This window comes from Wolffia australiana, chromosome 5 (assembly GCF_029677425.1).
Source record: "Wolffia australiana isolate 7733 chromosome 5, ASM2967742v1".
Classification (NCBI taxonomy): domain Eukaryota; kingdom Viridiplantae; phylum Streptophyta; class Magnoliopsida; order Alismatales; family Araceae; genus Wolffia; species Wolffia australiana.
The window spans coordinates 2273476-2345564 of NC_135839.1; the positions used below are offsets into that span (position 1 = coordinate 2273476).

Sequence of the window (72089 nt, forward strand, 5' to 3'; positions counted from 1 at the left end):
GGACAAAAATTCATCCCAGGGACCACCGGACAGGACAGTTTTCGTCCGTGGGACGAAAAAAACGTCCGTCCGGAGGTCTCGGACGATGGACAGATGGATGTGGACAAAAGACCGCTAAATTCACATCCAACGGTTGAGATCTCGCCACGTGGCCTTGCTATGACAATTTGCATCAAGGTCCCTGTAATTTTTCGCGCATGCAAACTGACGCCCCTCAGAATTAATTGTACATAAGTCCATCTGCATTCTCTCTCCTCCATATTTCTCTTTAAAAACTTAGAAAAATCTATATTAATATATTAAAAATGCAAAATGGGTTTTTTTTCGTCCGGGACGAATTTCGGGATGAAAATTCGTCCCGGGAGGACTTGATGGGACGAAAAACCGTCCCGGTATGATTGGATGGGACAGTTTTTTATCGTTGGATGAAAAATGGTCCCGTCCTTCGTCCCTGAACTTACTCTGGATGTCAGACGAAACGAAATTCGTCCCGTCCCGTCCGTCGTCCACAGCCGGGACGATCTGGAACTATACTGCCAACTGAAGGGGGAAGAGTAAGGTAAAAAAAAAAGAGAAAGAAATATGCATAATGGGAAGAAGCGAAGGATTTAATCCACATATTTTCCGGGGAATCTTAATTTCTTGAGCTCGTCAGCAATCAAATTCATCAATTATATCGGAAAAATGATATACCGGCAAACGAATATGAGCAGAAAATGAAGTGGCAAATGAGGTCCTATTTACAGTCTTACTTGGAGTGGAGATCTACAAAACCGTGTTGATGTGGAGGGCTTTGAGCAGCGCAGTGGCCATCTGCTTGACGAGGACTTGGCCGCCGGATCGCTGCCCGTCCCGCCGCTCTTCTATTAGATTTTGCAGTTTCTGGGGGAGATCGTTCTCCACAATCAGCTGCTTCGGCCGGGGATGGTGCTCGTAGATTGCCTAAGAGCAATCAAATGTTAAACGAAAAGAAATTCATTTTTATTATTATAAAATTATAGAGAGGGATTTATTTTTTTACCTTGATTAGCTTGAGTAGGTTGAGGCGGGCAATGGCGTCCTGGTGGTCTAGCCGGGTGATGAGCAGCGTCGTCAATCCACTCACCGCTAGAGTTGTGTTTATGCGGGATGATTTTCTTCACAATGCAAAAGAGAAATCAGAATTGGGGAATGATCGTAATAATGATATAAATAGGAGACAAATCAGGGTCAGAATCATAAGAAAATGAGATAAAAGAGTTTTACGTGCTGCTTTCTAGGAAAACAACAACCGACCCAGAAATCAGAATAGTATTTAAAAGAATAAAAAGGGAAAAAATTAGTTAATAAACACACGACCGAGATAAAAAAAAAAGGCGGTTGCACACGCAATGGTCTTCGTGAAAGCTGAAACCAAAGTAGAGTTCGATTGAGAATCAGAATCAGAAGAATAATAGGTAGATTAATACCGAGTGAATGACACGGAAGAAGAAGTAGAAGTACAAATAAATAAATAAGAAATGAAGGGAAAATAATGATTAATATACAAAAACATGATATGTATGCATATTTTCACATATTAATCACATCCGGGAGATCACCGAGCTTGAGTGACCTTCCCATCTTTCTCTCAAAAAAATAAAAAATAAACACTTGATCAAAATAACGAATAAAGAATAAAAAGTAAAGAAAAAATAAAAAACCAGAAGAAAAAGAAAGGTAAAAAGAATAAAAAAGAAATAACTTAAAATGAGAAGAGGATGAAGAAGAATAAACAGAAATTCAGATATAAATATCAACAGCCAGAATAAAAAAAAGAAAGGAGGACTCATGATAAAACGGGGAGAAGAAAAAAGAAAGAAAGATTAAATAAAAGAATCACGTTTAAAGCTAAAACGAGAAGAAGAAAGTCAAAGAAAAAATAATGAAATAAGTAACTAACCGATAAGAAAAAATAAAGGCAAACTGAAATAAATAAATATAGGAAAAAAAGAAATAAAATACATCAAAACAACAAGAACATGAAAACGAAGAAATATCAATGAGAAATTGAACAAAGCGACAAATACGAAAAAACGAAAAAAGAATTAAAAGCTATAGAAATAAATCAAAAAACAAGGAGAAGGAGATGCAGCAGGGGAGAGCCATACGTGATGATCTTCAAGAAGGGTTCGAGGATGTGGATGAAAGACTGCTCGGGACAGGTCTGGAAGAACTTGACAAGCCTCTGGACAGCGTCCTTCTTGAGCAGCGCTTGCTCCACCTTCCGATGATCGTTATCATGGGCCAAGCAGACGGCGAGCGAGTCCAACGCCGTCACGGCCCAGACCTCGTCCTCGAGAAGGGTAAGATAAATCTCCAGTCCCCCGTGTGCACGCAGCTGTTCCCTCGAGTTGCGGGACGCATGCGCCATGTCAAACAGCAGAGGCAATGCAAACTGCCGCAGCGGTGATCCAGACATTATGAAGTTGAGAAGGTGGGGCACGAGCCCGTTCTCTGCTGCCTGTTCCTGCCTCCGCTTGTTTATCTTGCAAAGGTTGAACAGCGCGTGGAGAACCTACGCCCCAATGAAAAATCGATATAGACTTAAGAGGATGGAAGAATCAAACAATAAAAACGAATAAATAAATAAACGATAAGAAGAAAATATTTGTTGTATCGGTTAGAAAAAATGTATAATTTTTGGAGTTAAAGAATGTCTTAAGACGAACTCAGCAGGATTAAGACGCAGACATGAAAAAAGAGAAAAAAAATATTAAAATAAATGAAGAAATAAATAAAAGCAGGTCGAGAGTTGGTACAAGAATGCTTGTTTTTGGAGTTTAATAACGTCTTCAAACCAATGCAATAGGAAAATACATTTCTGGGAGGGGTTTAAGGTTTAGTGTTCTTAAAACCAGGCATTTAGGATTAGTAAAACATGCAAAGAGGGCGAAGATATTTCAACCAGGGTTTGTGATTTAGAGATTTGCACTTTAGAGGCTACATCAAGTTTCAGCGATCTTCTGATCAGATTTAGAAAAGGATCCAAGAAGGTTCAGAGATTTTTACTCTGGGTTTGGAGGATTTATGGTTTAGAGATTTTTAATTCTGAAAAATATATATTTCAAAAAAAAAATTGAAATAGAAAAAACAATCGAGGGAATCTTTCTTTCATAAAGTTCACAGAGTTTCTGGGATCTTCTGTACATAATAGGAAGAATAGACAAGGAGGGTGCGGTGATATAAATTCCGGGATCGAAAAGGTTTCATTTTGTAACGAAAGAAGCCCACGAAACAAGTCATCTAGAGATTCCGGGTTGTAGTGTTCGGGATCGGGAAATGATTTAAGGACATTAACCAGTTATTGACGGATTGTTTGCTGCTATAAAGATTTTACTGTTTTAACAGTAAAAAGGATCAGGGAATATATAGTTAAGAGGCTTTATTCTGAGAAAATAAAAAAGATCACGGAATATATAACTCAGAGGGGTTTAAGACAAAGAGCCTCCGGTATCTAGCATTAAGGGTTCAAGGAGGATTCAGGAATATGGTTATAAGATTTTGCTATGCGATTGAGGGAGGAATAGTGCTCTCGAGTTTTACTTCGTTAATATGAGCGTTTAAGACATTTCCGGGTTCTAACATTCAGAGTTATTCAAAAAAAAAAAACATTCAGAACTAGAAAAAATTTCAAAGAGAACGCAGCATTTTGGCACTGGGATTAATGGAGGGTTTCAAGTTAAGAGCAGTATCTAGCCAAAGAGGAACACTTCAAGGAATAGAGCAGAAGCACTAAAAATTAAGAGTATAAAAAAGTCGGCTAAAAATTTGAGAGCCCTTCTGAGAGTAAAGCTAAAATATTGAAGGAGAGTTTTAGGATTGGAGAGTTTTGAGTAAAGAGATTGTATTCTGGAATATTGAGTAAAGAGATTGTATTCTGGAATAATGGCTAAATAAGGGATTGGAAGTTGAGATCAATAAAGTTTATCCTCGGATGTCAGTAGTAGATACTGAGTTCATTAAATAGGTGCTAAAATACAATGATCAAGGTATCAACCAAGAAGAAATAGATAGAATCCCACAGACTAACTCACCTCATTGTGAACTTGGAAAGCAAGAAGAGATTCGTGAAGCTCTAGGTTTGGAATTAAATGCCTGATGGCATCTGCGCGTTGCAGGCTCTCCAAGCAGTTTGGGTCCGCCGACAAAAAATTGATGCACTTTAAGATCTACGATCATGTGCAAAAAAACCACATTAAATTATTTATCGGTGAGAAAGAGAAAAGTAATAAACCCCACAAACCTTCAAAAGAATGGGAGGCTCGATCTTGTAGAACATCTGGAACAGCCGAGCAAGCAAGCTCTGGCTGCACATTATCACCTTCACTGCAGTGTCCGCCTGGGAGAATTCCAGCAGAAGGTCCGCCACCTTCTCTAGATACTCCCTAGCAACATCGGCACTAGACGATGAAACCATCTGGGCAAGCAAGCCCGAGGAGGTTGCACTGCCTGGACGCGCATTTAAAACTCCAGATCCCGATAATACCCCCGATGTCGTCTGAGAGACCCCTCCCGAAGAAGAAGCAACCGCATCATTGCCGGAGGGAATCTTCAAAGTTGCCGTCCTACTTGGCATGACTTTCTGCTGTACGCCCTCCTGGTTAGAGCTTTCCCTTCCCCGTCTGGAAACCTCTGCAAAGAAAAAAAATTTATGAAAGTCCACCACTGATGTCATCCAAGCTATTTGCAAATGACTGATGATAATAAGTGGTCGTCCTCCTCTTGGTTTTAGAGGGAAAAACTATAGTACGTAAAATAAATTTGTCCTCCAGTCATGTTGTGCATCAAGGATATGAAGGACAAAGATGGCTCAACCTCACCAGCCCTGCCAAGTGGAAGGACAATCATCTTGTTATCATCATCCAGGTAAAAACAAAGGATGAGATGTCATTGTCTGCTCTGTCCTTGAGTCCAAGAACACTAGCAAAAAGAGTACAGGATGTCTCAACAGCATTCATGTGTGACATTGATGCTTGTTGACGTTTAGCCGATGACAGCATCAACGTTGTTGTCACCATCCACTGTTCGTACTAAATAAAATTTCCGTCATCGTCAACTAGGCCAGAAGACGTTGATGATAGATTTTTAACTAAACTTTTGTAGTTGACATCTGACACTGACAGACATTGTTGACCATCAGTGACAGCCGTCATCATCATAGTAAATGGCAATGTCAATGTCAACATCATCATCAACCCCTGTAATATTTGTCAGCATTGTCCTTGACAAAAGTAAATGACAAAAACAACGATGTCGACAAGTTCTGAACCCTACTAGAAAAGGGTTTGATTGAGACTCACCAGCAAATTCAGCCATGAGAAAATCAAGCTCCCCATTGGTCTTCTTCTCCACAGATGAATGCAACAGCGGGAGAATGCTCTCATGCCTTTCTAGCCCAGATATATGGCGCACATACTCGAGCTGCCCGGAAACATGTCGGGAAGGGGGTTCCTTTTCCAGCAAGCTGAGAAGCGGCCTGACAGTCTCTTGTTCCAGCAACTTGGGGCCCTTGTCGATAGAGCTTCTATTGCCGGAATAAGAAGCCTGCGTCTGCCTTGGGGGGGCAGTCTCTGCCGGTGTCTCAGAGAATTTGGCCGAAAGGGTGGGTTCTAAGCTGACTAGACTCGCCTTCTTTTCGGACTCTTCAATGAGGCTTTTCATCTCGATGTCCGATGTCTGTGTTGATCCAACCATTGGATGAGACCCACTCGATGAAACATAGGCCAGACGTGTGGCTTCATTTAGGCTGTGAAGAGTGTTGACCAGCCGGATGAGGATACCGTTTTTTGCGGCAATGTGACAGAAGTCGTTTCTCGGCATTGAGTGCTGAAATTTGAAGATTTGCCACATCCCATCGATAGCCATGTGCACCATTTCCCTTCACACACAAAAATAAAAAATATAGATGATAAGAAAAAAAAACAAAAAACTGAGACGTTTGGTGCAGCAAGATGGAGAGAGAGAGAGAGAGCAACACTCATCAAAGAGAAATTATGACTGTGGAAGTAACCTTGATGGGTTTAGATTCTTTGGCTCTATGAGAATGCCAAGAGACTGGAGAAATGGGTCTGGTTCTCCAATCTGACTGGCTGGATGATTGGTTCATTTTCTTGAGAATTAAATTTGTTCCACTAAGGAGATCAATTCTGTGAATACCATGGAGACGAAGACAATTTTCTGTGGGGTACAGCACTTGTCAATGCCAACTTCCTTGACACTGTTAATGAATTTTGACAATGGAAACTGTTGACGGTTGACGTTGACTATGACAGTTCATGTCGCCATCCACCAATGCCAGCTGTCAACTTAGTACATTTATATTTCAAAAATCGTCAGCCGCATCAGCGTTGGCACTGTCATCAACTATAACTGGCTTAGTTAGTTATGATGATGACGTTAACATCCCTCGCATTAATTACATCATCAGCAAATTGTCAATCATCTGTCCCCATAGTCTCAATCTCCATGTGTCAACGTCCTTGGGATGTGGCTGACTTAATTCTTGGGACAGAGATACAGATAGAGAGAGTAGTAAAGGATGTGTACCGACCTGTACTTGGCATAATCTGCTTCTAGAAACCCAACCAGGATGGGTATTCCGCGACAAGATATGAACATTTGGAGAGTTGATGAGCTGAAATTTAAACAAGAGAAAAATTGTTTACAAAGTGCTTGAAAGACTCCACACTGAAAGAATTAAGGATTCGGCATTCCAAAAACCTTGATTCACACAGCTGCTGAAAGAAGAATGCAGCCTGCATGCGAACTTCTCGGGGTTGATCCGACATTGCAAACCCCATCACAATGGGAATCTACCAGAATGATAAAAAATGGACAGTGAGTATCCAAAACTATCAACTGTTTAGATTAATCCAAATGCTTACAAGGCCAACGAGACATGCATTTTCTTGGAATGTAACATTGTCCTTGATTAGTTGGTTGATAACTTGGAGGACGTGACATATCACCTAGAGTTTCATAAAAAGAAAATTAAAAATCGAGTTTGCATCGATGACATAATAGAAACAAGGCATTACAAGCATTAACTAACATGGGTTAAAGAGCATACCCGGCTCTTGGGCACTTCCAGCAACTCTATCAATGGTAGAAAACCATGCTGCGAAAGGAATATTTGCTTTTGCTCTGGGCGCTGATTCAGAATGGAGGTAAGCTTCTGGCAGGAGGACATAATCACATCCTCTGGTAGGTCAGACTTCAATGATGCGACAATTTTGCTGAACTCTATAGCCTGGCAGTATCGTTGTCAAAAAACATGTTAATCAAAGAAAAACTAGAAAATTAGATGACTAAGGTTACGAATTGAAATTTCAAAATCATGCGTCCCCACTAATGGAATGACTACTGCACTATTCATTACTGCTTAGCAAACACCATTAATAAAAATATATAGCTCTAAACCAGGCCTTGCCTTCTTACATCGTTGAAACGACTCTCTGTGGCAACTAGAAATGTGAATAAGGGGAAAACATTGTACTTTACACGGCAACGTTATGTGATAAATCGGTACTTCAATTAGACGTAAAAGTTGTGGTGAAGAAGCCAAAATAGGCATTACTTTGGCATTCCCCAAAAGATGTAATAAACAGCTAATAAGGCCATTTCTTTATGCTTCGAGAGTACCTGTAGAGGAAACAAGTTGTTCCCTGGCAAGTTTTCTTCAAATACCTGTAAATAAGATTGAAAACACAGCATGTTAAAGCCGTTTTCTTGAAAAATAAAGCTTTGAAAGCTGGTTAAATCTTGAAGTAAGAACAGTGAGGACGAGATTTCTGAGACAAAAAAAGCACATTTTTTGAAGTAAGGTTAGGATCCCCACCACCTGCCAGGGGTATTTCTGGCATTTTCCTTCAGAGTAGTTCCTTTGATTAGGAGTAACCCTCCCCTAAGGAGGACAGAAAAGAATCTTGTTGTGGAATTGGATGGGAGATCCTCCCGGTGGGATACGGGCTCCGATCCAAACCTTTTATTGGATTTCTTCTAACTTTCTTTCCATATCCCTCAGTCACTACCCTTACAATATCATTCTCGATGGAGCCCCACAGGTGGTCTCTATAAGAGTGTGTTCCCAAAATAAAACCATGCTTCGTTTAAATAACCCCCATAACTGAAAGTTGTTGAATTTGTGTAAGATAATAATAGTGTTTTACATGGAGCATAGTATACGAGAAAAAGATTCCTGGAGAATGTGATAGAGACCTTGGATAGGTCTCCATCAAGAATGATCTCAGATGGGTAGAGAGAGTCAGAAGAAAGGATAGAAAGATAATAATTAACCTAGCCAATTCAACAACTTTTTGTCTGCCCTTCTTAGGTGAGGGCTACATCTATTTTTAAGGACATACTAATTCAAATATATGACTAAAATACCCTTGACAGGGGTTGGTGTTCCTAAGGGAATGTCATCATTTCAGGGGCAACCCAGACACAAAAGTGCAGAGTTTTTATGATTTCTCAAAGGCATCCAACCTAATTACGAAAGCAGAAAGCAGAATACCGTAAGAACTGACAGAGGGTTCACCAAGTCCCAAAAACGTTGATATAAGACATAGATTTTGACATTGGTTGACAGTTTGCCAATGACAGCATCAGTGTTAATTGGCTGCAATATCGTTTGTTATTGTCAAACGTCCATTAACAGAGTCCTGTCAACATCATTTTCATTGTGAACTAGGCTGGTTGACGTCAAAGATGATGCTGAAGTCGAAGGGATTGACGATTCATTAACTAAACTTTAACTAAGTTGACGTCCGATGTTGATGGATGGTATCAAGCGTCTGTGATACCCCCAGAAATATAGACCGTCAATGGTAACCTGGGAACACCATCGTCTCGCCATCCATCCTAAACATCAATATCATTGGGCATCAAACACAAACTGACAGTCATAGTCGATAAGTTCTAGGCTACTTTCGTAAATTGCATATTCCATTTATCATAAGAATAGTCTAACTTTCATGTGCGGAATTATGGCAGTAAAATATCTCACCGAGCTGTCCAAATCAATGACATCTTCTCTCAATGCTCCCATCATCAGCTGTAAAAGCGCTCCACTATTTCCATCTACAGTTTCATCCATTTTCTTTTGTGATATTCTAGCTCTCAGGGTTGATGCCAAATCATGGTTAACCTCCACAGCGCTCGAGTTGCCCTGATCACGATGTAATGATGAGGTGGACATCGTGGCTTCTGCAGCTCGGTCTTCATGTGCAGCGTCAAACTTCTGAAACAAATCTTCAAGAGAAGCATCTCCAGGTGTATCACTGAATCTTCTGAGCTCATCGCTCCCAGAGACAACTGATGGTTTGGTGACCTAAAAATCAGCCACGGAGAAGCTATGAGAACCCTGTCTGCATAAAACGTGACTAAATTATGATGTATGGAGACGACAGAACTCAAGAAAAAAAAGCAGCTTAGGCTTAAGTTAAAATTATTGGAAGCACCTTACTGTAATAAGAGTAAAAAAAAGACACTCTTCAGAAGAACAAAACACGGAATAAAATACCTTCACTAGAGCGGGTATAATGAAAACTGATTTTTTTAAAAAAATTATAATGAAAACTGATAGATGTGATAGTACTCTCGGGTATTAATAACACTGCATAAACAATGCGGCAGTTGTTGTAATAGGGTTCGATTGCGGTTGATAGGATGGACATTCTATCATAATCTGACTTCTCGCCAACCACATCTATAAATGGCTGAATATCTGAACAGATTATTGACTTGTTGAGTTTTCAACATTATTTCTCTCCTCCATCGCTATCTCTTTCACTATATCTATCTTTATCCCTGAATTCGTAGCTACTGAGTTCTGCAAGAAGAATCACATTTTTCTCCACAAAAAGCATCTGAAAGTAGGGTACGTCAATATTTGAACAGTGTTCAACTCGTCCTAATGAAACCAGTCTCATTGAATTTTACTCAAGGACAAAACCTATCAGCCAGGGAGAAAAAAAATGTTGTAAACCGGTAATCAACATTTTTTAAATTAGGAAGGGGCAAGTAGTTGACCTTTTGGGAACGTACTTTCTGGACCCCGGTTCCAAAGGCAAATAAATTGATTTCATTAAGATCGGTCTTTCCTTTCTCATCTTCTAAGGCAGCACAGTGAGTTTCATCCAAATGCAACTCACTATTATCGATAGAAATCTCATGTTGAGTTTTGTTTGACAGATCGACAGTTTCCCCAGATGATATCCGAAGTGAGCCAGATGTGGTATTTGGTACTTCATGGAAAGCGAGGGTTAAATCCTGATTAGAGAGCGTATCATCTTTCCGATTATTCATTTCAAAAGAGAATGGCCTCATCGAGCTGGCAATATCTGAATCACTTATCCGATCAGCTTCATTGGTTTCAGCGGTTCCCAGAGAAACATCTTTCCTCGACTCTTCCTGCAGGAAAAATGTACGGGCAAAGAATAAAAAGTCAGCAACATTTGAAAAATAAAACAGTAGAAACTGCAAACGCATGATTAACTCACTCTTTCAAGTTGAAAAGAAGGATCTTGTGTTTTATCTTCAGAGCGTACTTCAACCCTGGATACACTTTCCTCAGCTTCCCTCGTGTCCTCAGTAACTCTGAAACAGGCCAGAAGCATTTAATAATGATAAAGCTTATAAATATGCTAAATCAATAACCGCAACAATGGCTAAAAATATGTTCAATATTCATATGAAGGTATTTTTACTCTGGACAGTGTACCAGAATTTTTTTTAGTAACACACACGGGATCCTGTATAAAGGATATCTATGGATGTTCCGATTGATACTAGAATGAACTGGGAGAGAAAATGAGTTGAACGAAAATGAGCGTAAAAAATTAGACCAATTAGACAAGGATGTGAGCATCCAACTCAAAACTTTATCCAAACCCCTTATAAAAGTTTATCTAAATTTTAATATTTGACAATTGAATTCCATGTGGTCCAAGATAAAGAGGAAATCATTTCTTGGGCTACACTGGATCTAGTTTTCGAACATAGAGTTTGAATGAAACATCTAATTTCACACGAGTGCCTCCTTAATACTAACCTTAGTTTATAAATAGAGGATGGAATCCTGCATTGCTTTGAAACCCTAGTTTTTCATTTTTAACTGTCATAATGGACGAAAGCCCCCCTCATTTCCTTCTGAAAATCTCTTCAGGGCATTCATAGGTGTTATTACTGACAAGGGATGCCATACTGATGCAGAACATACATCGAGATGTTTTCTCATATAAGCAACCATAGTGTCAAATCATCTAACATTTGATCTACACTTGTTCAGAAGTCAAACCCAAATTTATTTTCTCGATTTCCCCTCTCTTCTCCCTTTACCGTTTCTTTTCTTGCAAATTATGGCTTACATTATCAAGTTAAGTCCATAAGCGCAAAATGACACACATGACTCAAAGCACCGATGAAATAGCAATCAGTCGATCAAACGGCTCATTTGGAAGGTATCCACACGAGTAAAGAATCCCTTCGCTCAGGTGACAAATAAATGTGAGCCTAAAAGAAGTTATACCTCAGCCTTGAACTTCTACGAAGAGAGGACTGAAAAGCACGTCTAGTATTTTGAATCCAGGGGTGAGACAATAATGTCTTTGCATCCGGCCGCTGCATAGCATCCTGCAAATGTTCCTCATAATTCATTGTTTGAAAAGTAACTTAAAGAGTGGTTTGAAAGAAAACGAAAAACTTTCAAAAATGCTATTAGTGCAAATATAAGGAACGGAAATATCAGTAACATATCAGCAAGAAAAAGGATACGGTAAAATCAATATATGATAAAGAAAATTCGGATATATTTTCCTTAGCTAAACAGCAATCGATTCAATACCTTCTTGAAACACTGAAGCAGAAAATCAGTGATCGCAGGGGATAGGCCATCAGGTAATGGAGGGTGTTTATCCTGAAGGTAATAAACACAGAAACAAAAAATTGAGACATGAAGAAATAGGAAATTGGCGATAATAATATTGAGAAAAAAGTATGAGCACATATTTCTTCTACTACATATCATTTTGTGGGCCTACGACTCATTCACTTTATTTCTTTCATTTCTTTTTTGCTTGTAACTGGCCCTTCCCCACAAGGGGATGTTCATGATTTGTCTTTCTTTTAGGAATAATAGTTCATTGTCAGTCAACGCTAAAGTTGGGACCCATTCCAGGACCTATCATATAAACAAGAGAAGGAGACGTCAACCACCACATGCGATGGAGTTTGGTGGGAAGTGGGGGCCATAAGGTCAGAGTGAAGGGGTTCAAGGGGAACGACTTTTTAAAGATCTGTTGCTGCAGTTGGGGTTGGTAGACAAGAGATATCCTCTCGAGAATAGTGGAGAAAGCGTCGATCATACACCTGCTATAACTACCAGTTCTATTCTTCCATTTATCCACCCTCCGTTTTTTTTTCAAAAGATATTTCCTCTTGTCATTACCTTTTCAAGAGTTGTTCACCGTTCTCCCGAGATTCTGGTGACATTTGGGACTCTTCTCGAACTGTTTTGAGGAGACATTTTTCTACATTTTTATTTGAATTACAGATACATTCTGACAGTTTATCATTTTCAAAGAGATCTCTGCTAACAATGAGAATACCCATCAGTTTATACGCGGATTTGCCAAAAAAACAGGATAAAGATTCCAATTCCCTTCTACCCAGTTTGGAAATGAGATTCCTATTTCACATTTCGGATCAAGGTCATTTTTTTATCTTTTCAAAGAACTTAACGCCCAATCACTGAGTACACTGAACAGTATTTATGGATTATAACAAAGAGAAAGCATTACATGGTCTAAGGTTTCTTTCAATACTTCGTACAAGGTTTTGGCTAGAAACAAAACATTTAATTCAAACTCCAGACTACATTTATTAAGTTTCTACAGTGAGAAGGAGAATGAAAGAAGACAGGATAGTGAATGTGATGTGGCTCCGGGAAAACTCCCTCCACCTTAGCACACATTCAGTGTCAAACTCTAATAATTCGCAGTCATCTAATCTACCCAATAAATGAGCAAACTAACTCTAACACAATTAAAAAGTCCCAAAAAAATAACAAATGCAAATCCCCCTCATTTCTGATAGGATCCTGGAGAGGATCCTAAACCTATCTACGGGTAGTTTCGTCATTTGGCCCACAGGGGCATTTTAGTCACTTGCTATTATGTATTTCCCTTTAAATAGGGATGCCCTCCCTTTAGGAGGGCAGCCAAGAAAGAAGGAGAATAATGAAGTAGTGCCTTGTCTCCCCCTCTCTAAGTCCAGGTCTGGTATCCCCTCTCCCTTCACGATTCCCGTCCCCCGAGATCGCCTCTTCCTCACCGCATCTCCAGGCGGCTCGTCCCCGGCCGATCCCTATCCCCTCCGCTCGGCCTCCTCCCGATCATTCCTGTTTCACCTCTCTATCCCGGGAACTTCTACCCTACCTCGTCTTCCAACCTCCTCCCGATACGAACCAAGTCTGAGGTTCGTATCAATTTCTTCAAGGATGAAAGGAAACACATATCAATATGCCTTATCACCAGGTGAAATTCCCATCATTTCTGGCCCATATTAGAACAAGGTATTGCATGACTAAGCATCATTTCCCCTCATAGTACCTATTTAATATGCAACATGCAAAAGTCTAGCTGGAACAGAAAATTACTGGAATTCTTGAAAAACAAAAACAGTTAACTACAGGAAATAAAGATAATCATCCCCAAAAAATAGCCATACAAAGACATCGAATTGGAAATTACCTGGACGATACGAAAAAGTGCAGGCATCGGCTGGAGATCATAATATGGGGGAACACATGTAAGAAGTTCGATCACAGTGCATCCGACACTCCAAATATCAGATGCTGCGCAGACCCCAGCCATTTCAATGACCTGAATTAAACACCATGGATGATTTTTCAATGCAAGAAAATTATGACAGTAGAACACAGCAACAAAGTCCCGCCCCCAGCTTTGTTATTATTTGACTCAATCTATCCACTTTGCAAAATGAATTTTTCTGAAGAAAAGTTTGCAAAATGATCCGCCAGAAAAACAGTTAACTAGATAGATAAACGCAGAGATAACAAGAAAGTGATATTTGGAAAGCCCATAGCACTTTTTGAATATATTCAAAAGTAAAAAAACTAAGCTTGATGATGTGCATTACTCAAATTACCTGTCAGCCTGAGATATTTATGTCCTTTTTCTTTGGCTCTATTATGAGCAAATTATTTTGAGTCTTGTTTCCTCATGTTTTATAACAACACCCTTATGAGACCCACTAATTAAAAGAGATATTGATGTTGGACCTAAAAGCCTCTGCCCACTGGGACCTACCCTAACTTCCTTGGGTCCGCATCTGCAGTGGATTGGTGCGGACTGATCAAGATTTGAGCAAAACAACCGAGGGTCTTTGTTTGTTGTACCTCTCTCCCTCTCTCATCTTCTCTCACACACAAGTTGTAAATGGATTGCCTGCTATAAGTCCCCCACATTCCCTTCAAACATTATATATGCAAGTATGCCACGTTTCTTTTTTTTTTTTTTTGAACTATAAGAAGGGATGAACACCCGACGAAATCGGTGAGCCTCCCATCAGGACCTTACAGGCCCTTTACTCTCTTTTCAGTCATCTTCAAAACCTCCCTTCACCTCCCATCGCTCGCGAGGACCATGCTGCCTGAAGTCCTTCTGCTTCATGTATAGCTCCATCTGTAGAAGCCCTTCTTCCTCTCCCTGAAGTCCATCTGCTTCATGTATAGCTCCATCGGTAGAAGCCTTTCTTCCTCTGAACAACACCTCATTCTATGCAACCAGATGGCCCACAACACCGCGAGTGCTCGGCCCCCCTCCTTGTTTCCTCTTCCTTCGTAATTCTGTGCCGAATCCCAAAAAGCCTGTTCAGATGTCACCTTCACCCTTGAGAGTAACTGGCTGGCCCAAACCGTGCGAGCGAGCATTCAAAGAAAAAATGGTTGCAATCTTCTTCCCCATTCAAACACAGCACGCATCGCGACGAAGTATCTGGGTATAACTTTTTGCAAAAGACTCTTGTAATTAATCTTTTCCTTGCTAGCAGCCACCGAAAAAACCTCACCTTTAATGGGATTTTTTGGCGTCATATGAACCTGCATGCGCTGACTAATGCCATGTCTTCCTCTTGCCCCTCTCTGATCATCCATAAGCCTTCTGGACCGAGAAGGGGCCATTTGTCCATGCCCAACTGTCTCGTTCTCCATCTTCTGGTCGTAACTGAAGTAGGGATTGCTGCATATCTATGAACTCCGACACACGCTGGTCGGAAAAGGCCCCATGTATGATCGAGTTCCATGCGCCCTCCCAGCAGTCACAGACATGGGCATTTTGATCCTGGGCAAGTGCATACAGTTGAGGGAATACCTCACTAAGGATGCCATGTGGCGACCATGCATCTCTCCAATATTGGAATGTCGTCCCATTCCCTAACTTGGCCGAGAAAAAACCTTGCACTCTAGGAAAGACCTGTCTCAGCCCTTGCCAGAATGGCGATGCTCCATGATACATATCTGCCTTTCTATCCCAATTCGGTCCCTTACAATAGATGTCGTGCAATAAATTGATGACCAAATCCTCCCGTGGATTCACAATTCTCTCCACCCATTTGGTTAGTAATGCCGTGTTCAGTATGCGACGTTTCTATAAGTGGCCCACAGATCCCAATCGCATTTAGACAGGCTTATGTGGAATATGCCCACACGGGAATATCCCACCAAAGTGAGTATCTACATACCCCATTTGTTAAGTGATTTATTTCCCTGCACCCCCAGCCCACTACAACTTCGTGATTGCCCTACTCAAGGGAGGGCTGCGAACTAAAAAGAAACTACTTTAAAGCCAAATGATAAAAACACATCTATCAATGGTTGGGGATCATATCAGCCCCAAACCAACGTTAAACACCTAGGAAATAGAGAACACCAAGGGCTATCAAAGGTTCTCGAGGAGAGTTTCCAGGAGATGAAGGGTAGCCTGTTGAACATAACCCCAGGGAACTTGGAGTGGGAGATTTGGATATTTCAAGCGAGTTTGAAAGCCATTATATGTAAGCATCACATATGGTCTTGTCTACATTATGGCATTGTCTAGTTGCACGGGAAACAGATAATTTTATAACAAAAAATTATGTAAACTAATGAAAAATAACTGGAGAATGAGATAGCTTATTCAAGGGGAAAAAGCCTCAAAAGATCAAAAGAGGATAAAATGAATCGGAACAAAGATCATGAAATCTTACTTCAGGGGCCATCCAGTAAGGTGTTCCAACCACAGAATGGGTGTTGAGGTCAGCCTCGTTTAGTTTTGTGGCCACCCCAAAATCAGCAAGCTTGACAAGACCCTGTGAGTTTTGCACGTGGTCAAATAATATTACGTCGAATAAGTAGACAAACCAAAAATGAGAGAAAAAGAAGCTGTTAATCAACCCCGACAAAGATACATCACGTGTTGCCCATTCCAACACATGTGATGTATCTCTGGCAAAGGCACCATAAAATAATTCAGCTCTACAATATTCCAGAGTTGAACTAAACTTTGGACGAGTCATACATAAAGTTGTGACTCATGCTTGTTATCTTCTGATCGCAATGTCTAACATATTGAATAGCACAAATTAACTACCATCCTCCTTTACTTGCAATATAAATATTTGTAGACTGTTGGATGAACGGAGGAGAAAGGTGGAGGCATGGCGACGGCAGGAGCTAGTCACTAGGGAGCTCAAATGTAATCCCTAGAAAGTGCTCACATTTTACTCCAGTCTATCTTCCTTTAAATAAGCAGAGAGAGACAATTTTACATAAAACGGCTAACTTAAGTAGGGAATGAATCTTTTGCGCTTGCAGTCTGACAGAAATTTAGCGATCCTACTTCCCTACTTTATGTACTAATTAAATTCCAATAATGCAGGTTAAAATAAAAATGGAAGAGTTTCCCCTATTCTCTTTCGCACATTATTTTCCAGAAGATAAAACAGAAAAGATGGGACAGCTGGATAGAAACACGAAGAAATAAGACCAGCAGCATTAATAAAATAAGAAGAAAAAAATTCTTCAAAAATAAATCAAGAAGAAAAAAAGCGGACGTTAAAGGCAAAATTTAAAAAAAGCATCAGTAGATGTCAATGAACAAATATTACCTCCTTGGTTGTTAAAATGTTTGCACCCTTTATGTCACGATGTATCACACCTTGCTCATGCAAATAAACCAATCCTTCCAACACCTGATGATGATACAAAGATGCTACGGTATTGGATTTCAACAACAGCATAAAGATAAAAGCAACTAAAGATCAGGCACCTGAGAGATATAAACTGCCACTAGGGACTCAGGAAAAGGTCCAAACTTGTTTGGTTTGATAATAGTTGCAAGAGAACCATTCTCTACGTATCTGTAAATCATTAAAATTCAAGTATTCAACATTCAATTGCAAACTAGAGATTACAGGGCAACTAAGAAACCCTCAATGCAATCGAAACAAAACACTCACTCAAGAATGATGTGAAGATGAGTCTTTGTCTTTGAAGATCCTAAGTACTTCACAATGTTTTTATGATTCAAATTCTGAAAATCACAAATCAGTAGTTCAGGAAAGCGCAGTAGTGAGAAACACTGTAAGGTTGATCAACTTCTAAGTAGAATTTATTATGATACCAAACATTTGTCAATAACGATTTAGCACTAAAAATGCCTTAACCAAGATAAACCGATTCCGATCGCATTGAAATCTATCACTATTCGAAAGCATTCCTCATGCAAATAGCCATGACATTTTTTTAAAGAATAACCATGACATATTTATGATTTAGGGGCAGAAAAGGCCAACATGTAACAATCATTCTTGATTTGGGAATTATTTTGATGCAAAATATTTTCCCCAGATGCTGTCCATTCATAATGTGTTTGGACGTAGCTCAATTATGGGACGGGTATGATACAAGCCGATAATCAAATGAACATTCATAATAAGAGCGTGAGGAACGATCATTGTTTGAACTGTGTCCACCAGACTATGAACTAGTCCACTATTCTTGTCTTTTAACTATTAACAATAAGATCCGATAATGAGACCAGAAATTGGTTTCTCCTCAACATTGCTGCTATAATCAAGTGTCGTTCTTCTCTCAATCATGTCATTGCCATAACATCCTGGAAATCCAGGATATTTTTGAATTTTTTGGTGTGACCTGTCTTTTCTCATGGCTTTAACATTAAACGATCCAGCATGAACTGAAATTCCGTACAGATAGGTTGCATGGGATGAGTCAGAACAAGAATACTAAAACCGAATCAGAGGGGATTCAGAAAAAACGAAAAAAAACTTATACCACTTGAGACAGATTCATCTGAAACATAGAGCACTAGGAAAAGAAACATCCATAAATTCAAACTAATTTGAGGCTCATAAACTACAAAAGAATGAAATTTCACCAAAAATAGGTTGACATGATTGAATATGTTTTCATTAAAGGAATAAAATTGGAGTATGCTGAGCAGATGTACCTTTAGTAGATCAATCTCTTGCTGAGCAGTAAATATCAGTGACGCATCGAGTGAACGTCATAAACCAAAGAGCGTAGATGCGTCAGAAAAAGGAAAATTCAGAGCTTAAAGACACGTGAGAAAAAACCAGTACGTTGCAGCAGCACTGACATGAAAGTATCTTTAAAAAAAGTAATATGGAATCCAGGAGATCAGAGAACAATCATCTCAATTTTCCATACACTAGAAAGGCCAATCTTGGACCCGAGAATCCAAATAAGTTACTGACAAGCAGCTCAAATTCTAAGACAGCTACATACTAGATCATTAAAAAGCCTAAAGAAACCAGACGGCCAGGAGTCGGATGAGAAGTGTACAAACAATAACACAAAAAAGAATCGCAATGTTTCTTAATTAAAATGCGCAAGTTTACGTTGGCAACACGTAAAGGGGAACTCCGGATAGCTCACCGTGATGATATTGAGATCTTCTTGAGGAATATTCTCAAGCGAAACCTGCTTGATCGCCACAAAATCGCCATTTTCCAAGTCCAATCCCTTGTATACTCGCCCATACGCACCCTTCCCGATTTCATCCCCAAGCATCTGACAGAAAAAACCACCGCAAAACCTCAATCAGGCTCCCAAACTGCTTCCAAGAACAACGAAAACACAGAATCACATCCATCCAACTCACGTATTTGTTATCCAGTGTCTTGGACTTGCGGAAATGCGACGCGGTTGCCGCCTGCCGAGACATTTCTCCGCAGTTTCAATCTCTCCACCGCAAAATCCTCACAATTGGAGGCTCATTTTCCTTGTACGCATCATTGAGACCATGCCAGAGAATGAAATATGGCTTCAAACACGCTAAACGCAACCTCGATCGACCTCAGCGCCAATTTTTCGAACTCCAAGACAATCACAAACCTCAATCAGGCCGATAAACCGTCTCAAATCAACAAGAAGACATCCAGAGCCTCGGATTAGCACAAATGCGACGCGGTTTCCGCCGCTTCACCGCAAATTTCCTATAATTGAAGGCTCATTTCCCTCTCAAAGACGCGATCACCTGCACGGATCAAAGACACCGAGCTAGGGCTTCAAAACAGGCCGAAAGCAACCTCGATTGACCTCAACGCCAATGCACAGAACTCCAAGACAATCCGAAAAATCCGAAAAATCACAAACCTCAATCACGCCAACAAATCGCTTCCAAAAAAACAACGAAGACACTAAATCACGTCAAACTCACGCAATTTTCATCCAGCGTCTTGGATTTGCATAATGCGAAGCGGTTTCCGCCACTCCACCGCAAATTTCAACAATTCAAAGCTCATTTCCCTCGCAATTCCGCCATCACCAGCACGGATCAAAGACACCGAGCTAGGGATTCAAAACAGACCGAAAGCAACCTCGCTCGACCTCAACGCCAATGCATAAAACTCCAAAACAATCACAAATCCGTCTCGCAAAAAATCAGGCCGACAAACCGCTTCCAAACAAACTACGAAGACACTAAATCACACCAAACTCACATAATTTTCATCCAGCGTCTCGGATTTGCACAAATGCGAAGCGGTTTCCGCCACTCCACAGCAAACTTCCAACAATTCAAAGCTCATTTCCCTCGCGAATCCGCCATCGCCAGCTCGGATCAAAGATTCTTCGATCGAACTCAGTACCAATTTATAGAACTCCGAGAGAATCGCAGATCTTCCTCTTCGCCGTCGTCTTCGTCTTGCTTAAACTATTTATCAGAACGAGGAGAGGTCGATGAGAGTAAGTTAGTTTGGTATGAAGCAGGCGCGCGCTACGCACGGAAAATACCGGAATTGCCGTACAAGTGGTTTGAATCTTTGTGTCTGTATCTCTCTGCGACGCATGTACCCCGTGAAAATCATTTTTACGGGTTTTATTGTGGGCCCGCCTTGCCCTCCCTTCCACGCTGTCTTACTCTGCTGTACCGCATTTTCAGTGGAAAAGGCGGCGATTGGATGGGCCCCACCTCTTATTTACCAGAAGAATTAGTAATTTAGCAACTGATATTCGTTAATGTAGCAACTAATATTAGATTTATCTGTAACATAGCAACTGATATTCGATATCGTCATCCGTCTCGGACTCAGCATTCGACAGCGTCTTTGATAACATGCATCTTGTGATTTAAGAATCATCTTGCGGTTTATGTGGGGTTTAAAAAACTTGCACTTTTCAAAGATTTGATTTGCGCAAAAATTTTTAAATAGTTTTCAAATTGTTTTCAGTTCTAGTTGTTTTCCTCTTCATTCTACTCTATGCAAGTTATAGCCACCATCACATATGAGCATTACATTAAAAGAATTACATTAAAAGAATGATATAGTATGAACATATAAGCATGATGTTGAAAACATAGAGCATTACATTAAAAGAATACGTGGGAAGAGCAAACTTAAGTGCATGTAAGGATGTTTTAGGGTTGATGGAACTATGGATCTAAGCATTCCTCTGGAGAACAACGGAGTCCAAATAGGAGTTTCCTTAAGTTCATACTATATCATTTTCAAACTTTCTATATTTCTCATACACTTGTTGTTCTATTAGGAGCATAGGTTGATCACTGCTTGCACTAAAATCCTTCCATTTATATAACAACTTGTAGCATCTATCATCCTTTCTGGAACTTAGTATTTGTAGATAGAGTGAAGCCCCTTGAGCTATAGAGGGATACAAAAACCTCTTTGGGAGGAATAAGCTGCCTATCAACTAAGGATGGCAGGATTAGATGGGTACCATTTTGAGTGAGTTTGTAAGTTTGTGTGTTTATAAGTTTCATAGAAGCCTTATTTGGATATCGTAACTTTTTTTCTTAATTAACCTGCATATGTACTTCCTATATGTAGAGTAAAAAGGATGTTTCGTCTTAGTGGTGGACTAAAGTATTCACAAGAGGAATGCCTCAGACCAAAAATATCCAATACACTATTTACTCTTTAACAACACTTAAGGTAGGTTTTTTATTTAGAATTCTATCAACGCGCAGCCCATGGATTTTCAAGGTCCCTTGCTGATCCTATTATACATTTTATGTATTTCTTTTGCTAAGGGACGAGTAATGATTCAAGTTGTGGGGTATGATAACAGGCATCGCATGTGTTCATCTATATCACCATTCACTACTTTTAATGCCTAAATTCTCGTGATTATGATGTATATTATCTTCAGTTTATGATATTTTTCACCATTACCATATCATTCTACTAAGACATATTTTTACCTTAAGTGAAAGTTAATTAAATTTTTTATTCATGTTTAACCTTTCTCAAGGGCAACAAAATTAAAATTAATCACAATTATTGATTTCAATTATTTCAGGGCTTAATTGGATGAAAAAGGGAGCAAGAGACAAAGGCAAAGATTAGAAGAATCAAAGTTGTCCTAGTTTGATTATTTAAGTCAAACTAGTGATTCTGTAAACTAATCTTGTTTTCTAATTATTTATTTCAAGTGCCATGGGTTTAAATAAGAAAAAAATTAGAAACCAATGGAGAAAGTTTGATTAAAAGCCTTCTAGATTAATAGATAGGGAAGGTAAGGGAAATGAACAGTGTTTGTCGTCGAACGAACACGGAAAAATTCTTGTTCGTGATCATGTTCGCGTTCAGTTCGTTCGGGTTCATACGCGAACGAACACGAACGCTACGCTTTTATAAAATGGTAAAAAATGTATGATCAGAGAGATAGAGATAGAGAGAGAGAGAGAGAGGGAGAAAGGGGGATGGGAGCACGGGAGAGGGGGTGGGCAGCAAGGGAGAGGGGGGGGGGAGTGAGAGAGAGATAGAGAGAAATGAGAGAGGGAGCAAGGGGGGGGAGAGCATAGGAGAGGGGGTGGGGAGAGAGAGAGAGAGAGAGAGAGAGAGAGACCGGAGGCAGGGGAGAGGTGGTGGAAAGAGAGAGAGAGAGAGGTGGAGGCCGGAGGGGGGCAGGGGGAAGAGAGAGGGGCAGGGAGAGAGAGAGAGGGGGGGTGGAGAGAGAGGGAGAGGGGCACAGCCGCACACAGTAAGGCACAAGAGAGGGGGGTGGGAAGAGGGAGAGAGGTTCGGGGAGGGAGGGAGGGAGGGAGAGGGGTCACTCTCTCTCTTAGTGAAAAATAATAATAATTTATATTTAAAACAACATTACTTCGGGAATGCCACCTATTCGCGAACGGTTCATCTGTTCACAAACCGTTTGTGAACATGTTCGTATCCCATTTGAACTGTCTGTGTTCGTGTTTGTTCGCATGTTTGCTAACAAACAAAACATTTTTTCCCAACCCTTTTAATAGATATGAATTATCTAAGCTATATTATTTATTTCAGAATTTTAATGATTTTTTAGGGGCCTAAAATGCAGCAAGTAATAGGCACATGCCCACCATAGCAATTGACATGTATGTGCCAACGTGAAAGGTGTTCCAACCAGTCATTACAACTAAATGGGACCAACACATTTCCCACATGGCATAGTGTGGCCCGTAGGATCCCAAGAGGATTGATTTCATACCATTCGGTAACAACATTTATATTCTTCTATGAATTTAAATATTTCCATATGGGATTTACTAATCTGAAGTTCTGTGTAGATACATGTGGAAGACGTGAGTCATTGGATGAAGACCTAACGACCAAGACTTGGACCCCACGATGTGCTAGACTGGGCCTCTCCTATAATGCCTTCTGAAATCATCTCGACCGCCCAATTTAATCGAAAACATTGGACTGCTGATATCTCTCATGTTCATATGAATCTAGTTAAGTTTTTGTTCTTTCACAACATAGATATCACAAAATCCTTAATTCCTCGAGTTTGTGGTCGTGTTTATGTCGTCAATAGTAGATTGAGTTGCATTAGTGACTTGGTGACACTCGGATTAATGCAAAAATCTTGTCAATCCATAAAAATAAGAGGGAGACATCACATCAGAATCACATTGGACTGACTCCAAAAGGGGAACATGAGGTATTTAATGAGCGTTGCACTTGGTTTAAGTACTTTGCTTATGGCCTAAATTGGTTGAACTTGATTTAACCGTTGTTTATTTTCATTTAGAATGTTATAAAAATTCATTTATATTATTAAAAAAATAGAGATTTTGATTGAACCCTAACCGTTTTTCCTTAAGTTTGCCACAAATTTTTGTGCCAACTATGTTGATATTTTTCTCACTTGTTACTTCCTCAAATCTTGTGAAATTCGTGAAAGTTTAAGTTTTTAGTCTTATTTCCATTAATATATAATAATATAAATTCTTTTATTATTTGGTCACTAACATACTCATTAGACCATTATATCCTCCTGCAAGTTGCGATTTTTCAGCTTTGAATTGCAAGATCCATGTATTGGTACTCAAATCTTAAAATTGCATCATTTTTTTATATTTGGAATCCTCTCTTCATCAAATTAAATCCATATTTTTATCCTCAAATTATGGGATCAGTTTCTTGATTTTGAACAGATTTTATTAATTCGGTCATTTTAAAGAGTTGACTTTGAAATTTTGATGTCAATTTTATCGTGTTTCAAAATTTTCCCATTTTTATTTGAAAATTATCCTTTATCTTATTAAAACATAAATTGCATACAATTATATTAACATTTATCTCTCTATCTGGTTTGACTTGATCCATTTTGATCTAGTTTGACTGAGTCAACCATTTTAAAAAGACCTCTAGCTATGTGTGAATTCGACCCATATCATCATAATTGTGTTTAAACATCAGAGTGAGTTCATAAATTTACTTTTTGATTGATGAATTGTGTGTTAAAATGACTACAAGATTTGTTCCCATCTCACTTCATGTTTAAAAGACAATATGAGATAATTTTTTTGAATATGAGACGATATCTTAAAAACATTTTTTATTGATATTATGATAAGATGAAGTAGAATTATAGAATTAAAATTAACTTTATGATTTTAATGATTTTAGGTTAGGAATTAGAAATATAAAGTTTTTATTTGTATAAGGTTTTATGATTTCAAGTTATAAATTCAGATTTGTAATCTTTACTACTCTCATTTCTCAAAGTGACATTCCCACTTCTGATTTATGTTGTAAAAATCAGGGTTCATATATTGTGACCTGGAAAAGTCAAACATAATATAAGGCTTTTGATAGAAATATATGTGGCCGGCAAGCTAATCACACATTCCACATCTCGTTCAATGTTCATTAATACAACATATTCATTATAGTGCACATGTGATGCTTTTAATGAAGTCCATGAATACATGATCGGACATAGTGAATTATGATGAGATCGTAATACGGAGATCACTAGTCTTTAAGCATGTGTTATAAATATTCCTATTCAAAGGATACGCAAGAAGGACACCGAAGTGTCTGGATAGAATAACAATATCTAGCCTCACTCATATGATGAGTATGGCCGGTCCCATAGCCATTGGTGTGGAGACACTAAGGATAGATCGTGGGTGCTCTTTAGTGGAAAGATTTCACTGAATTGATCCGTACGAATCCTTGAATGGTATTATACCGAACTGTCAATCAGGTCGATTCACGTGGCAGTTGTGTAAGTAGTCCCTAGGCCTGAGACACCGAAGACGTCTTGTGGGAGGACGATTGTTCTTTAACTATGGCCAACGAGTTTCTAATCATGGGATTCTACACGGTCTTAGTTTGGGTACATCAAGAAGTTCACGAAGACGATTGAGTGGTCAAGATGGGATCGTCCACCATTGGTATAAGAGGTGATAGCTCAAAGAAGACGATGCGATGAAGTTCTTGGCCGAGGTAGTGAAATATCAGAGAATAGTTCTTCGATGATTTTTGAATGCATTAGTACTAACTCAGATGATCGATTAGGGTTTGATAGTTGACCATACCGTAAGTCGTCCAAGGAGCACCAAGTGGATGAGGGACTATACATACATGATAGCCGATGACGAACATATACCAAGAAGTGAGTCGATACACACTTCTTAGTATCTTTTAGAACATGAGGTGTAGCTTGGCACCCCATGTGTTGGAGAATCGACCTATCGATTGAGTTAAATCAATCTGCCATTAATTAATCTATATGATGATATAGTTAATTAATTTGGAAGTCCAATAAAGGTTACTGGGCCATTGGAGTCGTTAAGTAGACTGATACATGGGCCTAGAGGGTCACACGCAAATAGTCTTTTGGAAGTCGGAATATATACTTAAGTTTTGGGGGTTTTTATAAAAATAGGGGAAGGCCTTGAACAAAATTCACTCAGGTCAGAAATTTTCAGGGGCCGTTCTCCTTATTCTCCCTTCTCCTCACAGTCCCTCTCCACTCCCGATACGATCTAGACGACGTAACGACGACAACAGAGAAAGAACGAGGCTCATCAACGAGGAGGAAATTTGATGTGTAGAGGATCACGTGGATATGTCTAGAGGCTGCACACTTGAGCAGCTCGACTTGTCTCGCTCTAGGATCAAAGAAATCACAGATGCGATCCGTGCAAAGGTACTTCATTTCAATGGTTTTAATGATGTCGTTCGATTCGCAAATGTCTTCCGATGCGTATCATTCTGATGTGTTTATCCAGATCTAGGCCTCTGGAACCCAACACCTTTGTGTCATCTGTTGATGATTATATGTTGACTTAAAAAGTTCAATAATTTGTTGATGATTTAATGCTTTGCACTAAGCTGATGGAAGAGAGTACATAGAAAATAAGTATGGACCACTCTACATTGCACATATTGCCAGGATTCACATAAAGAATGTTACGATCTGAAAATGTGAGGAAGCCATTATGACCAGGTCTCAATGGAGGTAATAAAATCCATTAACTCTTTTTAATTAATCTTATCAATATTTTAAATCAAATTTATACCGAACATCTTAACTTAGTTCCAATTACGAGTTTAATTTAGACTTATAATGGAGAAAAATTACTATTTATTATTGTGTGCTTAATTTTTGTATAAAATAAATTATTTCCTGACCCAATCATCGTTGGAACGCTTGTGCTAATAAACTCCTTGAATTCTTCATACTTAATATTCTCGTTATTTTGAGTCAAATGTTTTTCGAAAGAATAATTGTCTCAATCAACTCAAACCAAACTTGATTACAGAATAGGATATCAAACAAAGATGGATATGAAAATTAAAAACATAGATTGAACCAAAAACATCACCTTTTCACAATTAAAATCCCTAATTTCTTAGTTTCTTATATGATTCTTTTTTAGCAGTTCAAATTCCCAGCCTTGAGAAGGATCCAAATGATCTTTAGAGAGTAGTAAATCCTCCTCTTTACATAAAATGATCACAAAAATCCCAATTCCTCTCCATCCAGTTAGAATAAACATAGAACATATTTGTATTCTTGAGGAAATTTTCATAAATGTTTATAGGAAATTTCTCTGTAAAATTTGATTAATGTCCCAAAAACATAGAATATATCCGCCCAGTTAGAATAAAATGTAGAACATATGTGTGATAATTGATTAATCTAACAATCCAATAACCTTCATTAGCCAACCTTATTAATTAACTATATTATATATAGTTATATATATTAATTCATTAGTGATGGATTTAACCTAATCAATAGATTGAGTTTCTGGCCCTTGAGATGTTAAGCCATACCTCGTGCATTAGAAGATAGAAATGATTATGTCAACGCTCTCATGAACCTTTTACAAGCATGAGTTAGAGTGTATGTAGAATCATTTAGTTGTGTGAGACTATGAAATGAATAATGGTATGGCTAACTGCCAAATTGACCATTCTAGCTATTATTGGTGCATTAGGAAATCATCAGAAAACTATCTTCATATATTCCAATACCTTGGAAAAAACACTTCCTCAATTTTTCTTCCTTGATATGGTTCATCTTATAATGAATGTGGGCGATCAGATATTGACCATATAATCACCTTCACCATCTTGGAGTGTCCGCTGCACTAGGATGGTTATAAACTTAAATTTAAAGATTTGTTGCTCATTATGAAAACACTATCTGTCCATCCACAAGTTATCATTGATATCTCAAGTCTAAGAACCACTCACACAACCATGAAATAAATAAACCTGATTAACTTTGGTTAAGTGCCATTCAGGGATTATATCCATGAATATTAAAAGAAATTTGGATGTATGATTGGCTTTTAGGCCACATATACTTCAAAAAATATATATTTATAATCAGTATTGTGGACACCTCAACCCAACACATTTTGTTGCTTTTAGTTTGGCTTTATGATATTTTTTCTAAATCTACTTGATTATTGTTAATCTATTATCAATAAAATCCTTGACACTCTTCTGGTCCCAAAATAGAAAATTTTGCACGAAAAAATATAATATTTAGTTGATACATCCCTTTCCATAACCCTAACATTGCATGAGCTCAAAATGAAGATTTCTATAAGTGTTGTATTCTAAGCACCGCAATGCCAAAAATAACTTTGAGATTCCATAGTCTGATCCCCTTATTGCTCATGCTGTTGCTAAGACTTAATCATGAAACCCTCATCAAGACTTCAAAGTCCAAGACGCGAATGAATCTATTTTTTTGGTTCATTGGTTAATACAATTCTCTGTTTATATAATACTAGAGTAAAGCGATATTTGCATTTGTTTTCTGATATTGGACATCAAAACCTCAAAACAACATGATTAAAAAATGCTCCCATATAATGGACACAATACAATATGATATCACACAATATATTATGTGATATTGTTTCATTTCTATCCAATATAGTTATCTGATTAAAGATATCATATACCAATAATAGAATGGTCAATGTTGTATGTTTTTTTTTAGAAAACCCCAATCATAGTCACTATCTGATACCATTTCTCTTATCTCTGTCAAAATGATGGCACCCTAAATGAAACATGAATGTGAAATTGGCTTGCATCTATTTTTCATTGAGAAAAAAAAAATTATTAGAGAATGCGCATGTAGCATGTATGTGATGCCCAAAGCATGGCAAGCTAATGGATTTGTTAGTGGATCTGCTATGCAGTCAGTTGATAAAATTATTTCCATTATGATACCTCTTTAGCAATGATCACTTGAATGCCATCATGGATTTTTTCTTCTTAGATCATGTTATTCAAAATTCAAGAAGTGGATGATATGTACAATACTGATGATGAGAGGAAAAAATATCAAAACTAATAAAGGATTCTGAACTAATATTTTAGGTATTTTTTTGGTGATAAAAAACAAAGAAAGCAATTTTCTTGATTAGAATATTTAAACAAGGGCTCTTAAATTATGCTCAAGGTTGGATTTGCGCATCTGAGAAGTAAGAACCATATAAATCAAGAAGAAAATTCATTAGAACGGAATTTTAAACACAAATAATGATATTTGGATTCCTTCTCTTTGACTGGCAAGCTAAGTTTAAGGTGAGCCTCAATGATGGAAATATATGTCATCCGCAAGTCAATCACACATTCCATATTTCGGTCCATGTTCATTAATAGAATGTATTCATTATAGTTCATTCGTGATGCTTAAAATGAAGTCCATGAATATATGATTGGACTTAGTGAATTATGATGAGATCGTAGTACAGAGATCACTTTTCTTTAAGCATGTATTCAAAATATTCCTATTTGAAGGCTACTCAAGAAGTAAATCAAAGCTTTCGAGAACAATATTGTGTAAACTTACTCCTATGATGAGTATGGTTGTTCCCATAAGATGGAAATATGTGGCTGACAAGTCAATCACACATTTCTTATCTCGTTCCATGTTCATTAATAGACCATATTCATTATAATGCATGTGTGATGCTTATAAGGAAGTTTATGAATACATGATCAAACTTGGGTGCTCTTTAGTGGAGAGAGTTCACTGAATTGATCCGTACGAATCCCTAATGGTATTATACCAAACTGTCAACCAGGTTGATTCACGTCATGGTTGTGTAAGTGGTCCTTAGACCTGAAACACCAAAGACGTCTTATGGACGGGCAATTGTACTTTGACTATGACCTACAGGTCCCTAATCATGGGATTGTAAATAGTCTTAGTTCAGGTGCATCAAGAAGTTCACTAAGATGATACAGTGGTCAAGATGGGATCGTCCACCCTTGGTATAAGAGTGATAGCTCAAGGATGAGGATGCAAGGAAGTCCTTAGCCAAGAAAGAGAAATATCGTAAAAGAGTTCTCCGATGATTTCGGAACGTATCAGTCTAATTAGGATGACCGATTAGAGTTTGACACGACCATACCCGAAGTCATCTTAGGAGCATCAAGTGGATGAGGGAATAAATGTACACTGCAGCTAATCAAAAACAAGTTCCATGAGTGAGACGATACACACTCCTTTGTATCTTCTAGAACACGAGGTATAGCTTAGCAAACACGGGTTGGAGACTCAACCTATCGATTGGGTTAAAATCAGTTTGACATTAATTAATCAATATGATGATGTACATAATTAATTTGGAAGGCCAATAAAGGCTATTGGGCCATTGGAGTCATTAACTAGACTGATACATGGGGCTAGAGGGTCACACTAAAATGGTTTTTGGATGTAAGTGGATAAACATAAGTTTTGGGGGGGTGTATGAAAAATATCCCCTTAATATAAATAGAAGGCTCTGAATGAAATTGACCCAAGCTAGAATTGTTCAAGGGCCTTCCCCTTCTTCTCACTTCTTCCACACCTCCTCTCTACTCCCGATGTGATCGGGACGACGTAATGATGATGACGGAGGGTGAATAGATGATGGGGGACCATCCTGCTTTGAAAACTCCCCAGAATCACTTCATCAAGCCATACTCATGGGTGAGACACACCCTTTGGAGTACCTAGCCTCATCAACGACCACAAAGGTTTGAAATTATCTTTCCTTATGTTTTCTTTGTTTAGTAGGCCTTTGATGTCGGCCACGTATGTGTGTGTTTTCTGTTTGTTCGCACATGTTTGGACCGATATATGGACCTACACATTTGCGCGTGTGTGAGCCCATGTCTGGGCGTCTTAGTGGTTTTCTCTCCTATAAGGGGGCCCCAATTATTCCTAATTGGGCCTTCTCCCCTTTATTTTTAAGGGGGAGGCCCATATTTGCACCTATAAAATGTGGGGCCTGCCCATACGATGGGAGAAGAGAAGAAAAGATTGAAAAATGTGAACTTTTTAGCGATTGTTTCCTGTATTTTTAGTGTTTTTTTGTTTTCATCATATTGATGAAAATGCCACTCTAAAGTTAGGAGAGAGAAAAAAACCCTAGAGTTCGCAGAAACTGCTACCGTCTTCGCCAGAGCTCCGATCGCCGCTCTTGAGGCTGTCCAGCACCACCAGCGGCCGCCCAAGGCCGCCCAGGTTTGGGCGCGGCTGCCTTAGGGCCACTTGTGGCCGCCCAGGTCCGCCCAGAGCCGCCCGCGGCCGCCTTGGGCTATCCTAGGCCGCTTAGGCCTCCCAGGCCGCCCACGACTGCTGAAGCCGCCGTAGGAGCCCGCGGTCGCGGCAACAACTGCCAGCTGCCATCGCAGCAGCCGCCAGTGGTCGTTGCAGCAGCCGCTAGCGGCCTCCACTATAGTTCCCCGCGACTGCTGGCTATCTACAGCTGCCGTCGGCGTGTCCTGCCAACGCCGCCGCAACCGCGAGTTGTGTGTCACCGCCATCGTGCCCTACATCGCCGCTCCGGCCCCCAGTCGTCTACCATCGTGTCCTGTCACCGTCTTCGTGCCTTTCCATTGCCCCCGCGCCCAGTTGTTGCCACAGCTGTAACTGCACGCAAAGCCGCACTTCGCCACCGTTCTCGTGGTTACACCCATCGCCCCGCCTCGCCGCAACGTCTATCATCGCGCCAATCACCGTCGCGCCCATCGCCATGCCTAGCCGCCTACTTGCGCCGCCGTGCCTACTTGTACCACCGCGCCTACTTGCACCGCCGTATGTACTTGCGCCGCCATGCCTCCTTGCTCCATCACGCCTCCTTGCGTCGTCGCGCCTACTTGCAACGCCGCACCTACTTGCGCCACCACAACTACTTGCGCCGTCGCGCCTACTTGCGACGCCGCCCCTACCTGCGCCGTCATCGTGCCTACGAGTTGCTCGTGTTCCACGGTTGCTGAATTAGACACCTCCCGAGCCTATTGTTTCTAGTACGCTCTTTAATTCCCTCTCGGCGATATATTATTTCTCTCAGTGCCTCCAAACATTTTCTCCACCGTTGGGTTTAGATTAGTGATAGATAGGATTCACGTTCTGAGGATTAGGATTTCATTCAATACGTCCTTGGTTGAGATCGTTGAAGGCGTGCGCAAAAGCGGTAATAGCCGAACGCGTACCGTTGGCTTTCAACCTGACATCCAGATCGTCAGGAGCCTAGTGGCATTCCCAGGTGGCACTTGTCGTAGCCTAATGGTCGTTGGTGTCCGTCGACGCCAGATTTGTACTTCTCAGTGATTTCATCATTGCATCATCATCATTGGCATTACGTCCACATTAGTCGTCTCCACTACATGACATGACTATCATCGCTCTCCCTATGGTGTAACACGAGCCATTTGCCGGCGTGCATCATGTTACATCAATAGAGCTTGCCAGGGTGGATACCTCTAGAAGTTGCACGCTTGAGCATCTTGACTCATCTCGCTTGAGGATCCTAGAAATCATAGATGCAATCCGTGCGCATGTGTTTTATTTCATATTTTTATTGATGCGCTTATGATTTTTTAATGAGTCTTCTGCTGCATGGAATCCTCATCTTTATCTAAATCAAGGCCTCTAGAACCCAATATCATAGCCACGAGTGTGGAGACATTAAGGATAGATCGTGGGTGCTATTTAGTGAAAAGAGGTAACTGAATTGATCCCTCCTTAATTTGGTCCTCGTGTCTAACTATCAATCCTTGAACCAAATCTAAATTTGAAATAGCACCAATGCCATCATATATATTTTCCACATTATCACAAGTTCAAGTTAATAAAAGGTATTACTTGAGATATGTATTTCAATATCATGTGATCCATCGTATTTCTTAAAGATAGAATCAAGGATTGTTATGGGACACGAGGACTATTTGATTACAAACCAAAGCATAAGAAAGTTGATAAGTCTGAATGGATAAATGGAAAAACCGATTAAAGAGTCACTATTAATACAATTTATGCCGAACTCAATGATCTCAATTAGTACAAAAAAATGGAGAAATAGAATCAATCAATATTTTATTGTTAAAAAAGACTCCATAATATTGGATCATGTTAAAAAATCCATTTAGTTCATTACTTGAAACAAATTTATTACAGAATAGACTCTTGGAAATATGACCTTATATATAGCACATGAAAATATATGAATTATGAGGATGGAGGGGATACATATCTTTATGTATCACCATTACGAGCAAACAAAGACTAAAAATTTCCATATCTATACTACTATAATAGGAATGGGTGTACTCTTTTGACCTTTGATTGGTTGGCAAAAGAGTAAGAGGGAAGAGAGAGAATGAGAGAGAAGAGAGAGAGTGAAGCCTTTGTTTGGGAGAGAGAAGCCTTTGTTAGAACTGCAAGGAGCGCTGGTCGAGGAGAAACCCTTGCGCACAAGGCCCGTTGACAGAGAGCTCGAAAGCCATTGCCGATGGAGGGAGTGATGGAAATATATGTGGCCAGCAAGCCAATCACACATTCCGCATCTCGTTCCATATTCATTATAGTGCACGTGTGATGCGTATAATGAAGTCCATGAATACATGATCGGACTTAGTGAATTATGATGAGATCGTAATACGGAGATCACTATTCTTTAAGCATGTGTTCTAAATATTCCTATTCAAAGGATACACGAGAAGGGCATCGAAGTATCTGGATAGAATAGCACTATCTAGCCTCACTCATATGATGATATGGCCGGTCCCGTAGCCATTAGTGTGGCGACACTAAGGATAGATAGTGGGTGCTCTTTAGTGGAAAGATTTCACTGAATTGATCCGTACAAATCCCGGAATGGTATTATACCGAACTGTCAATCAGGTTGATTCACGTCACGGTTGTGTAAGTGGTCCTTAGACCTAAGACACCAAAAACGTCTTGTGGACGGACGGTTGTACTTTGGCTATGGCCAACGAGTTTCTAATCATGGGATTCTAAACGGTCTTAGTTCGGGTGCATCAAGAAGTACACGAAGGCGATTGAGTGGTCAAGATGGGATCGTCCACCCTCGGTATAAGAGGTGACAGCTCAAGGAAGACAACGCAACAAAGTCCTTGGCCAAGGCAGTGAAGTATCGGAGAAGAGTTCTCTGATGATTTCCGAATGCATCAGTACTAACTCGGATGATCAATTAGGGTTTGACAGTTGACCATACCCTAAGTCGTCCAAGGAGCATCAAGAGGATGAGGGATTATACATACACAGTAACTGATGACGAACAGGTTCCATGAGTGAGTCGATACATACTCCTTTGTATCTTCTAGGACACGAGGTGTAGCTTGGCACCCCACGTGTCGGAGTCTCGACCTATCGATTGGGTTAAATCGATCTGACATTAATTAATCTATATGATGATATAGTTAATTAATTTGGAAGGCCAATAAAGGTTATTGGGCCGCTGGAGTCATTAACTAGACTGATACATGGGCCTAGAGCGTCACACACAAATGGTCTTTTGGACGTTGGAAGATATACTTAAGTTTTGGGGGTTTTTATAAAAAATACCCACTTAGTATAAATAGGGGAAGGCCCTGAACGAAATTCACCCAGGACAGAACTGTTCGGGTGCCTTTCCCTTTCTTCTCCGCTCTCCCCACACCCCCTCTCCATCCCTGATGTGATTGGGACAATGTAACGACGTCGCCGGAGAAAGAAGGGGGCTTGTCAACGAGAAGGAGAAGATCCGACGTGCCGAGGACCGCGTGGATACATCTAGAGGCTGCACACTTGAGCAGCTCGACTCGTCTCGCTCTGGGATCAAAAAAATCATGAATGTGATTCGTGCAAAGGTACTTCGTTTAATGGTTTTTGTTGATGCCGTTCAATTCGCAAAAGTCTTCCGCTGTGCATTGTTATGTTATGTTCATCCATATCTAGGCTTCTAGAACCCAACAAGGAGAAGATGAGAGATGAGTCGAGGGGCGAGCGCTGGGGCCGGCGGGGCCAATGCGGGGAAGAAGAATGGCTCCACGACCTTAACCATCGACTGTGTGAAGCCAGTGGAAGACAAGATCATTGACATCGCCTCTCTCAAGAAGTTCCTCCAGGAGAGCATCAAGGTTGTTGGGGGGAAGCCGGGCGCTCTCGGAGAATCTGTCACTCTTTCTCACGACAAGACCAACATTACCATCACTTTCGATGGTCACTTCTCCAAGAGGTAGATTTTTGGGTTTTTAATCTGTTTTCTAAGTTTTTCGCATGATGGGTGTGAATTTTTTTGGGGGAAATTTATGGGTCTTGGTTTGATTTTCAATCCGGAGAAGTTTACTGCCGCAATAGTTCTTTTGATACCTTTTTTTGTGGATAAATATCCAACCCCTAATTGTAGTAATGAAGTATTTTTTGCCAATTTAATCCAATGTCTAACTTTTTCAGTTGATTGTAGTAAGATTTTGGGAATTTCTGGTGAGAGGAGAAATCTGGGTTGTGGTTTGACTTTCAGTACAGAGAAGTTTCATGTGGAATTCATTCCATGGAGGTTCTTGTTGATCATCACAATTTCTTGATGTCGGTTTATTTCTGCCCTTTTTCTCGATGCAGATCGCGTCATTAATTTGCTAGTTTGTGACGACAAATTGTCATTAATTTGCTATTTCTTCAGATTATTCTGTTGAGTTGATAATTTTTTGGGGGAAATTATGGGTCTTGGTTTGATTTTCAATCCAGAGAAGTTTACTGTCGCATTCGTTCTTTTGATACCTTTTTTGTGGAAAAAAATCCAACCGATAATTGTAATAAGTTTTTCGCTTGATTGGTAGTAAGATTTTGGGAATTTCTTGGCCCTGCGTTCTTCCTAACCCAGTTGAGCCACGTCGAGTCTCCGGCAATGGTGATACATTTTATGGCATGTTCCCATGTAAGTTGGTTTATTTCTGCCCTTTTTCTCGATGCGGATGCGTCATTAATTTGCTATTTTGTGGCGACAAATTTTCATTAATTTTCTATTTCTGCAGATTATTCTGTTGAGTTGTTTAGCTTTCTTTTGGAGGGAGAAATCTGGGTTGTGGTTTCATTTTCAATATGGAGAAGTTTCATGCAGAATTTGTTCCATGAAGGTTCCTCTTGTTCATCGAAATCGTTCTTTCGATACTTTTTTTTTCTGGATAAATATCCAACCCCTAAATGAAGTATCTTTTGGCGATTTTAATCCACTTTCTAAGTTTTTTGTTTCACTGGTATAAAGACTTCCCAAGGAGCGCCTAGAGTCAATAGCCTCGAAGGAGATGTTGTCCAAGCCGCCTGTATGGGCACTCACCGTTTCCCACTTCTGCCACAGCTGGGGAACCTTCATCCTTCTCACATGAATTCAGACATACCACCATCGGGTCAGCAACTGTATACAATTGATAATGTCATCAGAGAAGCTAAATAAGATTAATTTTTTTCGTTCCCCAGAAATTTGTGGTTTTTCCAATTTCTGGACTTTTCCAGAAATTGGGTTTTTTCAGCAATGGGTTTTTCCAATTTCTTGAAATGGAAGGTCACAGGTTTCAAAGTTCATCCTCATAGAGTCGGGTCTCTTCTGCGTTCTTCCCTGGCTTACGATGGCTCTTTCAGAAAATTTTGGTGGATGGGTGGCGGACTCTCCCATGAGCCGAGGATTATCTCTTACGACCATGCAAGGTATCGTTTATCTTGAAGTGGCTTGATCCACATCCGTCAGATACCCGTCATTTATCAATCAACGTTCATGATGAATTATCAAAGCGCATTCCTTTCATGTCGTCGGATTGAATTCTAGGTCAAGGTATGACACTCCACTGTGCCCTCGCTCTTCCTCCTACACCTCTCTTCCTGTTTGTGGAGGCCGGCCGCTAGATCCTAGCGTGAGCAACCCCTCTGGTGCTCTCAATTCTCCTCGCCTCTCCTACCCGCACGGCATTCACCTTCTAAAAGTTCACAAATTTCTCTTGGGTGATCTCTCGCACGAACGCTAATCAGTGGTAATCGACATGGCCGAGGGGGCGAAGATTGCCATCATACCCGAGTCGGTTATGAAGAAGAGGAAGCACGCCAAGGCATGGGCATCTGTCGACAATAAGATCTCGAGCAGCAGCAGAATAATAATGTGGAAAACCACAAACTTATTTTCAGCAGGGCTCTCCAGTACGCCGAGGAGTACAAATACAAGGTAGTACATTCATAAGATGGCATTGGGTTCATTAGATAGTTTGAGATAACCCATTTCATATTGTTTATCTCCTGATTTCTTTTGGATTTATAGGAAAAGGAACTTATCTAGTCGAAGTGGGAGGCCAGATTGAAAGGTGGATTCTACGTTGGGCCTGAGGCTAAGCTTTTCTTTATCATTCAAATTCGGGTGTGAGCGCAAGTCTTTGACAAGAATTACCAATGCTATTTTATGTCGGAATCTATTATGCTCTTGGCATTGTTTCCGTATTCAATTTATTTGTCTGCTGCACACATAAGTTTCTTTGATGAGTCTGAATTTCATCAGCCTTTTACAAAGGACATATGATTCCAATGGCCTTATTTTTTCTGTCTTTTAATTATTTACTAAGGTCCTGCTTTCTCTCTCTTCTCTCTCTACCCCAATCAAGCATTGCAAGGCAGCCCCACTGGTAATTTCAATACACGAAGAACACAATAAGCAAATAATTAATTAAATCATAATCATATAGAAGTATTAATATCCATTTAATGTTATCACTCTCTAGTGTCCTGGTTGAGCTTTTGGTGTCAAACCATCCAATGATTCATTTGGAACAGTGTATTAAGATACTCTCCTCAAGAGATACCCACAATATTTTCTTAATATCTTCCCACAAATGGTTACTGTATCAATCACCCTCATTGGATGACCAAGAGAAACTAGAGCTATTGTATACAAATATTCTCATATCCTTCTCAAATATTCTAAGATTTTAGGCCTTGATTGGCATGATCCAGGCTAAAATGTGCAGTTGAACACCAAATCAAAGAAAAATATGACAACGAAAAGCATAGAAAAGTTGAAACATCACCTTTGCACGATTGTGTTCAAGTGAGCATGTTTAAGCCGTTCAGACGTCTTATCTCTAGATGTACCCATGAATCTACATAAAAATGGATCATCTGTTATTTTTATGAACATGCATGCCTCATATCCGGTATTATCTAAATCTGGTCTCCACTCAACGTAGCACTCCAGGCAAAGGAAGGAAAGAAATATGGGAGCACTCAAATTAAATATCATGGGTATGAAATTATGGCGGCCCCCTCTATTAGTAGTATATGAGGAAATGTTTCTAAAAGTCTGTGGGAAATCTTCCAAAAGTGCCCATCTATGGGAGACTTCAACAAAAGTCTTCAAGTTTAAAGTATATCCACCAACGTCGAAAAATAGTGTTTGACCCTCTATACCAAGGTATTACTTAGCTTAAAACTTCAATGGCCCATTAACATTTATGGGGCTAATATTATTAATTATATCACATATATATTAATAAATCAAGGGTGCTGATGAAACAAAAATTAGGGTTAGACATGTTATATTTGACAAAATTTATGATTTTCCCCACGATAATACGAAGAGTAAGGGTCGAATCTAGAGACAATAAGCATTGAATAAGTGGATTTTAGCAATAATTTATACTTTAACCTAAATTCATAAAAGCAAACTATTGATATTAAAATCTAAATAATTCTATGATGATTATAAGATAATTTTCCTAGCTAAACTAATGTGTTCAAATTAAATTGAATAATGTTGAGAATTTGAATATAAGTTATAATAAAAATTAAAATTAGGTCTAATTTAAGTACCTAAGCTGGCACCTTGGGAGTGCCAGATGATAGTTGACAGCAATGGATGCAAATGGAGTGGAATGAATGGAAGAGATACCACGCTGGTTGTGATAGAGATGATGGCAGATACATGCTGACAAACAGCATAATGGGGCCAAGGGATGATGATTTCATTGTCAGCAAAGTGAAGAAGATGGAGGCAGATACACACTGACAAGCAATAGAATTGGAGGTTGTGTGTGTGATAGTGGAAACCTTCGCTATTAGCAATGATGACCATAGAAAAGGAAGAAGACATGAGTTAGAAAAAGACAAAGATCACACTAACATTGTCGCCACGTGGCCGATGGGGCAAGTGGTTCTTCTTATTTTCATGTCTTGATCTCAACAACTTTCCTTCAAGCATTCACTCTTAGAGTACAAAAACGGACCCAAACAGGATTTTGAACGAGCAAATCAATTCACAATCATTATTCTGGAAAAAATTCAAGGGTGCCTTTTTTAAAAGGATGAGTGGTCCTATTTATAGATCCAATATGGTGGATGGATAGAACGACCCTCAAAATTTCAGAACGAACCTCCTTCTGGATTGTTGGATATCATTATTTCATTTTGAACAATCTGAGCCATCCAATTTTATTCCTCCTCCAACTTTCTCTCTCCTTTGATTTGTGTGGTTGATTGTAAGTGTGGCATGTAATTCTAGGAGTTGAAAATTTCAAAAAATTCATTAATGATATTTCAATAAATTTAAAAATTATATTTTCTAATTTGTAAAACTATGTTCTTTATGAATTTAATGTCATACAATTCCATTAAAAAATCCAAAAAAATCAGAGTATGATTAAAAAAATATAATAAACCATTAGAAAATTCTAAATAAATCAAAATTATATTTAGGACGTAAAAAATATTTAATATATGAAAAATATGTTTAAAATACCATAAATATAGAAAAAAATGAAATTTCATTCTAAAAATGTAATAAATCACTTTAACCGTTGATTCCATGGATTTATGATAATTTGAATCAGATTAAATTCATAAAGTGCATTAAATTACTATGAAAGTTAGCATGTTATTCGTGATAGTCAGGTGCCGAGATACCCCTCATTATCGTGCGTGTATAATCCTTTATCCATGAGAGACTCTCATTAAACCCTTTGTAGACTTGTTGTTGCATTGAACTAGGATGATTTAGAATTACTATATTAGAGGCTCGTAGGCCATGGTCAAAACACAATCCTTTATCCACAAGGCATCTTTGGTGTTTAGTGAAACAGAAATCAAGGCTTTTGGTTTATAAAACAATATAAAATGTATATTTCGAGCATAGAGCAAGTATGGAATTAGTGAATTAACTTTAATTTGTATGTTTTAATTTTCCATATTTATTTTAGGAATTAAATATAATATAATTAAGTAAAAATAGTGAACAGTAATTAAAAATAATTCTAAGAAGGTCATAAAATCTTAAACCTATTTAATCTAATTTATTCAAATCTTATTGAATATATTTCAGCATTTTATAAAAAAAATTATAATGGGAAATACTAATTCATTATGAGTAAAATACATTTCCCAGTGATTTGTGGGCATTGGGTGACAATTGATAACGGTGGTCTGAGTGGACGAAAAAAATACCAATGCATTTAATTGTGATGGAGATGGTGGCACATGCATGCCAGATAGAGGCATACATAGTCGAGGAAAGTGGTGTGGGTTTATTGTTTCTGGTGATGAGTGGTCGAGTTTGGTGCGCATATCGATGATGGTAGCCGGGGAAAAAGTATGAAGATGTGAGTCAAGAAAGATGAAGATCATGCTAACCTCTTTGTCCGGTGCATATCGGGGCTGAGTGCTGATATCCCTTCACAATTTTTATCTGAATATCACTCTCTTAATCATTCATTCTTGGAATGATAGAATGGAGCCGAATGGGTTTTTGAATGAGAAAATCACTCCGTAAATTGTAATTAAGAACAAAATCATAGGGTACCTTTTACACAGGCAAGGGGGTTTATTTATAGATCAGATGTGGATGGATTGGGGAAGTATAGTGGAACCACCCTAAAAAAATTCAGCCTCCAACTCCTGGTGGATCATTAGCTATCATTAGTTTATTTTGGAGCAATTTGAGTCATCCAATTTTTTCTCTCATTTTATTTGATTAGAGGATTGTCAATGTGGTAATAAATTTTAGAGAGATGTGGAAAATTTAATGCTCATTCAAATATTTAAATAAACTCAAAATTATATTTTTTATACAATTGTTATGTTTATGAATTTAACGTCAAAATTTATATTTTGAGACTTACAAAATATTTTATTTATGAAATTAATGTCATGAAATTAATTAAAAATCTATAAAATTCAGAAACTTGTTATAAAATGTAATATTTCAATTTAAGCTTTAATAAGACACATTTATAATCATTTTAATGAGAATAAGCTCATAAATTATATTGAATTACTAGTAAAAATAGTATGTTATGTGTGCTTATCTGTGTCTCAGGTCCTGGGACCATTTAAGCAAACATGACATGTATCAACCTGATTGATGATAGGTGTAGTGCATTTAGGGATTAATACATACAAATTCAGTCGAAACTTTCACCAAAGAGCAAACATAATATATCATTTATGTCTCCACACTAATGCCTAGAGGATTGGCTATACACATCGTATGAGTAAGACTAGACAATTATTCTATACATAAATTTTGTTGTCCTTCTCAAGCCTCCTTTGAATGGGAATATTTAGAACACATGTTTAAAGACTAGTGGTCGCCATGTTATGACTTTATCACGATTTAGTTAGACATTGCATGTTTTGATGGACTTCAATTATAAGCATCACACGTGGATTGTACTGCATTATGAATATTAAATGAGACATGGAATGTGAAAGTTGGCTTCAAGGCCACATATTTTTTCAGTCAAAAATAATATTTAGGATTTATAAATATAAGTACCAAAATGTACCATGATCTCAACATAATTAAATCCGCATTGCACATATATACGGATTTGATTATAAAAATCATGTGCGCATAATAATGAATAAGATTTCTAATAATGAATTCAAATGAGACATGATTGTTTGATTGGCTTGCATGCCGTATGACTCCATTAACAAACATCTGATTCGAGTACAATGAGTTATGGGTTCAGGTATAATTCTGTATTGCCTTAATTTAGGTAGATGTAATATGATAGCTAAATTATAAACCAGTTTGGATACCAAATAAGGGTATAAATGATTCATAAAATATGCATTATCCACTACCTGGGCATAAGAAATTATCAAGTTCACAAAAATAACATTTTTAAATAAAATCTGGCCTCAAATTGTGCATCTTTGACTCCCTTCTCGTAATTCATCAATACTGTATTATCAACTAATTAGGTATAAAATTTTCAAGTGCACATAAATTTTTAAAAAATTTGAAAGAAACTCTAGCCTTAAATTATCTTCAGCTCCCTTCTCATAATCCATCAAGAGTCATTAATGTTTGAATTATTTTACATTCTCTTATTCCATTAAGATGTTAGGGGAATGCATATTCCTGAATGTGTACCTCAAAATATGATCCCGTGCACATTTACTTCATTTCATTTTCAAATTCATTTTAGTTTTCAAAAATACTATTCTAAAAAATTAAAAGAAATGATATATATATATTTTTTATACTCAACCTCTTTTATCTGAATCACTACAGGAAAAACTAACTCTATGTTTTATCATTATAAATACAAGTGAAATTCCATAAATGCTTTCCAAAATGTTCCAACTCAGCTATGTTTGATTTCCACATCACCCAAAAATAATCTCACTTATATTTTTCTTCCCATCCTGGATGCCATCTTCTCGTTTCAATGGCGTTCTTAAACTATTTTTATGTAAATTATGAAATAAATATTAATATATTATGATTGTTTATCAATATCAGTGTTATCCAAATTAAATCTCACTGTCCATCTTTATCTTAATCTGGATAACCTTAATCACTTTATAATTCAAATAGTTTCAAATTGGATCCCAATATATATTTTTAGTTTTCCAATGACTCAGGAATAAACAGATTAAATGCGCTATGATTTTCTGATATTCAATAGATAAACCAACTGCATATGATTTTTTCTCAGCACTGTGCCAAAAAGTTTGATTATGGGTCTTCCATATTTGTAATATTTTAAGCAACAAGTCTTTCCTCCTCTCTACGGCCATAAGTATCTTTTACAAAACTGACAATTTTTAATAAGTCATGCAATAGTGGAAACGAGACAAATATGATAAAAATAGTGACTTCACCCATAAAAACAGTGATGCAATTCTCTAAATTTGGACCATTCCATATATAAGACTATTGACTATCCATTCTCACTTTTGAAGTGAATTTAAAACTGTCTAAGGTCACAAACAGACTGATACAGGAGTTTTTAAGTTTCATATGTTAACAACGTCAGCTCAAGTTTCCCATATTTGGAGTCAGAAGTTCTATTACGTTCATAACCATGAAGAAACTAATTAACCCAATCCATTTTGCCTTAAAATGACTTCCTTCTTCGCTATACCCTGCCTCAGTATACTATGGACATATTATCATACTTTAATATATGTGCTCCAAGGTCAGATTGTGCTGACCAGGGTTTTAGATCAATGTACTAGGTTGACTCTCCAAGTTTTGGAAGATCTTAGTGAGCACTAAATTCATGTCATTTCATGCGTATAAATTATTTACTGATTTATTTAATCTTTCCCATTTTCATGCTCCATTTTTCCCATTATTTCATTCTTTTATCCATGTAGAGCTAGCTCTGAGATGAATACCTAGAAGTTCTGTCTTAGCAACAAAAGAATAGTATGCAGAAATTAGAGAAAGTATATTAGAAACAAAGAAAAAGGATGACAGCTTCTCAGAAATTTCCTTATTCTTCTTCTTCTTCTTCTTCTTCTTCTTCTTCTTCTTTCTCAACAAGTTTACTTCTTTCTCAACAAGTTTCCATCATAATCACATGAACCTTTCTTCTGCAAGGTTTTTATATTTTTTTATCAGTTTGCATCACGCTGATAAGATTTTTACATGCCCTTTCGTGCAATAAAATATAATTATGATAGCAACCAATCTCAGATGAAACGCCCACAAAAATTTATATTGATTAATATGACTGTGACTCGCTTTAAATGTTATCAAAGAACAGTCTTCTCAAACATGACACGCGCTTGCTTTCCAAACTCCTTTTGCTCACTTATTTATAATATTTAATATTATGAACGAGGATAAGACTGGATACGTGACTGAAGATCTCCATCTATATCTCTCTCTCTACATGTCTATCTATCTCTCTATCTCCATCCATCTCTTTAAATCTATCTTTCTACTCTAGCTCTCTCTCTCTCTCTCCTCCCGCCGGCTTTTTATTTCTATTTAATATCATTCGATCCATCTTGCTAGCATCTATTTATCATCTCTATCAACTATCCATATCTTCATCTATCGTGTATCTGTTCATCCATATGTTGATTGGTTAACTTCTCACCAACTATGTTATTATTTTTTCCTTTATCTACCAATGTAACATCTCTCTCTCTCTCTCTCTCTCTCTCTCTCTCTCTCTCTCTCTCTATTTTTATATGTATGTATTTATTATCTGTCCAGCCATCTCTCTATCTACAAATCGATACATCCATCCATCTCTCTTTGTATGTGCTCCTCTCTCCACTCCAGATGTTTGCCTATACCTCTCTCTTCCCTCCAGCCCTTTGATTCCATTTATATCATTCCAGTTTATATATCTCTCTATGATGTAATCTAGATGCCCACCAATTTAATATTTCCGCTATCTATCGATCTCCATTTATCTACCTTTCTACTCTCTCTCTCTCTTTCTCTCTCTCTCTCTCTCTCTCTCTCTCTCTCTCTCTCTCTCTTCCTCTTCCCGCCAGCTCTTTATTTCTATATGTATGTATTTATTTCTAGATGCTCATTTCTTTATAATAATTAATTATGAACGAGGATAAGACTGGATAGGTGATTGAAGATTTCCATCTATATCGTTCTCTCTACATGTCTATCTATCTCTCTATCTCCATCTATCTACCTTTCTACTCTAGCTCTCTCTCTCTCTCTCCCCTCCCGCCAGCTCTTTATTTCTATTTAACACCATTCTATCCATCTTGCTATCATCTATTTATCATCTATCAGCTATCCATATCTTTATCTATCATGTATCCGTTCATCCATATGTTGATTAGTTAACTTTTTACCAACTATGTTATTACTTTTATGTGTATCTACCGATGTAACATCTGTCTCTATATATGTATTAGTTTATCTGTCCATCTATCTCTCTATCTACAAGTCGATATATCCATCCATCTCTCTTTGTATCTGCTCCTCTCTTAACTCTACATCTTTGCCTATACCTCTCTCTTCCCTCCAGCCCTTTAATTCCATTTATCTCCATCCATTTTATATATATATCTCTATGATGCAATCTAGATACCCATCAATTTAATATTTCTCCTATCTATCGATGAATCTCCCATCGTCATAATTTCTCACCAACTCTGTTATTATGCATTTCTGTATCTACCCATGTAGCACCTCTCTCTCTAACCTTCCAGCTCTTCTATATATATCTCTATACATCCATCTTTCTATCAACTGTCAATTCATCCATCTACTTCCCAATTTGACATTCAGATGGCAATGAATCGATCATTCTCTCTACTTATCTTTCTATCAATATTGAATTTTTAATCCTTTCTCCATCATGCATCCTTATCAATCAATATATTTATATTCATTAATCTACGTAAAGATATATTAATATCAGACATATGTGCACGCACCTGTTATTCTTTAATCCTCTCTTTCTCTATCTATTTAAATCCACATATGGATTTCTCTGCTTACATCTAAGTATTTTTCTTTTTATTTAAATATCCTTCTATGTATCCATCCGTCTATTTATAGTTTTGAATATATCTAGCCATCCATCTATTAATAAATGTTTCTGTCTCTATATACGGTTTTAAGTAAATATACTGCGTTGGAAAAAGGATTAACAAATTTGTTCTGTGACAGTGAACGGCATTAGTCTTCTCTTATCAAATACCCAGTTTTCTTTTTATTTAACTATTCATTGACCTGCGCATCTATCCGCCCATGTCTATGCATGTATAATTATATCTATGTATCCGTCTATTCATACATATATTTTTATCTATATATCTATCTATCAATATATTTGACATAAATTTCTATCCATCTATATAAATCTATTTATCTATCTATCGTTCTATTTAAATATACATTTGCCATGCATTTATCTCTCCATGTATCTATATTATGCATAGATATATCTAAGTATCTATCTATCTATCTATTTCTCTATCTATCTATCTATCTCTCTATATATCCATCCATACATCTATCTGTCTACCTATCCATCTATCTACCTATCCATCTCTCTGAACATCTATGTAGCTATCTATCTCTCTCTCTATCTATCCATCCATCTATCTATCCATCAATCCATCCATCTATATCTCTCTCTCTATCTGTCTGAAAATCTATGTAGCTATCTATCTATATATCTATCTCTCTCTGTAAATCTACGCAGCTATCTCTCTCTCTCTCTGTCCATAAATCTATGTATCTGTCTATCTATCTATCTTTCTCTCTCTCTCTGTAAATCTACATAGCTATCTATCTATCTCTCTATCTGTCTGTAAATCTATGTAGCTATCTATCTTCTGTAAATCTATGTAGCTATCTATCTCTCTCTATCTTTTGTAAACCCATGCAGCTATCTCTCTCTCTCTCTATCTCTCTGTAAATCTATGTAGCTATTTATATATCTATATATCTCTCTGTAAATCTATCTAGCTCTCTCTATCTCTCTATAAATCTATGCAGCTATCTATCAATCTCTCTATCTATCTGTAAATCTATGTAGCTATCTTTCTATAGAGTTATGTAGCTATCTATCAATCTCTCTATCTCTCTGTAAATCTATGTAGCTATCTTTCTCTCTCTATCTCTCTATAAATCTATGTAGCTATTTATATATCTATCTCTCTGTAAATCTATGTAGCTATCTCTCTGTCTCTATATCTCTCTGTAAATCTATGTAGTTATCTCTCTCTATCTATCTCTATAGATCTATGTAGCTATTTATATATCTATCTCTCTGTAAATATATTTAGCTATCTCTCTCTATCTCTCTGTAAATCTATGTAGCTATCTATCAATCTCTCTATCTCTCTGTAAATCTATGCAGCTATCCATCTATACATCTATCCATCCATTCATCTATCTCTCTCACCATATATATACACATCCATCAGTCTATCTCTCTATCCCTCAGTCCATTCATTTATCCATCCATCCATGCGCACCATACATGTCTCTGTCATCTCTCTATCATCCACATGTGAACGCAAGTCCGGACTGTTTATATAACACGAAGAGCGCTTTCATTCAAATAAAGTGAACGCCGTCAGTCGTTGGCAGCTGGCCCGTGGTCTCCACGCGCCAAGTCTACCTCTATTCCCGCCCACCATCTTTTCCAATCTACCTAGAAAATTCCTCTCCGGTCAGATCTCCGGCCATTCCCAAACCGCGTAGAGCTTCGATCGAGGTACTCTTCTTCCGATCTTCTTCTACTATCGATCTTCTTATACAATTGATCTTCTTCTTCTACTATTGATCTGATCTTCTTCAGTTTTTCTTCTTCTTCATCTTTTACTGTTGATCTTCTTCTTCTTCATCATTTATTCTCTTTCTGATGTTCTTCTTCTTTTTCGTCATCGTCATTTTCTGATCCTCTTCTTCTTCTTCTTCGTATTTTGATCTTCCTCTTCTTCTTATTTTGATCTTATTTTTATCTTCTTCTTCTCTTCCTATTTTGATCTTCTTCTTCTTCTTCCTCTTTTGAGCTTCTTCTTCTTTTGATTTTCTTCTTATTTTGATCTTCTTCTTCTTCTTCTTATTCTTTTGATGTTCTTCTTCTTCATCTTCTTCTTCTTTTGATTTTCTTCTTCATCTTCTTCTTCTTTTGATTTTTTTCTTCTTTGTTCTTCGTCATCTTCTTCTTTTTTTTTCGTCACCATCTTCTTCTTTTTTTCGTCATATTCTTCTTCGTCATCTTCTGATCATCTTTTTCGTCATCTTCTTCTTCTTTTTTTCGTCATATTCTTCTTCGTCGTCTTCTGATCTTCTTCTTCGTCATTTTCTGATCTTCTTTTCGTCATCATATTCTTCTTCTTTTCGTCATCTTCATCTTCGTAATCTTCTTCTTCATCGTCGTCATCTTCTGATCTTCTTCTTTTTCGTCATCATCTTCTTCGTCTTTTCGTCATCTTCATATTCGTCATCTTCTGATCTTCTTCCTTTTCGTCATCTTCTGATTTTCCTCATCTTCGTCATCTTCTGATCTTCTGATCTTCTTCCTTTTCGTCATCTTCTGATTTTCTTCATCTTCGTCATCTTCTGATCATCTTTTTCGTCATCTTCGACATCTTCTTCGTCATCTTCTGATCTTCTTCTTTTTCGTCATCTTCTCCTTCATCTTCGTCATCTTCTGATCTTCTTCATCTTCGTCATCTTCTGATCTTCTTCTTTTTCGTCATCTTCCTCTTCATCTTCGTCATCTTCTGATCTTCTTCATCTTCGTCATCTTCTGATCTTCTTCTTTTTCGTCATCTTCCTCTTCATCTTCGTCATCTTCTGATCTTCTTCATCTTCGTCATCTTCTGATCTGATTCTTCGCCATCTTCTCATCTTCTCATCATGATCCTCACCTTCTTCCTCTTCATCATCTAGTTCTTCTCCAGATCGCCAGCGTCTTCCCTATCACCATCATCATCTTCTTCGATTTGCGCGGCGATCGAACGCAGAATCGGAGGATTAATGGCGGATCTCCGGCTAATTCTCCTACTTCTCCTCATCCAATCCGTCTCCGCGCTCCTCTGCCCCGACCAGTACTGCGGCACACTCCCGATCCGATTCCCTCTCTGGCTGAAGAACACCCCCGGAGAATCCGGCGACAGCTTCTGCGGCCACCCGGAATTGGGGATCGACTGCGACGCCAACAACACCGCCATTCTTCGCGGCAAGAACGACACCTACGTAGTCGCGTACGTCAACTACGACCGAGGATTCATGACGTTCAAGGACAAGGATCTGCTCTCCGGCCCGTGCCCTAGAGCGAAGCACAATCTAACCCTAAATCGAGAAGTCCTGATTCCCGGCAACAACAACCGGATCTTCTTCTTCTTCGACTGCACGAACAACATCAAGAATGATCTCGGCCTTGTTCGCATTTCCTGCCTCGAAAACAGATCTTTCGCTGGGATTTTCGATCAGGATCCGACGAAATCGTGGTCGTGGTGGGAATACTGCAAAGATCACGTCATATCGCCGGTGGAACGAGCCGCGAACGGGACAGATCTGAATCAGAGGTTTGGTAGCTTGCTCAAGAAAGGATTCGAGGTGAAATTCAATCTCTCGGATGATTGCTCGGATTGCACGAAGAGGCGAGGAACGTGCGCGTATGTGGGGAGAGCAGGAACGGATTCGGAATTATACAGGTTCCAGTGCCTGGCCCCAACTGGTATGCTTTTGAATCTCCTCTTTGATTTGATTCGCCTTCTGTTTCTGTTTGATTTCTGAATTTCTCGAGCAGGATGAACTAAGTAGAGAAATAGTGCGCAAATCTCTTTTTTTCTTTGAGATCTAACGATAGTTATTTTGCTGTTCATAGCAGAAAATATCGATAGAGAATGCAAATCAACTATTGTTCAACAATTGCTTTTCGGAAGATCACTGTAGGATTTGCGCCGATCGATCGTGGCGAAAACCTCGATCGCCGTGGCCAGTTCTTTCTCCCAAGATCTTAAATTTGAAATCTTCCTCGGAAGATCTCTGCAGGTTTTGCGGCGATCGATCGCGTCGTGAGAATTTTCTCCTAAGATCAAACCCGATGGCAAAATCTTCATTTCGAAATCTTCCTCGGAAGTTTCTCTCAAAATCAACAATTCAAGATTTTCAAGATTTTCTGTAAGTTTCGCGGCGATCGATCATGGTAAAAACTTCGATCGATCGGGAAAACCGCGTCGCGAGATTAATTAGGAAAAGAAGATCTCCGTCTCCTTGTCTTGTTCCTTTCCTGTTCTCCGCGGACCTACCGGGGGCCGAATTTTTCTCTTCAACTTCCGCATCAATTCAAAAACATCGCCTTCGAAACAAATTCGCATATTCCAAGTGGGTCAAACTTGTCGCCGTCCATTCAATATCGACCACCACCCGCCACATAAATTAGGGCAACCAATTTCTTCTAGTCCTGTTTCTTTCCCGTTTCTCCCAATTTCTAGGGTTCTTCCTGATCATCCAGCGGAGGAGACGATTTCTCCGTCAAATCTACTGTAGATCTTTGACTTCTGTTCCCTAAAGATCTAATTAATTTCAGCAAGGAGGGTAATCTTCTGACCTTTTCTAGGGTTTTATCGCTTCTTCTTCCGTCGAATCTCCTCGCAGCTGGAGAATCGGCCTCATAAATCAGGGCAACCAGGTTCCTATTCTTCCTTTTTTTTCTATTTTCTAGGGTTCTTTCTCATCACCCGTCACGTTTAACGATTCCTCCGTCAAATCTCTTCCTCAATTAGGGCAACCAAAGTCTCACTTCTCTACAATTTTCTTGGGTTAGTCCTCGTCATTCAGTAAAGATCATGATTCTTCCATCAAATTCGTCTTCTCTTCCTCGCTGCTGAATAATCGATCTCATAAATTAGGGCAACTAGAATCGTCTTCTTCCTTTTCCCCCTTTTTCTCTCCCATTTTCTAGGGTTCTTATCATCCAACTATTCAACCGTAGAATTTCCTCCTGATCTTCGCATTTTCATCCCTCGATCGCGCCGTCATAACCATAAATTCGCATAAGTAAGGGCAACCAAGTTTATTACTTCTTCCTTTTTCACTTTTCTTCCACATCATCCAGCTCAGATGATGATCACCGATTTCAGGTGTTCTTACCCTCTTTTTCTTCAAGAAAAAAAAAAGAATTCCCTCCTGATCTTCTCATATTCTTCCCTCCACTGCACCCTCGAACCATATATCCTCATAAATTAGGGCAACTAAACTCAGCTTCTTCCTCATCATCTATCACAAATGATGATGATCCCTCCATCGAATTTCCCACCGATCTTCGCATTTTCTTCCCTCGATCTCTCCGTCGAACCATAAATTCTTACAAATTAGGCCAACAAACTTCCTCATCATCCATCACAGATGATGATCCCTCCGGCGAATCTCCTCCTGATCTTCTTCTCTTGTTCTTCCCTCCTCGTCGCCATGGCGACTCCGCCAGATCAATGCTTGCCAGCGAGCTGTGGAACCGGGCCAAACGCGAGCTTCCCCTTCTGGATCGACGACGGCATACATCCTTCCACCTGCGGATTCCCTTCATTCAAACTCTCCTGCTCCAACTCCACCTCCATCCTTCGCATCTTCGGCAGGGACTACATAGTGAAGAACATCTCCTACCCTAACCAGACTATGATCGTCTCTCCACGCTTCTCCTGCCTCCCCCCTCGCCAGAATTTCTCCCTTGAAGGCACCCCCTTCTCTCTCCTCCCCGGGCCCAGCACCTCCTTCTTCTACTTCAATTGCTCCCCCAACGCCGTTCTCAACGACTATAAAAGAATCCCGTGTCCTCAGGGGGTTTCCTTTTTTGGGTGGCACCCCCTGGGAGAATCTCAGCCGTGCGATTGGAACGTCAGCCTCCCCGACGCCTTTCGATTGGGATCTGATGTTGGGTTTTCTCTTCGGTGGCGAGCTGTAAGCTGTGAGGGGTGCTTGAGGAGTGGAGGGCTCTGCCGGTATAATGAACAAAACAGCCGGTTTGGGTGCCTCTGCGACAGTGGGCTTGCTATAGATGTCTGCAAAAGTTCGTCTGTATTTATTTATTTATTTGGGGTTTTTATTTAGGGTCTTGAACAGTTAAGGAGAAACATGAGAAGGGTTTGATTTAGGATCTTGAGCCTAGTTTCATTCTTGGCTTTCCTGCTAAGTTGGGGAGTTTTATGGTTTGGCCCTTGATGTTGTCAATGTCAATGGCGTCAACGTCGTCGACACCATCAACCATCCATATTTCGAGTGAAATTCCGTCAATGGCATCGTCATCGTCAACAATGCCGGCTGCTGATGATGATGATGATGATGACATTGAGTTTGAGAGGGTTGATGACGTCAACGCCATCGACCCTCGTGGATGTTGACAAATTACAATTCCTCATGGGGATAAGCCTAATGGCGTAAGTTAATAATGCTTCCTCAGAAGGGTTGGTGTTCAGGTCAAAATGTTCTTCAATCTCCGAGCTTTATTCATGACGTAAACGAAGTTAGATTCAGATTAATGTTAAGTGGGTAGCATGGGATGGGGCTGTTGTTCTCTATCTCCCCTTCGGATGCATGAAGTTTAAATCTTTTACCCGAAGTTTGAATCTTTGTGGATGCTGTGAAAGACGTGGACTGACTGGTGTATCATGTTATTGGCAGGACGGAATTCAAAAATGAAGATTTTGATAGGTACCAATTTTTCTGTGGGCTTTTTAGACTTGTCTTCATTATTTTTCTTTGCCATCATCATCTCTTTAATTTTTGTCTCATTATCATCGATTTTCTTTTTCTTTTCACACCATCATATTCATCCTCACCATCTTCATTACCAATTAAAGTCATGTGGGGTGGCTATAACTAAGGTCAGTATTATTAAATACTTGCCTTAAAATTCCCTTAAACAGCTCGTATATTCACAGCTAAGAGCTAGTCAGTTGGTAATTAACCCTCCACTAGGTGGGGGGATCATATCACATAGCATCATCATCTTCTTCATCAGGATAATCATAATGTTCCTCATCTTGATCATCATCAATTTTCTTGTATAGGCGTTGCTGCAGGGTCTGGGGGCGTGCTACTGGCTTGCTTGTTCTGTCTCTTGTTCAGAAGAAAAAAGTCAAAAGCGTTGAATAACTCTTCCAAGCTACTTTCATGGGCGCCCTCGTCCGACACATCATCACGAAAGGATCTCGAGGGCGATAGTGATCTTATCAGTGGCACACCGTTCTTCAGATACGAAGAACTCCAAAATGCCACCAGTGGCTTCAGCTCTTCGAATGAGCTCGGCGAGGGCGGCTTTGGGATCGTCTACAAAGGCAAGCATTTCAAACCTTTGCAGTTTATGATTGATGCGAATCAGGATCAGTTCAGATTTAACTTCTTTGAAATTCGTGATGTCATCTCTTGTATTCGTTCTTTTTTAAAAAAAAGAAAATATCTTCTATTTCTTATTCATTAATTTACGTATATATTTTAAGATCATACAATTTGGCTTGGTTGGATCCAATCACTGGTTGTTTTGAATTGATGGTCCTTTTAAATCAAATGTGCATGCAGCTGAATCTATAAAGATGATTTGTCATGGGTTTATAGACACTTGATTAGACTTGCACTTTAAAAACGAGACTGGCAAATCGTGCATGTATGATACTGTGGGCATACTTTTTCATGGAAACCTGGAAATTGTATATGATTCGGTGGAGTTGTTGCAACAATTTGTCATATATTTATCGTGCCATGTTCTCAAACCCATCGCTCATACGGACATCTAATATTTGCATGTTCATCCGATCCTATAACCATGTCATGCTCGCGATTTATCTTTGTATCTACAAATTTTCACATGATTTTTTATCTTTGTCGAATGCCGCAGGAAAGCTGAAAGACGGACGCATGGTGGCGGTGAAGCGTCTCTTCGAGAACAACTTCAAACGGGTGGAGCAGTTCATGAACGAAGTGGTAATCCTGAACCGGCTTCGTCACCCGAACCTAGTCAACCTCTACGGCTGCACCTCCCGTCACAGCCGCGAGCTCCTCCTGGTGTACGAGTACGTGCCCAACGGCACCGTGGCGGACCACCTCCACGGTGACTTGGCGTCTCAGCAGGTGCTGACGTGGCCGCTTCGTCTCACCATCGCTACCGAGACGGCCTCCGCCATTGCCTACCTTCACGCCGCCGAGCCGCCGATCATCCATCGCGACATCAAGACCAACAACATCCTCCTCGACGTCGATTTCCACGTCAAGGTCGCCGACTTCGGGCTATCCCGGCTCTACCCGATCGCCGCCACCCACGTCTCAACGGCTCCCCAGGGCACCCCCGGATATGTCGACCCGGAGTACCACCGCTTCTACCAGCTCACCGACAAGAGCGACGTCTACAGCTTTGGCGTAGTGCTGGTGGAGTTGATCTCGTCTCTGCCGGCGGTCGACCTGGGCCGTCGGCGCGCAGAGGTGAACCTGTCCAGCATGGCAGTGGAGAGGATACAGAATGGCCGGCTAGACGAGCTCGTCGACCCTCGGCTCGGGTTCGAGCACGACCCGAACGTGAGGAGGTCGATAGAGGCGGTGGCCGAGCTGGCCTTCCGGTGCTTGCAGGACGAGAAGGAGATGAGGCCCACCATGGAGGATGCTCTGGAGGTTCTCTTTTCTGCTCAAGACAACAGGAGAGTTTCGGAGGACTCGGCGGTGGGTCCCAGGAAGACGGAGGAGATGGTGTTGCTCAAGGGGCCGGGCCCACCACTGACGCCGAGCTCGATCATGGACGCGTGGGTCAGCAGAGCCACCACCCCGGCCGCTAGTGGCTGACGTCTTCGAGTTCGCATTGCAAAGACATGCAAAAGTTAGTGGGACGGGCTTTGTGCCTCGTTGACTCGCTTCGCTTGAGGTAACGATAGGAGGAAGAGGTGCACTTGGTGCAACTATATTTAGGTGGAAATATTATATAGTTTTTCCACTCAGTAGTATGTTACTATTTAAGGGTCAATAGAGGAAGAACATTCTTAAGCTGAGTGAGATTTTCTTGAGTGTATTCTCAACTATTGTCATGGTTGAGTATAGTGTGTGTGCATTAAGTATGACTGTAAATGGAAAATTTTGTCTTTATGAGGTATATTTGCCGATTTTTTAGTAAATGATTGGCAAAAGACTTGCTTGGTATGAACCAGCGCACATCTATCCTTTTTTTTCTTCAATCCTTTTCTTTCTTCTTGTTGCTAATCCATTTTATGAAACATAAAATTTTAAAATAATCCACATTGGAAGGACTTAAGGGAGAATCCACATCGCGCCTTCTGAGTTTACGTAGACTACAAAAAGGATAAAACCATACAGAATAAGTAATGTGTCAGGGGAAATTGGTACAAGAAGCTGTAGATACACTTCTGGATAATGGTATACGCGGACAACCAATGAGGGATGGGCATAATAAAGTATACAAATAATTTTCAGATGTATTTCAAGGCAAAGAGGGAAGATTCCGCGAGACCTTGCTCGGTAAACGAGTGGATTATTCGGGCCGTTCTGTAATTGTTGTAGGTCCGTCACTTTCCTTTCATCAAGGTGGATTACCTAGAGAAATTCATAAGGTCTTTTTCTTTTCCCACGTAGTTTGTCGATCAAACCTATGATTCTCTTCAATCTTTATTTTTCTGAGTATCACTTAAGAACCATCCCTTCCTATTTGTTTGTCTTGTCAGATAGAAATAAAATGAAACCAACCCCCTTCTTTACCACTTGAGGGGGTGGGGTGAAGGGGAGGTTTAGATACAACCGGGGATAAAAGGTTTATGAGTGAATCTCATAGGCATTCTTATCATTTGGTAGATCCAAGTCCATGGCCTATTTCGAGTTCACTCGGAGCTTTTGCAACCACCATAGGAGGTGTGATGTACATACACCCATTTCAAGGGGGTGCAACACTTCTCAGTTTGGGTCTAATATTTATCCTATATACCATGTTCGTATGGTACGCGATGTTCTACGTGAATCCACATTGGAAGGACATCATACAAAAGCAGTACAATTAGCACTTTGATTTGGTTTTATTCTTTTTATAGTCTACGTAAACTCAGAAGGCGCGATGCGGATTCTTCCTCATCCACATTTAAGATAATCAATCTACATAAGATAATCAAAATTATCTCAAGTAAAACAGAAGGAGGTTTTTAGAATGGCTCCAGTGGCTACATTTATGATAAGTCTGGTCTCTCGGGCTGTTGTACCTTTTGATTATGGTATGGTATTGTCAGATCCAAACATAGGGCTACCTTATTTGTTTGCCATATCTTTGCTAGGTGTTTATGGAATTATTATAGCAGGTCGGTCTAGTAATTAGTGGGGGCGGCCGTTCGGTCGCCTATGATACTTGGACCAATTGGTCAAAAATAGGTTTTTGCCGCAGGTGTTGAACGATCTACTCTACACAGGTGTGGGCCTACGAGGCTAGGGTGATTTACTTATGTAAACATCAACTTTCTTTCATTCTTGGTCAGTAACTTTTCCGGGTCACGATCATGAAGTGGAAGTAAGAAAAAAGAGACGTTTCTCTTTGCACCTCAGATCAAGAGGAAAGATAGCTTGTCAAGCTGTCCTATAACTATAAAATAGCTGTCTTTTAAGCAGCGGTTCTTCTTTGTTCATCAACGCTATTAAGGACCTATTTCCTACTTGAATTATTTCAAAATTTAAATTAGTTATTCACAAAATAAAAGGTGCGACTTTAGGAGCGATGAAGATAAATCAGAACCCGCTCGTAAACTCGCGTCCGCTTGTAAACGCGTGCCTACTTTTATTTTTTTTAGTAGGTGCTTGCGGAGCGAAGAAACAATGACACTTAGGAGCGAAGGTTATGTTATTTTTCACAAAAAATGTTCTGAAAGATGCGAGTTTGCAAGCAGGAGCAAAAGAGTTTACGATACGAAGTAAAGATGAATCAACGATGAAACATTACGAAGTCAAATGTTATATTATTTTGAACAAGAATTCAAAATGTTATCCAGCGGAGAAACAATGAAACAAAGAACTAATAACCGTTCTGCAAGGCGCAACTCTAAGAGCAGAAGCAAGGAGCAGCGCAATAAGCAAAAAATAATCAATGAAGATTAAGATTCAGGCGACTTTAGGAGCGTGAATATTAAGATTCAGGCACAAATTTAGGAGTGTCAATATTAAGATGAAGGCGCGAGTTTACGAGCGTTCAGATGAAGATGAAGGCACGACCTTAGGAGTGTGAAGATTCAGATTCAGACGCGACTTTAGGAGCGTTCAGATTAAGATGAAGGCGCGACTTTAGGAGCAATGAATCTTTAGATTCAGGCAAAAATTTATGAGCAGAAGCAACAGAACGAAGAATGTTACGAATCAGTTCAGATTCAGATTCATCAGAAGAAAGAAAATAAAAGTGCTTGTGATAAGAGAGAGTCGGTTCTCCGCCTTCATTCTACTACGCTACCGGTTGCATAGTAACTTAGCTCGACGGTGCCACTTTAGGAGCGGGCTTGTCTCTACATAGAAGAACCGCTGTTCCCTGATAAGGTATAACCTTTAGCTCCCCGAGGACGCTTCGTAGAACTGATAAGGCGCTACTTAGTGTCATTTGTCATTGTCTGTCCACTAAACAAACCCAACTCTACTAATCCTTAAATGTTAGGAGCATGCCCAAAAAGGATGGTCCCCTTTTCATTCGTTCCGTTCAGGTTTTGAAAGAAAGTACCTTATCCCCCATCATGGTGAACCTCTCCTTGTGATCGGGATGAGGTAGATGCCTCCCAGCTTGTGGGGAGGATCGAATCGGAGTTTCCTTAGGTAGCCACTGACCTACAGTTAGCCTTAAACTTAAGTGCTTGGTGGAGAAGACGTGTACAAACGTACGCTTGCTTGCTGTCTTGTTCTCTGCCGCGGACTGGGATTGCTCGCCAGCTAGGCCCTATAGATTTAAGTTGGAGCAACAGATTGTATGAGAACGCATTACCTATCTTTGGGGACAAGGGGCGGAACGACCTCTCGATCTTCTTACTGCTACGGGCGTTGTCATCTAGGTGTTCCCTATTGCTCAGATCTCCCCTACGTCTAGGATGTTTTCTGGGCCAAGAGCCATAGTTAGTTGCTGTTTTGGTTGTTTTTTTTATCGTTGTTGATACCTGCAAGACCCAGCCAGATGATGTCTTCTGGTTGGTAGTGAGAGGACTCAGTACCCAAAAAAAAAAGGCCGCTGGTAAAAAAGCAATCCTTTTCTTTAGTTCATATGCTGAACCTTAGCAGAACGAAAGGAGTCTATCTATCTCCCTAGCTTTGGTAGATTTCCCTCAACGCAATCCACAAACTGGAATTCCACGAATTTCGTTGGTGGATAAGTCCGACGACTTAGCAGTAATGGGGAATTGAGTTTCTCGTCTAGTGGATCTGATCTATAGTTAGGGGGCAATACATACCGAAAAGTTTGAAGCTCCTAAATTCGCACGTCGCGCGTCACTTTTTCTCACTCACACCTCAAAACATTAGTGAAGCGATGGTTCTAGAAGAAGTTAACCTCTTGAAGAACCTTAGTCGGGAGGCATAGGGAACCTACGAGCACGGAAGAACGTGGGTACCGTGATTAGCATCACCTCAGAACTTGCTCCATCTAAAATACAAAACAAAAGGGACAGCCAGAAAAGTAGTTTAATATATTGAATAGAGTAGGTTGGATCAGGTGGAGGTCTCGTCTCAGAATCCGATATTCACTTCGGCATATCGCACCCCAGTCCCAACACAAGATCGATCATATCTTAAGTCCAGGATTGGACGTAGTAGTCCTGTGTACAGTGATGAGGTTTCAAGGAAAAGGTCCGGGCTATTGTTAGTGCTACAAGCAGCTTTAAAGCCGGAGCGTGCGAGGTTCTTTATTTCATTTCTTTCAGTTACGCTCCATTCAGATTCATCTTCATCGCTTCCGCTCGTAAAAACTCACGCCTGCTCATAAGCACCTAAATGCTCGTAAACTCGTGCCTTGCTCATAAATTTGCCCCCGCTCGTAAACTCGCGCCTTGCAGAATTATCCATAATTGGCATCACCTTTAGCAAAGACTCGGTAGTCCAACCTGCCACGTCCAAGAGCTGCTAGTAGATGATAGGCATGCCCTTCTAATTCAAAATCCTTCACTGCCCCGCCTACGTGAATTATTCTATTGCAGCCGGGCTGAGTTCTAACTCAGCTAAGTTGCTCTTGAGGAAAAGCAGCGTTCGGTATCAAGTGATTACTTTGCTTGTGTCACCATTGTTGTAACTAAGAACACTCAGATCAAGATAGTTGTGACCAATGAAGAGTACTACCCAGCATTCCAAGCCATCTTTCTTGTAGAACCTAAAGCTTTAGCTTATGCTTTTGGCCTTGTCGAAGCAAGCCAGCTGAGCCTGTGCCAGATCTTCGCATCATCTGCGGAGCCCTTTTCTAATCCAAAGTATTAGACATTGTTTCAATCTTATTTTTAGTATAGTCTCTTTTTTATTTCATTTAAAGATAGTTGGCCTATCTGTCTATTTATCTGTCTGGATGATAGAGAGGTTATCTAGCGGATAAATGAAAGAAACGAAGTAAAAGTTTGGGCCCATCTGAGTTTCTTTCATAACCTACCCCCAAGGCGCTTGCGGATAGCTCCAATCAGTCATCTTTACTCCACTCCTAAAGTCGTGCCGTCGCGCCTAAAGACAAGGAGTACTCGAAGTTCGTCGGCATGGATTATATACCAAAAATAATGAGATCGGGTTACGAAAAGTCTTGGAAATTGATCGTTCCGTGCCTTATTCATCTTAATCTGAATTGAATTCGTAACATGAATCTTAATCTTCATTGACTTCTTAGCAGATGAATCTTGATTTCTTGCTCCCGCTCCTAAGTGGCCGCTCGTAAACTTGCGCCTGTTAATCCGCTTTACTTGAACTACCTTCTAATCTTACTTCCCCCTAAACCATTATATATACGGATATCCAGTATGATTATATCCTTTGGCTCTAATCTAGCCAGCAAGGGATTACTGTATACCAACACATATATCAATACCTATCAAGATATGAATCCCTATAAGGATAATATTTCAGTCTTATTTCCTATAAGGTCAACTGTGTATTAGTGATTATTATCCTAATATCCAGTATGATTATAACCTTTGGCTCTAGTGTAGCCAGCAAAGGAGTACATTATACCAGAACATATCTCAATACCCAAACAACAAGACAGTATTATACCTTTTAAGGTGAATGTATTATCCTTTATAAGGGTCACTTTTGTGTGTTTGTGGCCAAGCCCCAGCTTGCTTGTAGTCGACATTCCTAACTGGTAGCATACTTCATACCTTTATTATAGCATAGCTAGCTTTTTCTTTCAGCAAAAAAATCTTCTCTCTTTGTTTGGATGGAGCAACTTTACTTCGTAACCTTGATGAAGATTATGTTTACATAACAATGTTATCCAGCGGAGATATCAGAACCTTGTGAGCAAGATGTCGATTTGGTCTGTCGTCCTCCTCATTATAGTCCTCCTAGAATAAATAGCATGTTGTCGGAATACATCTTGTATTTTCACCTTTGTAGTCCTATGCATAGTCAGTACTATAGCCCCAATCATGGCTACTAATAAAATCAGAATAGGAACCAAAAACCGGACGGAATAGTAGGTATAAAGTAAATTGCCCAATGTTTCCAAATTAATCCACCTTCGTACCTTTCCAGCATAAAATGTATATCTCAAAGAGGTCATATTTCTGTGGGTTGGTAGTAATGGAATGGCTTCATTATCTAAAATGAAGAACATTTCCCACCAAATGATCAGTCCAATAATACCACTCACTGGTAAATAGCGCAATACTTCTTTGTGAGTCTCTGCTATTTGAATATTGAACATCATAACCACGAATAGGAATGAAGTGGCAATAGATCCTATATGAACTTATGGGGAGATCACAGCAGACAAGTTGAGACCTAAAAATATAAGTAAACCTGAAGTGTCGCGAAAGACTGGGATGGGAAACGAAATGGAATGTACTGGATTTTTGGCACATACAACCATCAAACCAGAGACCAAAGTAGGGCTCAACAAACCAGAAAGTATCATTCTTTGAGAACCTTTCCTGAAATGGAACTTGAATGCTTCTGCAAGAAGACGCATTCAAGTCAATCTATTACAACCAGCATGGTTGTTCGTATTTCATTTTTTTATTCCAAGCCAAGCCCTAAAAGAAAGCACTAACTGAATGACTTACGGAGTCTCAAATCTCTTGACGTCGATAAATTTTTATGTATGTGTCCGGGTCAATCAAAGGTTTGGCTTGCCTGTCCCCCACCCTTTTTAGCATTATGGGGTAATAAGTACCCATCCAGATGGAGGGGGTGAAAGAAGCGTTGAAGGTTTATCCAGTTTTCATACATAGAAAAGAAGCTCAGTTTTCATCTTCATTTACTTTGTAACCCGATCGTAAACTCGCGCCTTCTTCTGAATCTTGACCTTTCCGGTGTCACTGCTTGATGTTTCTCTTCCGGATTGAGGTTCTAATTTTAATTCAGAAACATAAAATTGATCTTCTTCTGCTTTTATCTCTATAAGAACAGTGCGCTCCGAGGTACGAAGTGGGAGAGAAGTGATGTCATAATTGGGGTTTCTAATAATTATCACTTTTTTATATATATGAAAGACCTACTCCAATGCCTTACAAATAGGGGCTTGCAGTGCGCCCTCATCAGGCCGATCTCCTAATGTCTAAGTGGTTGCAAGAGCAAGTGGCTGAATTGCTAAATGCAAGAAAGCATCCACTTGACTTTAGGAGCGTAGAAGCGACAGCGTGACGAGCAAAGACGTCAATTTCTCCTTTAACTTTTTGTTACAAAGTAAACATTCCATCGTGACAATGGGTTCAGGCAAGCCTGGGCGGATTCAGCTCACCTGATCCATTACTGCACGGAATTCACTGGCAACGATGCAAACCTTATCCGCTTATTCCAATGAAATCTTTTTGGGGCAGCATTAGACTGGCTTACCAACCTAACCCCCAGCCGAATCCATTCCAACATTCGCTGAGTTGGCCACCAAGTTCATCATGCAGTTCTACTACAACATATCGTGCTCCCTTAGAGGTTTTGCTTTACTTAATAGAGTTGGTAGGTATACAAAAAACAACAATTTGATAAAAAAGAAGGTGCGAGTGAGCGGGAACGGAGTGAAGCGATGAGAAAAAGAAGTCATTTCATCCATGCTGAACCTTACCTATGATACAAGGTTCTACAAGAACTTATGTTATGCAAATTCTGAAGGTTTTCCGAAGGGGCGACTTTAGGCGCGAGTTTACGAGCAGACGAGCAAAGAAGTAAAGAATTTGACTACCATGGGAGCTGGGACATGTCTGCCACTGGGACACATGCTCGCTAATAATTCTAACTGCTCTAGTTGAGTACCAATGGCTTTGTTAGACTGAGCCGATTTCATCGACCTTGACAATTGTTGAAACTTTTCAAAGGTTATGTTTACCCACTCGTAATCTCGTGCCTTCGGAACCTTCCATTCACATTCAGATATTTGGGGATAACTTTGTTACCTCTGCATGAATAAAGTGGTTCCTTTAGTGTGGTTGGCGGTGAATCGAGTGCACCCGGGACAGCATTTCACAAGGCATAAGCTGTACAATGAATCGGCTCAAATATTGGATTCGTAAAAAAAATCCCCTAATCTCTTTTGTTTCATAACATTGGTGGCAGAACTTTAAGATGCTGAACCAAAGCTTTACTCGGATAATCTCAATCTCTCTCCGACTAACAGAGAATCCAAGGAGCTTTCCTGCTCCAAAAACACATACATTAGTTAGTGTTTATGTTTACATAAAACATTTTTAAGATTAATGAGATGGTCTTCTCGAGTCCAAGACTTAGAAAGAATATCATCAACATAGAACTCATGTGCATCATATCTTGAAAGATCGAAGTCATAGCCCCCTGTCATTTCTTAGTAGTGGCACCAGCCTTTTTTGACTTCGTTTTTACTTTCCTTATTTACTTATTTTTTGACTTATTTATCAGCTTCGTAACGTATCATCGTTTTCCCCCACTCCTAAAGTCGCACCCAAAGTCGGCTCTTCAGAACGTTGGATAACCTCAGAACCTTCATCAAAAAAGGCTTCGGTGTATAGAAGTAAGATTAGCATTTACTGATATTTCTGATAAATCATTCATTTACTTTGTAACGTTCTTTATTAACAGACCCTAAGAACCTTTATTATAGTTGTTGTAAAGAATGACGTCTTCTTTCTTTCAGAACCTCTGTTATCAACATCTGGTTATATCCAACGAATCCATCCATGAATGACAATCATTCTTTCAGAACCTGCGGTGTTGTCAACAAACAAGGTTATTTTATTTTTAACATAATGAAAATAAGAAGAGAAGTGGAAAGTCATCATTGTTCATTATTTATCTTTCTAAAGTCGATGCACATCCCAACTCCCATACACACATAAGGGCCGACTTTAGGAGACGTACATTATTTTCAATACCAAGTGGGATATTCAGAGACTTGCAGGTTACAAAATAATTTGACAACTTTTTAATTTATCTTTAGGTGGGTGGAGTTTCTGCTTAACTGGCTTAAAAGATGGGAATAACGGGGAGATTCTTGTGTCCATTCTTTCAAAACTTGATACGACCATGTTAGACTTTAAGGTGAAAGGATTTCAGCAACTCAATCAAGTCTTGGCTTTTCACAAAAGGGGGGGTCAATGACATGCCGATTTTTTTGTTCATTCGTTAGTCGAGGGTTCCAAACCTTCCTATCTTTCATTCTTCTCTTCTGAAGTATAGACGGTCTCAGGAGCATCTATTGCAGCTTGACTTGCTTGTTCGAGGCGTGACTTTAGGAGCAAAGCAAAGAAGCGACGGAGCAGCAGATCAATAAAATAAGCCTTCTCAAAAAAATAATATTGAAGAACATTATCCAGCGGATAATTTGGAAATAAACTTATATTGAATGAAGATAAGGCACGAGTTTACGAGCGGGTTACGAAGTTAATGAAGATGAATGTTACGAAGTCAATTAAGATTCAGGCGTGACTTTAGGAGTGTGAATATTAAGATTCAGACGCCAGTTTACAAGCACGAAGATTAATCTGAAGGCGCGAGTTTACGAGCACAAAGATTAAGATGAAGGCCCAACTTTAGGAGCGTGAAGATGAAGATTCAGATTTAGGCGTGAATTTACGAGTATTTAGGAGCGAAGTAAAGAACATGTTCTTTTAGAATGTTCTGATAGAAACAAAAGTCAAAATAAAAGTAAAGAAAGAGTAAAAAATTATCAGAAGTCAAGTAAATCAAGGTAAAGATAAAGAAATAAATAATAATAATAAAAAATGCTCAAGCTCAAGTGCTATGTGCCTTCCTTCGCAACCTAGCCCTTTTAACTCTATTTAAGGTTCCGAAGGTTTTGCAAGAACTCTTTCTCTGGAAGCTAATCCACCCCGTTTACTTCGTTACCAAAGTCACCAAAGGGGCGAACGAGCGGGTTATCTGATTCTAAAAAATCTTCTTGCAGAACCTTTCAGCGTCGACCTGTCTTCTTCAGCGTAGAAGCTTGCTGGTTCAGGAGCTGAATCATCGTAGAAGAATTAACAAAAAATAATGTTGGGAAGTTCTAAATTGGGCTCTGTTTTCTGTGTACTCATCTTTGGTTCAGCTTTATGTTCAAAAAATAATTTCTTTAATTTGACTTTATAACTTATCTAAAGATAACATTTTATGCTAAAAATAACATATATAACCTTCGCTTCCGCTCCTCACGCCCCCCCTCCTAAAGTTGCGCCTCAGAAGCTTTCTTGGTTGGAACTACCAATGCCTACTCGGAACAAATCTCTCTATTTTTATGGGAGTTGCAGAGAAGAAACAGATGGAACCAAATGATTGTTCTAGTTCTAAAAAAGATCTTCCTCACAATCGCTCCTTGTGATGCAGTAGAACCATGGCAATCAGGATCTCAAGACACAACAACACCTATTATGCAAGGAATAAATGACTTACATCACGATACCTTTTTCTTCCTCATTATTATTTTGATTTTTGTATCACGGATGTTGGTTTCTGTTTTATGGTATTTCTACAAGCAAACTAATCCAATCCCACAAGGATTGTTCATGGGACTACTATCGAGAATATTCGGACCATATTTCCACGTATCATCCCAATGTTCATTGCTATACCATCATTTTATCTTTTATACTCCATGGACGAGGGAGTAGTAGATCCAGCCATATTATAAAAGCTATTGGACATCAATGGGATTGGAGTGGGCCTCTTTACAAGGGTGATTTAAGTGCAAAAAAATGGTGGTTCGCAAAGCATTTGGTTTACCTGTAATCTCCCATTCCCGTCGTCGAGAGACTATAAGAACTAAAGCATGCCAGAAAGGGGGAGTTTAGGTGGTTAGACCTATACCCAACTCCCAGCATAGGAGCCTATGGTTCCATTCTTGTTGTTGCTGGAGGTACACATCCCTCTTCTGGGTGTGGAGCGATATATAAGAAATAGATGCTAAGCCTGAAATGTCCCATAACGGCACTGAAGTAGTGACTCTATCGGCACCACAATAGTGGCATACAACTTTGGACCTAACGGCTGGCCCTGTTACCCTTCAGAATGGGGGATCCCCGTTGGCAACAATGATAACATACATTTTTAGTACCTTATATGATCATATTTACATGTTTATTTGCATCAAATCACTCATATTTGCATTTTATCAAGATTAAAATTATTAAATCTATTTCTAGAATGATTTTATGAATTTTCTACACTTTTGGGATTTTTCTAACCATAGATTCTAAAAGAATATAATTTTTGAGACAGTATGATTTTTCTGGAATTTTTCATTCTAGAAATATATTATTTTTCTAGAATGAAAGATATGATTTTTCTAAATCCCAAATTTGGAAAGATATGATTTTAGTCTAGAATGAAAGATATGATTTTTCTAAAACATTAAATTTGTAAAGATATGATTTTTCCAAGTCGAAATATATATTTATATGTATATTTTGGGCTTTAATTTTAATTACTATGGATTTTTGAATATTTTACATTTATTTTAAAAGCCCTTTTATTTTGTGCACCCGTCACCGTTTGATTCGTCGAACGGCGATGAATAAGAAGTCATTTGAATGATTGGCGACAACCAATCATTTCAGCACGTAATCATCGCATTGCGATTCGCGAAGCGATGATTGCAGTCAAAAATAACGATGCCATTTTTTCTTATGTTTCTGCGCAGGGTGACGTGGCCGAACGAAAAAAAAGGAACTCTTTTTTTCGCAATAAATGCTGCGAAGCCCGTGGCAAAAAAGGACAAAAATATACTTTACCATTCTCTCTCTTTTGATTCTGACGGCGGCGACGTGGCACACGCGCGTCCACCAAACGATAAAAAAGAAAAAAAATCATTAGCGCGCTGACGCGCTGCCACATCAGCCACGAAGCCTCTCTTTATTTTCTTTATTCATTTCTCGTTTTGTCTTTTTCTTCTTTTGTCTTTTTGTTTTCCTAGGTGCCCGTGGCGTGGAAAATGACACAAGCACACGGAATACAATGCGACACGGAATACAATGGGACACGAAATCTGAAGCGATTGGAATCTTTAGTAGAAACGGAAAATGCTGGCGATGATGAGGAGAGAGAAAATATTAATGGCTAGGATTTCTTCATTTTAAACTGCCATAACTTTTGATCTACTTCCGATTTAGCTAAAATTTTCAGCATTGCTTCGTCTCCCCTCCTCTTTCTATCCATACCCTTCAATCTATAAATAAAGGCCCGTATCATTATAAAATTCATCTTGAACTTGCTTCCTACTTGTGTGGGCTGATTGAAAGATAGTGAGTTTTGAGATCCATTAAGACTGTTCTTGGTGTCCTGAGAGTGTGGGAAGAAGCATTTGAGAAGAGGGGGAGCTTACCGGCACTCGTAAATCGCCGTGACCCTGGCAGAATGTAAGGATCTAAGGTAAGCGTCTTCGCCTTACGTTGTCTCTTTCCAGTCACTAAAGTTAACAAATTTAGGGTTTATAATCATACTAGCACAATTATCTACTCTCGTTTCACTTCATTTCATCATCACTACCATAATACTCCACATCCAATTACTATCTTCGTTCACACCGTCGTTCATCGTCATATCCATCATAATCACTTACCCTTTTCTTTAAGTTAAATTAGCTTACAATTACGTATGTTTTATCAATATCACTAGCTCACGTCCTCGAATCTTGTTTTCGTTGATTTTCTCGTCAATCATCACCAGTAGAATAAAGCAATTCTATGATCATCGTTCCCTATGGAGACGAACTGTACTCACCACTAACTACGTATTTTTAAGTAGGATTAAAGATATTTTTATTGAATAATCTCAACTACCGACGATGAATTTTAACACTAAAATTGAGATTATCAAACAACCACAATAGTAGTTGTGGAACTACTGGGCCAGGAGAGGATAACTTTATCTGAAGATTACATTTTTTCTAATTAAAAGAAAAACATCTTTCTTCGCTTCGGGGACGAAGGTCCTACGGTAGGTAACGATAGGCACACGCATGCGGACTGAAGGGGAACATCACTTCTACTCCTCTGCCGAGTTTATCCTTCGGATAACATTACCAAAACAAAGTTTATGAAGTCAAGTTATCCTTCGGAATAACTTGGATAACCTCATAACATTGGAGACTTAACATAAATGTATCTCATAACCTCGACCTTTTCGATTTCAGGAGATGTGGACTTGACATCCTGATTGATAATAGCTGATATATTCCAGCCCATGCTCAGCCGGTGCTTAGCCTCTCTTTTATGTTTTATTATTTTATTTCATTTATTTTAATCTTCTTTCTTCTTCTGTTCTTTATTTCATAACCGAAGGCACCACTTTAGGAGCGAAGTGATGGAGCGGGAGCGAAAGAAATAAAAAAAGAAAATAAAGAAATAAAGGCGTGAGTGTATGAGGGGGGGAAAGTTTACAAACGAAGAAATTAAATAATGGAGTTTAAAAAAAGATATATCAATCTGAGGTGAGGATGAAGTCCTCAAGTGAAAGTGCCAGCACAATCATGAACTGTACCCTTCCCTTGGCAAGAAAACACTTAGACATCTTAAGGAAAGAAAATTTCTGGTGACAACCCACATAATAAAAGAGGTTCTGAAGGTTACAAAGGTTACGAAGTAAAGATTTATGATGAGCAAGGCGCACAACAAAGTGACTGATCTGGACATGCTCTTCTTACTATTCAACTATTTTCTCAACAGCATGCTCTGTGGGGGGAGTTTACGAGCGGGAGAAGAAACGAAGTCAATTCACAATTTGTGAATTAAGAAATAACTGAATGGCTTATATTCCATCATGGGTGGCTGAGGAGGATGACAACATGTTGCTTTTCACTCTATTTGATCAATTCACTTTGTGACCTTGTCGGCGGATAGCGTCCCGGGACCAAATGGATTTATTGGCATCTTATTATGCCTGTTGGGAGACTGTTTCTATATCCATTATAGATGCAAGACTCTCTTTCTTTCTTCATGGTTTTCTGGATCTGTTCTTCTGATCAAAATTAATCATTCTTCTTCTGATAAATGAGTGATCAGCATCACCTTCATTTATCCGCTGGATAACCTCAATGATTAGCATCACCTCTCGTTGTTTATAAGATAATTTCTAAGATATTTACAGATTAACTGAGCTGCCTAGAATGATTGAAGAAGAAGATTTTTTGGTTCTAAAAGAACTGGAAGAACTGTGTCTTGTTAACTCATGATCTTTTTCAAGCAGAAATGTTATAGAGATATGCAGCTCCTAAAGTCGTGCTGTCGAACCCGCTCGTAAACTCGTGCCTCAGTTTAGTTAATTTGCTGATGCTTATCATTCATTGATAGAATGTTATAAAATTGCTGGTTTTCTCTCCATAGTGCATGATAAGTAGATGCCTATGAAGTAGGGCTGGCAGCAGCCCCACAGGTAAGGTATTGTAAATAGTAAACTACCAACCCGATAAAGACAAGTCCGCACTCGTAAACTTGCGCCTCATCCCTTAATAAAAGTATTTCATTTCTTGAAAGAGTTTTGTTAGCTGAACATCATTTATCGTTATTTACCTAACACTTCACGTTACCCTAGTTAGGAATTACAGAATAAGATTAATAACAATAACCATAAAATAGTTTTTAGGCTAGTAAGTTTACTTAGTCGTAATTAATTTTTGAATAGCTGACTGAACATCAAGGTGGCAGGATTCAAACCTATGGCCCTCTGTACCCAAAACAGATGCGCTGACTGATAACACCCTAATTTTGGTCTTTATTTCATGTTATTAGCATGATTTTATGCATTTAAAGAGTTTAAAATTGGGCTGTTATAATACATTTACACGAAAATAATGTTTTCAAGTAATTTCTGATTTTTCCCTAATTTTCTGTTAATTATATGAATTTTTAAGGATTTGTTGAAGCTCAAAATAATTATTTTGGGATGAAAATGGCATATTTAATATTTTATTTCGACATTTATCAGCATGGGAATGAATGAGTGATTTTTCTGGAATTTTCTAGAATTTTTTACGAATTTCGAGGATTTTTTTGGGATTTATTTCAAGAAGAAATGCATTTATTCTATTAAAAAATGGCATATTTATAAGAGAAAAAAATGTATTTATACAATTTCTAGACTTTTCGGGGCCTTTTTGCAATGTTTTTGCAAAAGACCCAAAACGGTCTCCGCCATTGCAGGCGTAAAGATCCTATTTAAAATCATTCAGGGTTTTATTGCAATTCCATTATTAATTGTTTTAATATTTTAAAGAAAATCAGAGGAGAGAGAAGACGAAAAAGGATATATGTATAAATACATTTGAGCGGCGTTTATTTGCAAAAGAATGATTTGTAAGGGGTTTCGCGCAAAAAGTCAGAAAGAAGCTTGGCGGGGGCGACGTGGCGCATCGGTGGCCGTCGGATGCGGATCGAATGGATTTTGAAGAAAGAGAGGGTGCGGACGGTAAGTTCACCGCCCGTGCGGCGCATGCGAAGCGCTCGCACGGGGGGTGACGTGGCGACTTCTCAGCGGGTCTTCCTGCGACCAGACGCACGCAAGGGCGCACAGTGATACGTATGCATTTTCCGCACTTTCAATTTTTCTTATGTTTTCTTTTTTTTCGCAGGGGGTACGTGGCCCACGAGAGAGCACCCACCAAAAGAATTTAAAACGTCACAGCCAATGGGCTGTCGACACGTCATGGCGTGTATTATTAAATAAATCAAACTTTAATCCAATGGCTAAAATTGGTTAAAATTGATTTATTAATAACTTTTGATCCTGAAGTCCGATTGAGATGATTTTTTTATGGATTTTCTCGTCTTGATCCCCTCTTTCTATCTGTATGGTTGGATTATTCAGATCTAGCCTACATTGATAGATAAATATTAAATACTAAACAGGGGTAAAATGGTGATTTTCACCATGTGACCTAGGTATAAAAGCTGAATTTCGAGAGGGGGAGCTCATTCTGGAGGGTGCTTCATCACAGATGCAAGACAGCGAGGAGTACCAGCCTGGATCAACAGTTTTGGTATTTTTTTCTCTCATTGTATTCAAACTTTTATGCATCTCCATTCTGATCTGAATTTCTAAATCTCTTGGCTTGAGTGGCATGTACAAGGCCTGATTAGGATTGAGAGGAGAAATTAAGGAATTTACCTGGGCATTCAATTGCATTCCAAAAGAAAACTCTAAAAAAAATTAGTTTTAATTCTTAGGATACTAAATTTCCCATTTTAGTTCTGAATTATCTGTTTGCAAAAATCAACCAAACTCACTTTAAGAACCCTCTTTAAACCTCTCTAATTGACTTCTCGGATCCTTTAATTAGGATCACGGAAGCAAATTTAGAGCCCGTAATTCTTCTACTCTTCTCACCTCTTCTATCCCCCTCTCTAAATTCTCATCTAATTAGGGTGACTTGATCCTCATTGAAGATCAAATTCACTCTAATTAGGATTTAAAACACCAAAAAGAAAATTAAATTGAAATTCCTACTTGCCTCCCTTGGACGACACTCATACTTATCACTATACGTCTTAAGTTGAGTTTTTATAAATTTTATTGCATAAGCCAAAAATTCACAACGACAAGGGCTAAAAATTCATAATTTTTACCCCTATTTTCGGCTTATCACTGACCAGACTGCACTACACCTCGTCTCACTCCGCAAACGAAGGCTGAAAAGCAAAAGCACGCGAAGCTGGAACGCAAGAAGTTATCCTTATGTTTTCTTTTTCGTGACCTCCTAAAGTCGCCCCTCCATTCGGTTTCATTTAAAAACAACTAGACTTGCTCTCGGTTATGTTTTCTGCTTAGAAGTGGATTCCAACCACTAACACAAGGATTTTCAGTCCTTTGCTCTAACCAGCTGAGCTACCTGAACCACTTTTCTGAAGTATATTTTCTTCATACAAAAAATTGCACCCTACCCGCGGTGGAGGAGCTTGCTCAAGAACCGAGAGCAGACCAGGCCAGGTTCCAATGGTTCTGATTTCTCAAAAGATAATCAACAAAGGTTACAAAGTAAAGTCACTTAGTAATTGGAAAAAAATAGACGTTCTGCAATAAAAAAGTGGATCTCCGTCCAATCACTAAGTCAAGTAATCCCCCAGGTTCCAAGTTTTATCTCACGTCATTTTGTTTTGCCCGCCTGTTCAACTTTCGTGCCAGAGGAAATGGAATTCAAACCCATGATACAATCTTCTTGTATGTCGATTTATCAAACCAATGCCTTAAGCCAATCAGCCATACCTCCAAGTTGTTGATCGGAATTGGTAGGGACAGGGACCCGAACTGATCCGATTCATTGCGGAAGCCTCCGCGTGCGCTGAAAACCTCCGTGTGCGCGGAAAAGCCGGAGTTCTTGCACTTACTTCGTAACATGTATTGAAGCTAGTGCGCGTAATCTTCTTCTATGAGCGAGACATGGATCTCCCCAGTATCCAAGTAAGTCCATCAACACCACTTGGCGACCCAACCTTATGAGTATCGCACTATAACAGTTTTCAGAATGGTAGAAAGATTGATCTTCTTCTTAAATATATTTGGACTTAACAGTTCAAAGAATGGTAGGAAGATTGGAGCCTTCTTCTAAATGCTTGATTTTTTCCATTTTATTATTTTTTTTTATATTGATTATTTTGATAATTATGATGAGCTTAGCACTCTTTTTATTTTTTAATATAGAAGTCACCCACTGAGGTAGGCATCAGTTTAAATCAGCTAATATTTTTGATAAAATGACGTGATTTTTTTAATTTTAATGAATATTTTTACCCATAAATAAGATTTTTTTAGGGGAATTTTATTATAAGAGAGCTGCAAGAGATTGCCTTGATCATACCTAATTGTAGTGAGTGAGGTAGTTTCCATGCTCAAGGCCCCTTTGACTTTCACTTTTAACATGTCATTGGAGAAGGCTTATCAATGTTTAGGATATTCTTAAAAGTATTTTTAAAAAATATTTTTGCACCAAATTGTCAGCCTTTTCCCTAGATATTTCAAAAATTGGTTAGCATTTAGGTTCTTTTAATGTAGAATGTAGTTGAAGAACTCTTTTTGGAAAGGGATGCATTTGAAGTGCCCAGAACTTTGTGTAGTGGTGAAACATTGATATCAAATTCAGCTCCCCTGAAGGAAGGGTCAAATATTACAATGTGCATACTG

General features: G+C 39.1%; 2 protein-coding genes and 1 pseudogene across 4 annotated transcripts; 1 reads left to right on the forward strand and 2 right to left on the reverse strand.

Annotated features, from left to right (window-relative positions):
• Window positions 1-648: 648 nt before the first annotated feature.
• On the reverse strand, window positions 649-20284 carry LOC144702874 (MAP3K epsilon protein kinase 1-like). The gene is made up of 25 exons (XM_078574874.1): window positions 20068-20284; window positions 19227-19601; window positions 19001-19135; window positions 18552-18572; window positions 17539-17612; window positions 17349-17439; window positions 17188-17271; window positions 16288-16389; window positions 13773-13904; window positions 11867-11938; window positions 11552-11655; window positions 10524-10620; window positions 10054-10434; window positions 9029-9352; window positions 7663-7707; window positions 7091-7270; window positions 6906-6989; window positions 6742-6833; window positions 6572-6655; window positions 5322-5899; window positions 4265-4653; window positions 4056-4190; window positions 2130-2536; window positions 1022-1136; window positions 649-942 (listed from the first exon to the last, which is right to left on the reverse strand). The coding sequence occupies exons 2-25, from the start codon at window positions 19287-19289 to the stop codon at window positions 766-768; spliced, it is 3966 nt and encodes a 1321-aa protein (XP_078431000.1). The 5' UTR covers window positions 19290-19601; window positions 20068-20284; the 3' UTR covers window positions 649-765.
• A 26650-nt stretch (window positions 20285-46934) lies between these two features.
• LOC144703104 (Serine/Threonine kinase family catalytic domain protein) lies at window positions 46935-54506 on the forward strand. 3 transcript variants are annotated; one of them, XM_078575198.1, is made up of 5 exons: window positions 46935-47091; window positions 48276-49065; window positions 52008-52037; window positions 52397-52663; window positions 53221-54506. In XM_078575198.1, the coding sequence occupies exons 2-5, from the start codon at window positions 48363-48365 to the stop codon at window positions 54153-54155; spliced, it is 1935 nt and encodes a 644-aa protein (XP_078431324.1). In that variant the 5' UTR covers window positions 46935-47091; window positions 48276-48362; the 3' UTR covers window positions 54156-54506. The 3 variants fall into 3 exon arrangements, with proteins under 3 accessions (XP_078431324.1, XP_078431325.1, XP_078431327.1); XM_078575199.1 differs by having other exon boundaries at window positions 46946-47091; window positions 48287-49065; XM_078575201.1 differs by lacking the exons at window positions 46935-47091; window positions 48276-49065 and adding an exon at window positions 50029-51396.
• A 2565-nt stretch (window positions 54507-57071) lies between these two features.
• Window positions 57072-59652, reverse strand: LOC144702950 (uncharacterized; annotated as a pseudogene).
• Window positions 59653-72089: the final 12437 nt, after the last annotated feature.

Coding starts and splice junctions, on each gene's coding strand:
- LOC144702874 (XM_078574874.1), bottom strand. CDS start 19,289: ATGTCTCGGCAGGCGGCAACCGCGTCGCATTTCCGCAAGTCCAAGACA. Junction 17,272..17,348: donor TGGCAGTTTATATCTCTCAG/GTGCCTGATCTT, acceptor TATCATCATCAG/GTGTTGGAAGGATTGGTTTA. Junction 6,990..7,090: donor TGGAAGTGCCCAAGAGCCGG/GTATGCTCTTTA, acceptor ATGAAACTCTAG/GTGATATGTCACGTCCTCCA.
- LOC144703104 (XM_078575198.1), top strand. CDS start 48,363: ATGGCGGATCTCCGGCTAATTCTCCTACTTCTCCTCATCCAATCCGTC. Junction 49,066..52,007: donor CCAGTGCCTGGCCCCAACTG/GTATGCTTTTGA, acceptor TGTTATTGGCAG/GACGGAATTCAAAAATGAAG. Junction 52,664..53,220: donor CTTTGGGATCGTCTACAAAG/GCAAGCATTTCA, acceptor CGAATGCCGCAG/GAAAGCTGAAAGACGGACGC.